At 40.8% G+C, this 72,089-nt stretch overlaps 1 protein-coding gene and 2 pseudogenes across 3 annotated transcripts; 1 reads left to right on the plus strand and 2 right to left on the minus strand.

Moving 5' to 3' along the window:
* Positions 1-10,507: 10,507 nt before the first annotated feature.
* LOC311147100 (melanocortin receptor 4-like) lies at positions 10,508-11,509 on the minus strand (the record flags this gene model as incomplete). Its single annotated transcript, XM_084183725.1, has 1 exon — positions 10,508-11,509. The coding sequence occupies one exon, from the start codon at positions 11,507-11,509 to the stop codon at positions 10,508-10,510; it is 1,002 nt and encodes a 333-aa protein (XP_084039851.1).
* An 8,929-nt stretch (positions 11,510-20,438) lies between these two features.
* On the plus strand, positions 20,439-45,447 carry LOC311146255 (glutamate decarboxylase 1-like; annotated as a pseudogene). The gene is made up of 11 exons: positions 20,439-20,505; positions 38,965-39,080; positions 39,165-39,234; positions 39,317-39,396; positions 39,705-39,825; positions 40,045-40,109; positions 40,302-40,384; positions 40,628-40,764; positions 44,067-44,173; positions 44,280-44,369; positions 45,252-45,447. The product of its transcript is annotated as a glutamate decarboxylase 1-like (transcript).
* Positions 45,448-66,940: 21,493 nt separating this feature from the next.
* LOC311146486 (E3 ubiquitin-protein ligase RNF152-like) lies at positions 66,941-67,590 on the minus strand (annotated as a pseudogene). The gene has a single exon. The product of its transcript is annotated as an E3 ubiquitin-protein ligase RNF152-like (transcript).
* Positions 67,591-72,089: the final 4,499 nt, after the last annotated feature.

A 72,089-nucleotide genomic window follows, 5' to 3' on the forward strand; every position in this document is an offset into this window, starting at 1 on the left:
CAAGTACACAGTACAAATATGATAAAAATATGAAAATATGAAATATTTTATATGATGTAGTTCCTATACAGCAAAACTGTCTGAATAAGGCTTGACATGACTTATATGCTTTCTAAATATAGTATAATCAAAATATAAAATGACTAACTATAAGATTTCACCTTCCTTATAACTGTAAAATACATATTTGTATGTTTAGTGTTAGAGAAAATGTTTATATTTTCTAAAGGTCTCTCTTGATCAAGAGCGAATGAAATGGTAGGACATCCCAGCTTCAAGTAGTGTCAGATTTCACATCCTGCTTCACACAGGCCAAAGAGACATACTCCTGTGTCCGTGAGAATCAGGGCTTACCGCTCAATGCAAGCCATTTCCATCGATGGTGCCCACAGATCGATTTATAAGCGAAAATGATGGTCGGAACTGGTACCAGAACCACGCAGGGCCCCAAAACTTAACATCTAAGAGGTACAAAATAGTGTTGCGTTTACCTTTCCGTTTTGGCGACCCACAAATCAAAACGCAACAATCCAAAATGTAGCTGGCTGTCTTCTACAAGTTGTCCTCTAACCAGTGATATACATATCATTCCCAGATTCCGTGTGTTTTTTTTAGTAAGGTTAGTTTGAACAGGATGTGCAACCCGACTCCCCCCTCTCATTCTATTGATTTCAACGTGATATCAATATGAGTGATTGACAAATAAGTGTTGCGTTTCTCTTTTAGTTTTGGCGACTCCCAAATCAAAATGCATCACTCCAAAATGGCAGGTTGTCCTCTAACGAGTGATGTAAACAATATTTCCAGTTTCCATGTGGTTTTTGAGTTGTGTTAGTTTCAACAGCGCATACAACCTGATTTCCCCCCTAATCAATATGAGTGATTAATTACCACTTGTTAAAACAACAGGGTTTTTGGTGCATATGCAGTTTATAAGGTGCTTGTTAAAAAAAGTGATATGATTACTATTGTGGCACATGTATGTGTATGTAGTAGAACCAAGAAATTTGATCATATTACTCCAGTGCTAGCTTCCCTACACTGGCTTCCTGTTAAGGCAAGGGCTGATTTCAAGGTTTTACTGTTAACCTATAAAGCGTTACATGGGCTTGCTCCTACCTATCTTTCCGAGTTGGTCCTGCCGTACATACCAATACGTACGCTACGGTCACAAGACGCAGGCCTCCTAATTGTCCCTAGAATTTCTAAGCAAACAGCGGGAGGCAGGGCTTTCTCCTATAGATCTCCATTTTTATGGAACAGTCTGCCTACCCATGTGAGAGACGCAGACTCGGTCTCAACCTTTAAGTCTTTACTGAAGACTTATCTCTTCAGTAGGTCATATGATTGAGTGTAGTCTGGCCCAGGAGTGTGAAGGTGAACGGAAAGGCTGGAGCAACGAACAGCCCTTGCTGTCTCTGCCAGGCCGGTTCCCCTCTCCACTGGGGTTCTCTGCCTCTAACCCTGTTGCAGGGGCTGAGTCACTGGCCTGCTGGTGCTCTTTCATGCCGTCCCTGGGAGGGGTGCGTCACTTGAGTGGGTTGAGTTACTGACATGATCTTCCTGTCTGGGTTGGCGCCCCCCCCCCCCCCTTGGTTTGTGCTGTGGTGGAGACCTCTGTGGGCTATACTCGGCCTTGTCTCAGGATTGTAAGTTGGTGGTTGGGGATATCCCTCTAGTGGTGCGGGGGCTGTGCTTTGGCGGAGTGGGTGGGGTTATATCCTTCCTGTTTGGCCCTGTCCGGGGGTTTCTTCGGATGGGGCCACAGTGTCTCCGGACCGCTCCTGTCTCAGCCTCCAGTATTTATGCTGCAGTAGTTTATGTGTCGGGGGGCTGGGGTTAGTTGGTTATACCTGGAGTACTTCTCCTGTCTTATCCAGTGTCCTGTGTGAATTTAAGTATGCTCTCTCTAATTCTCTCGTTCTCTCTTTCTCTCTGAGAACCTGAGCCCTAGGACCATACGTCAGGACTACCGGGCATGATGACACCCTGCTGCCCCCAGTCCGCCTGGCCTTGCTGCTATTCCAGTTTCAACTGTTCTGCCTGCGGCTACGAAACCCCTACCTGTCCCAGACCTGCTGTTTTCAACTCTAAATGATCGGCTATGAAAAGCCAACTGAGAGACCTGAGCCCTAGGACCATACGTCGGGACTACCGGCCGTGGTGACTCCTTGCTATCCCCAGTCCGCCTGGCCTTGCTGCTATTCCAGTTTAAACTGTTCTGCCTGCGGTTATGGAACCCCTACCTGTCCCAGACCTGCTGTTTTAAACTCTAATGATCGGCTATGAAAAGCCAACTGAGATTTATTCCTGATTATTATTTGACCATGCTTGTCACTTATGAACATTTTTGAACATCTTGGCATGGTTCTGTTATAATCTCCACCCGGCACAGCCAGAAGAGGACTGGCCACCCCTCATAGCCTGGTTCCTCTCTAGGTTTCTTCCTAGGTTTTGCCTTTCTAGGGAGTTTTTCCTAGCCACCGTGCTTCTACACCTGCATTACTAGCTGTTTGGGGTTTTAGGCTGGGTTTCTGTACAGCACTTCGAGATATTAGCTGATGTAAGAAGGGCTATATAAAATAAAATTGATTGATTGATTGATTGATGTAGTACATTTCATGTTAAGGTTTTCAATATATCACAAACAGTTTATTGATTATTGATTTGGACACTTCAAAACTGTGTTTTAACATTGGGATATTTATCAAAAGTTATTGTGAATGGGAAGCAGCAACCGCATCATTTCCAACTTACAGTATGTTTTAGGAATATAAATGGAACTTTCAACATTAATTTCCAATAGTATTCTACTTAATTAGGTTTTAAAAAACTGCTGAATGAGTCCAAAAATGTGATGTGATTGATTTATTTTGATGATCTACCAAGAATCATGAAAACGGATTTGTCTTGCCTATAATACGGCACATATATTTAGCAATAACAAGCAAGATAAACATTTATCATCTGCTATAACAATACAGTGACAAAAAAAAGAGATACAAATGGCTACAACTTAGCTAGCTAGTCAGCTGACAGGCAAAATGTGGCTAACAGACGTTTCTTAGTTAGCATAAAAACGAGTGCATAAAATACTGTACAATGATGAAAATATGACTAAAACATTGACAACTTCGTCAGGAAACATAAGGAAACAAATACTGTACTCACAGTTCTTGCATTCACAGTGAAGGATAAAACAGTTAGAATAATAATGTTAGAAAACCAGAGATTCTCTGCACAGCCAAAGGTGCTGAGCTGAACTTGGGAGTTAGTGCTAGATATGCTTCTTCTTCTTCTTTGATGAGGTTTAACGGCGGTTGGCATCCAATAAATGTTGCATTACCGGCACCTACTAGACTGAGGTATAACTCCCTTATACTTTGCTTTAAAAAAATAAAAATACAAAAAATACCCTAACATCTAAACAACAACAATAACAATAATAATAATAATAAACTACCATACTCCACTATTTAAATCTATTTATTCCTACTTCAGGCCAACAGCCTGAAGGGATGGGACTCCACGACTTAACAAACCTTGTAACTCTTCTGATGTCAAGTCTCGCAAACCCAAATAAGTTCCAGTACCAGTCAAAAGTTTGGACACACCTACTCATTCAAGGGTTTTTCTTTATTTTTACTATTTTCTACATTGTAGAATAATAGTGAAAACATCAAAACTATGAAATAACACATACGTAATCATGTAGTAACCAAAAAAGTGTTAAACAAATCAAAATATATTTTATATTTGAGATTCTTTAAAAAGCCATCATTTGCCTTGATGACAGCTTTGGACACTCTTAGCATTCTCTCAACCAGCTTCACCTGGAATGCTTTTCCAACAGTCTTGAAGGAGTTCCCACATATGCTGAGCACTTGTTGGCTGCTTTTCCTTCACTCTGCGGTCCGACTCATCCCAAACTATCCCAATTGGGTTGAGGTTGGGAGATTGTGGATGCCAGGTCATCTGATGCAGCACTCCATCACTCTCCTTCGTTGTAAAATAGCCCTTACACAGCCTGGAAGTGTATTGGGTCAATGTCCTGTTGAAAAACAAATGATAGTCCCACTAGCCCAAACCAGATGGGATGGCGTATCGCTGCAGAATGCTGTGGTAGCCATGCTGGTTAACTGTAAATCACAGACAGTGTCACCAGCAAAGCACCCCCACACCATAACACCTCCTCCTTCATGTTTTACGGTGGGAACTACACATGCGGAGATCATCCGTTCACCCACACCGCATCTCACAAAGACACAGCGGTTGGAACCAAAAATCTCAAATTTGGACTCCAGACCAAAGGACAAATTACCACCGGTCTAATGTCCATTGCTCGTGTTTCTTTGCCCAAGCAGGTCTCTTCTTATTATTGGTGTCCTATAGTAGTGGTTTCTTTGCAGCAATTCGACCATGAAGGCCTGATTCACACAGTCCCCTCTGCACAGTTGATGTTGAGATCTGTCTGTGACTTGAACTCTGTCAAGCATTTATTTGGGCTGCAATTTCGGTGGCTGGTACCTCTACTGAACTTATCCTCTGCAGCAGAGGTAACTCTGGGTCTTCCATTCCTGTGTCGGTCCTCATGAGAGGCAGTTTCATCATAGCGCTTGATGGTTTTTGCGACTGCACTTGAAGAAACTTTCAAAGTTCTTGAAATGTTCCGTATTGACTGACCTTCATGTCTTAAAGTAATGATGGACTGTCATTTCTCTTTGCTTATTTGAGCTGTTCTTGCCATAATTAGGACTTGGTCTTTTACCAAATAAGACTATTTACATTTTACATTTTAGTCATTTAGCAGACGCTCTTATCCAGAGCGACTTACAGGAGCAATTAGGGTTAAGTGCCTTGCTCAAGGGCACATCGACAGATTTTTCACCTAGTCGGCTCGGGGATTAGAACCAGCGACCTTTCGGTTACTGGCACAACGCTCTTACCCACTAAGCTACCTGCCGCCTTCTGTATATATATATATCACTTGTTGGTTTGTCCCTCTGTACTGGTACAGATCTACTACTCACACCATTCCTCTCCGGATCCCTCCCCCTTGACCCATCTTCTTCTACTTTCTTCACTGTCTCAGCATATGACAACTTCTGCACTACTCTAACCCTGGAAACCTCAACCTGCCTCTCTCGCACCGGATATTTTGGATCCCCAGCCCCATGGGCACCCCTACAATTAACACATACCACTACTTTCCCGAATGCTACACATTCATTTGTCTTATGTCCTTCTGCACACTTCTCACCTAGGAACCTCCCTCCTACACACTGCTGCCACATGCCCACAAGCTTGACACCTGTAACAACGTAATGTATTTGGCACAAAAGCTCATACCAGATAACTTATATATCCTAACATCACTTTGTCAGGCAAAGACTCAACATCAAATCTCAAAAGAACAGACAATGACTCTTCTGTTTCACCACTCACGCCACACTGTCTGCGTCGCACCAAACGACGAGCATCACAAACACCGGGAGTCTTCCCCTTCAGTTGGTCAGCTTTCACATTTACCGCTACCCCAGTAATCACGCCTTTCAATGGCGCCCTTTTCTTGAGAGCAAAACAATTCACATTTCTTGCCCCCATTCGTTTAACATGGAGCGCCTGCTCCCTCTGACCAGCAGAAACACAAACAATTATCACTAGACCACTTCTGGTTACCCTCACCGATTTCACAGCACCCAACTCTGTTTTCACCCACCCTGAAACCACCAATGTATCAGCCAAAAGGCAAGGGTCCACTTTTTCCAAAAACGTAATTCCTACTCTCACAGACTCATCTTTATCCTGACCCTCGGTGCAAACCTCGGGCTCCGAGAACTTCACCACACCTACTAGTGCTAGATATGATGTTATCAGTCACTCTTAAAGGGACAGGCTTTCTTACAGGTGAATAAAACAGAAATTAATATAGAACTGTTGTTTCTGATCATATAAAATGTTGTCATTAATGTTATTGAATTGTACTGGAACTTATGACAACAAACTATCATTTATTGGGTTCAATTAAGATTTTTTGTTTTTAATAAGATTCTGATTGGGGTGACAAAATCCTACAAGACTTATCAAAAGCCTTTATAGGATCCAATTGGATTACTTTTGATGTCCAATAGGAAAAAAGTAGTACAATAGGATTCCAATAGGATTCTGATAGAGGTGTCACAAAATCCTATAGGATTGTGAGAATTCTATAAGATTCTATTGGAAAAATCACTAATCCTATAGGATTTTTTTTACTAGGGATGTACTGCCTGGAGAGTGGAGTCAGTGAAACATGAAAACTAGTTAAAGGGGCAATCTGTGATTGCTACATACGTTTTTGGACTGTACACTGATTGTACAAAACATTAGGAACACCTGCTCTTTCCATGACCTAGACTGACCAGGTGAATCCAGGTGAAAGCTATGATCCCTTATTGATGTCACTTGTTAAATCCACTTCAATCAGTGTAGACGAAGGGGAGGAGATTGTGTACATACATGGATTGTGTATGTGTGCCATTCAGAGGGTGAATGGGCAAGACAAAAGATTCAAGTGCCTTTGAACAGGGTATGGTAGTAGGTGCCAGGCACACCAGTTTGTATAAAGAACTGCAACGCTGCTGGGTTTTTCACGCTAAACAGTTTCCAGTGTGTAGAAGAATGGTCCACCACCCAAAGGACATCCAGCCAACTTGACACAACTGTGGGAAGCATTGCAGTCAACATGGGCCAGCATCCTTGTGGAACGCTTTCGACACCTTGTAGAGTCCATGCCCTGATTAATTGAGGCTGTTCTGAGGGCAAAAGGGGAGGGGGTGGAGGGGGGTTGCAACTCAATATTAGGAAGGTGTTCTTAATGTTTTGTACATAGTGTACAAAACATTAAGAACCCATTGATTCTTGAGGAATATAACTTAAAATGCCTTATGAGCTTAGTTTAACTGTTGCAGCCCATAAGAACCCAAAATCCATTGTTTGTAAACAATGTAATTGTAAAAAAAAATAAACAATATAGACTCAAAACATGGTCAAAACTATACACCCATGGATGGTCAGTCCTTGCATCCATAGTGCTGTCTATGAATCTGAGAGTGGTTACATTTCTCCAGCCCCATCCCATAGCTGTTTACCAAAAACCGTGGTAGGGTGCCAGCTTTGTTGTTGTTTGAACTGCAGATTGCCCCTTTAAGTGCAAACATGGATTGTGAGATCCAAGGTGATCTGGTAATTGTAAATGTGTGAATTGTAAAGAAACAGAGGAAGCAGGCCCAACAGAACAGAGGTCTGGGAGAACTTACATAGATGAGTCAGCGACCTTCAAGCATTAAAGTTATGTAACCTTTTCTAATAAACCTGAAGGCTGCTAGGTATGGTATGTGACATCAAAGAGAGAGAGAGAGAGCATCATCATTGTTCTCTGCCTTTGAAAACCTTTCTTACTGACATCCACCTTCCCCAATTTTCTCATTTTATATTTTGCCGTCTGGCAGCTGTTGTTGAAACTGAAAATAAAACTGAGGTGGCATCACACTACTGCACTAATAGAAGCCTAATTAGAGACAAAGTCACATTTTTAGTTTTGTTTATTTCAGAGTCAGATATTTTTATATAGGGGAGACAAATAAATACATTAATAAAAGACAGAATAATAATTTAATTAAATCAGGCTAATGGATTGATGGAAAAACCTATCATAGACTCTTCTGCTAATAAGAGACTGAGGATGGGCAACTTCGTCTTTCCAGTGCTTAACTCCACATAATCAATAAACACTGTTACTTTCAACTCCTGTTCCAAAGATAATTATGTCAAGATCCACCTGTTCATTTATCCTGGCTGATAACTAGAACAGAGCTGGCTGCCTGACTCCGTAGGAGCTTTCAGTGAAGTATGTTATTGTCAATACAAGGAACCAACTAAATAACCAAAATCAATAGCAACAGATCAGCATGACATTTGTATCCCTTGCTGTATCATTCCCAGTAGAGCTAACTGTTGTTTGAAAATAGGAACTAGCCTACTAGACCAATGCTCTGCAGTTCCAGTTTTAAACCCATTCCAGCAAGTGAAATGAAATATAAAAAAAAACATTGTGAATTGTATGTTTCTATCAAGTGTTAGTTTCCCTTGCAACCATGCTATGGCACTAGCAAGCAACTTAAAACTTGGGAACGAGTAGAAATCTTGGTTAGATTTAACTTGCAACCTCAAAACGTTCAGAAGATTTCACTTGCAACCTCAAAATGTTAAAAACCTTAAAACACATAGTTTCATTTAATTTCACACGAAATAGGAAGAAAAAAGCGATACGTAATCACATCCACTGGCAATGTTTAGTCAAGATTGGCACTCTTAGCCTAGAGTCATAGTAAACATTGAAGGCAGAATGTTCCACAAGGAATGAATAGGCTAATCATCACCAAAATATATCCACAGAAGCTTCCTCACGAAAAAGTTAAATCACATATCTACATGACTCATCTAACATAATATTCTATTCACATCATTAAGAACAAGGAAACCACATCTGGAAATGACATATCTGGAAAATGTTTATCCTGAATGACGTGCAAAGGCTACTTAATTGTGGTCCTCTGTAGCTCAATTGGTAGAGCATGGCACTTGTAACGCCAGGGTAGTGGGTTTGATCCCCGGGACCACCCATACGTAAAAATATATGCACACATGACTGTAAGTTGCTTTGGATAAAAGCGTCTGCTAAATGGTATATTATATTATATTAATTGAAAGTACACTGATGCATTTTACTTGCACATATCAATGAAACAATATTGTATTGCTCTCCCCTTGTCTTTTAGCAGATAGCCAAGTATTTTATTTATTCATTCACTTCCTTGGCTCTGTATAGCAGTAGGATTAGTTCCTTTTTTGATCACATATACAGTCAGGTCCAAAATGATTGTCACCCTTGATAAAGGCGAGCAAAAAAGACTGTATAAAATAAATAATTCAAATACTGAGCTATATTGTATGCTCAATTATTTTGAAAATTATATGCTTTTATACTAATACAATTGAAAAATATATATTTCACAGCGGTTTAGATGCTACAATGATTCTCTACACTATACTTGCTTGTTTTGTCACAAACTGAAATTAGGCAAACTATTTGAATTTTAACAACAGTGAAATGGCGGAGCGATTTCTGCATAGTGCATCTTTAACAAGTAATAAATGTTTTTCTCAAAAATATAATAATAAAAAAGATTGGCACCATTGATAAAGATGAGGAATAAAGACTGTATAAAATAAATAATACAAATACTGAGCTATATTGTATGCCCAATTATTTTGAAAAAGATATGCTTTTATACTAATACAATTGAAAAAAAGGAAAGAGATTTTGTTTAACAAGTAATAAATGTTTTTCTCAAAATGATATGAGTCAAAATAGCCCCATAACATCAAAGATCCACCACCATATTTTACAATAGGTATGGGGTTCTTTTCTATATATGATTCCTCTTTTTTACGCCAAACCCACCACTGGTGTGAGTGGCCAAAGAGCTCTATTTTCCTGTCATCTGACCATAGCACTAGTTCCAATCCAAGCGTCAATGCCGTTTAGCAAACTCCAGGCTTTTACATGCAGATAAAAAAAAACATACCTACTCTAAAATGTTGTGGTGGTGGATCTTTGATGTTATGGGGCTATTTCGCTTCCACTGGTCGTGGGGCCCTTGCTAAGGTCAAGAGCATCATGAACTTTACCCAGTACCAGAAAATTGTATCCAACAACCTGGTTGCTTCTGACAGGAGGCTGACATTTGGCTGTAAGTGGATCTTCCAGCAAGACAATAACCCCAAACACACATCAGACTCCACAAAGAAATGGTTAATTGACCGCTAAATCAACATTTTGCAATGGCCATCTCAGTCTCCGGACAGGCGAAGGATATCAATGATCTGAAAGGATTATGTATGGAGGAATGGTCTAATATCCAACCAATGCATTCTCCAATCTCATAAAACATTATAGAAAAAGGCTCAGTGCCATTATCCTCACAAGGTGAGCTATTGAAAGGTACTGAAAACACGGGTATTACTTGTTAAACAAAATATTGTATTTGTATAAATTGTTTTAATGTAAAATAACATAATTTCCCATTTTTTTGCATACAATATAGCTTACTATTTATATAAAAAAAACTATTCGTTTTAATAAGTAATACATGTTTTTCCTCAAAAAGATAGGAATCAAAATGATTGGCATCCTTGATAAAGACAAGCAAAAAACTATTCCCAAACCTCTCTATGTAATGATAGCCATTACATGTGTTGACTGAATAGTTTGTGTGGTAGTGAGAGAAATCTATCAACATGAGTCATGTTCAACTATTTTGCAATTGTTATTTGGATCATAAGGCAAAACAAAAAGTTGTCCTTATTTACAGATATTATAATACGGTTTCTTTGAAACTGTTCACATTGTCCCTGAACAGTTCACATACAGTATCTCCAAAAGGTTCAGTATCTGCTGGGAATTTCACACAGAGACACACAGAGAGGCAAGACCATACCAGCAGCAGAAGATCTCCTTGAAGGTCTTCCTCATCTCCTGGCTCCTGAAGCCGTAGATTAGCGGGTCGATGACAGAGTTACACATGATGAGAATGAGGTACATGTTGAAGTGAGACATGAAGCACATGCAGTAGGGGTTCCTGGGGCAGGAGATCATGAGGATGAGGTGGAGGAAGAAGGGCGCCCAGCACACTATGAACACCCCCAGGAGGATGGTGAGGGTGATGGCCCCCTTCATGTTGGCTGCCTGAAAGATGGGGCCGTTGCCCGGCAGAGCAGCGATCCTCTTCATGTGCAGGCGCGCCAGCATGAACATGTGGACATACAGCGAGGCCATGAGCACCAGCATGCTGAAGAACATGATGATGAGGCAGATGAGGACGGTAGTGCTCTCTGAGTAGACGATGAAGAGGACGCCCGACACAGTGCAGAAGGTCCAGATGCTGGTGATGATGGCGGCGGCTCGGCGCACGGTCATGATGTTGTGGTAGCGCAGCGCGTAGAAGATTGTCACGTAACGGTCCACAGCGATGGCCAGCAGGCTCCAGATAGACGCCAGCAGGGAACTACAGATCATGGAGTCAAACACATTGTCCATGCTCTTGATCATGCCACCGCCGATCCCCAGGTTGCCATCAGTGATCATCGCCATGACAATGGTCTCAGTGGCATTGGAGACGCTGACCAGCATGTCAGCCACGGCCAGGGAACAGATGAAGAAGTACATGGGAGAGTGCAGGTTCTTGTTCTTGACGATGGCGGCAATAACCAGGATGTTTTCCAGCAGGCTGACGATGCCCAGCGTGAGGAAGACCTCAGTGGAGATGAGCAGCTGCTCGTAACACCCAGACAAACCATGGTGTCTCTCTGCCACAGTCTGGGGCTGCTGATGGCTGAGAGGCAGAGCTCCAGAGCTGTGGTTCCGTAGGTGGAATGATCCATGGTGATGCTGGTGTGTGTCATTCATTGTTTTTGTAGGATCTCTTCAGTCAGTACTCTTCAGCACACTTCATTCTTCATTATTCCCTTAATATGTCCAGAGAGTTTCTATGCCTAATGAGGAGCTGCTTACTTAAAGCGCTTCAGCTTCGGGTGCCAAGCAGACACTGGGCAGTGAAGTATATAGTCTGAGACACTGGGAGGTAGTCCGATCCGTGACCGCAGGTGGCCGTTTGACTCTACCTCTGGCTCTGCCTCCGCTGGCAGGAAAGCCTCATCATCCTCTGGCCTCACACTGCCATCTATTTACCACACTTTCAGCCAGAGAGGTATCCGAGATAGAGAAAGAGGAGGAGAGAGCAGGGCAGAGAAACAGAGGGAGAGGGGTAAGCGAGAGCGAGAGAGTGGAGAGAGAAATAGAAAGTCAGAGAGAGAGAGAGCGAGAGCGAGAGAGACAGAAAGAGAGAGAGAGAGAGAGAGAGAGAGAGAGAGAGAGAGGGGGAGGCAGAGTGTGAGAGATAGATGGAGATATATTAAAGGAGTGTGTGTGTCTGTGAGTGAGTGAGTGAGTGGCTGAGTCCAGAGAGTTTGAGACACTAACTGAAAGAAAAGGTATTAAAGCACACACAGCCAGCCAGAGCTTCACTTAGCAGAATAATTCTCACTTTTCCCCCAGACACCCTGCAGCACTCTCATCCTTAACTCCTCCCTGTCTCTCAGCCAATGAGGGTGTTTACAAGGGTGGGCATCACATCTGGAGGATGTTCTTGGTCAGACAAAAGGAGAGAGGTATTACTAGCCCTGCCCTGCTGCACCTCACTTCAGCACTAATAACAATGAAAGCTTATCGAAACACTTTGCTATACTCATTCATTGCAGCTGCAGTGCTGTTTGTAGCGTAAGTGGAAGTAGGGAGAACGCACATTTTATTTCTTAAAGTGTTGACGGTGGTGAATAACAATTTAAACATGAACTTATAAAAACAACAGCTCTTTGCTGTATTCATTGAGTCTCTCTCTAGTCAAGGTTTTAAAAGTTGTGAAATCTCACAGTATATAATATAATGCCATTTAGCAGACGCTTTTATCCAAAGCGACTTACAGTCATGCGTGCATAAATTTTTTTGTTGTTGTGTATGGGTGGTCCCGGGGATCAAACCCACTACCCTGGCGTTACAAGCACCGTGCTCTACCAGCTGAGCTACAGAGGACCACTTGATGTGCGCGCAAGGCTTCTTATTACAGCCTATGGCTCGAGGAAACTGTGCAGACGCAGTGATCTGAGCTATCTGATTGGCCAGCTGTAGGCCAATAGGTGCACTTGATTTGCTCTCTGGGCATGCCGGGTATGCAAATGGTTCAAAATGGGAACACTTTGCCTTCCCGGCGCTATGGCTGCTGAATCAAGTGCACCTAACGCCAAAAGTGCCCAAAAAATTTACAAAAAAATAAAATAGGAATGCAAGGCTTTATCATGGTTGTTTTGGAGATCGACCAAATGATTGCGGTCAATCGGTTGTTGACCACTGCTTTGAAGTATTCCCATTCAAATTATTTGTATTTATTTTTAAACTAGAAAAGATGACACCTGTTCTGTCAATAAGTACAAATCAAAGAGTTGGCTCATACCAGTTCTCTGACACAAGCTTTTGGAACACCTGCAGCTTCATTGGCTCATTTACAGACAGTAGCTGACAAGCTGACTAATTGATTGGCTCACTGACACTTGGAGCGGATCTATCCTCCAATAGTGTGACTGTACGACAGGGGACTGACTGACGAGGGACTTTGGCCATCTCTGTCTGTACAGACTATTGGCTAATCATTCAAGCCAATGCCAGTGTGAGACAGTGCCAGATTCATTCAAAAGGCTGGATAGAACACACATTATTAGCCAAAGTGATCCTTTTGTGGCTCAGCTCAGTTTTTCAATACACGTTCCAGACAATGATTTGACGTTAAGAATATCCTGTAACAATGACTCAATAATAATCTAACCTGCAAGAACAGTCTGCCTTGTATATTGTTATATCAGTGATCACATGACCACTCGGGTATTAAATTATTTGCTCAGTCATTTGATCTTTATAGGTGCCTACTGTTGAAAGTGTGGACACGAGCTAATTGAGCCTTGTTAGCACGTGACTTTGCCTGTTGAGAGACCTTCCATCTTGAGGTCTTCACAGGTCCAAAAAGTTGGTCCCGTTCCAAAATGTACCTGGGTCTTTCCCACCCAGACCCGATATGCATAAATACATTTTTTAAATATAGAGACCCGTTCCAAACGGACCCGAGGACAACTAGACCCGTTCCGTATAGGCTTGGTCGGATCCAGACCCATCCGATCCGAGTAAGGGAAGCAGCAGAAAAGTTATTTTTTAAGCTACTTTTTAACCGGAGCTGATAAAGAGAGATGGAAAGAGAGGTGCTGCTCTAGAAGGCGGGGGAGGGGCCGTACTGTGAGTGAGTGACACAGGGAACAGGGAGGGAGAGACAGCAACCAACCAAATCGACTCGCGGTAAAGTAGACTAATAGCTGCCATTGCTAGTTTATTTATCATCAAATATGATTACGTAGTACCTGTATTGACTGTATCAAACCGGGAGAAGCTAGTTAAGCTAACTAACGTTAGGTAGCTAGCCTAGTTGAGGCTGCAGTCCATGCAATTTCTAATCCTACAGTTACAAATAATAACAACATTCAAAATATTAAGTACATTAGCAGTCTACCTGTTGGCTCTTGGTCGTTGTAGCCTATTCTTCTCCTTTAACTTAATTCCGTAATTTTAATTCCATCTTCCATTGATTAGATACTGTATCTCCTAACTTTTGCCACACACGTGTGTATGTATGTGTGTGTGTGTCCATGCCTGTGTATGTGTCAGACATCAAGAGGTGTAATCGAGCCAGGGAGCTAGCCCAAAGCGCTGGAAGGCTCTGACTGAGTCAGAGGTGTGATTCATCTTAGGACAGATGGGGAGGCTGCATAACAATGTGATATATTCAACAGCTGGGGATTAATGAGTAGGTTACAAGAGGATTTCCAGTAAAGCTTATTGCTTAAAAAATAGTGGTAGTTAGGATACAGTTCCTACATTATATTGATACATTTAAATCACCTCTGTGAATGCTTTTCAAAACACCTTAAACTCAAGACTCATATTGCGGATATTGATAAAACCATCAATTAGATTGATTAATTTGACACGTTGGAATGTCGATTGCGAGCCAGGCCTAATCGCCCAACATCAGTGCCTGACCTCACTAATGCTCTTGTGGCTGAATTGAAGAAAGTCCCCACAGCAATGTTCCAACATCTAGTGGAAAGCCATCCCAGAAGAGTGGAGGCTGTTATAGCAGCAAAGGGCGGATCAACTCCATATTAATGCCCATGATTTTGAAATGAGATGTTCGACGAGCATGTGTCCACATACCTTTGGTCATGTAGTGTATTTAGGCATTTTAAAACACGATCACGAGTATCATCCGATCCGACTATCAACTACCAACTGTCAATTTATGGATACGATTACAAATATGAGCATTGCCATGTTGGCACACCCCTACTTGTATATAACAGTCATCATGACATAACACATTTTATAACGCATACTGTATATTCTATTATAACATACTTCTCATTACTAGTTTTTATTACTATATTTTTTCTTCTACTTTTTATTACTACTAATTGTTGGATTTTGGATTTGACATTTCATTATTGATTGATATTGATATTGTACTGCTTTGTTGAGGAGAGTTAGCAAGTAACACTTGACCAATAAACATAGATTTTATTACATTTTTTGCTCACCATATTTTGTAAATAGTTACCTTGTAATGTTTTCCTATCATGGTGAATACAAAGTTGCCTACGTGTCACACCAGCCTTCGCTTTGGCTTCACCTCCTGTCCTGCTCAGGCGTTCGGCGTCGTCGGCCTTCTAGCTGCTGCCGAACCTACTGCTGGCATCCCGACCTCTCCGCTGTAAGAGCGAAGCGCTGCCACCATGACTCGTGCCTGGAGCACCTCGGGACTGCCATGGACGAGGTGCTCCGGGCCGTACGCCAACTGCAGGCTACACCACCACCTTCCCAATTCCCTGCGGTTGTTCCAGCCACCCCACCACCATCTACATCACCAGGTCTGATCAGCAACGTCCACCTGCGCCTCCCGGATTGGTTTGACGGCACCCGAGCTCACAGTAGGGGGATTCTCCTGCAGTGTGACCTCCACCTTGCCCGTCATGCCGGGATGGCCTCCGAGAGGGACAAGGTTTCCTTGGTGATCTCTGTGCTGACAGGCCGGCCTCTGGAGTGGGTGCACGCCATCTGGGAGAGGGATGGTCCAGAAGTGCAGTCCTATGAGTGCTTCACCCAACTCTTCCGTGCCGTCTTCGACCACCCAACATAGGGCAGAGAGGGAGGTGAGCATCTCCTCCGTCTACGCCAGGGGTCCAGGACAGCGTCGGAGTACGCTCTGGATTTCCAGACAGCTGGAACGACCAGGCCCTGTTGACGGTTTTCCGCAGCTACAGAAGACTGCATGCTAAAGATGGCTGGTTTTCATCTTGGTATGAATGGGATAAAACAGTATGTAATAATTGAAATGCAAAAAAATATAAAATATAAATAAATATAAATACTTTAAATTCGGGAAGCTCAAGGTTAAATTACATATAATCTTCTTTCAATCCTTCATTGAGTGTTTGCTAACAACTTTCGATCCCATTCGAGGTATTCTGATGTGAGGCAGGCATATAACTATCATAAGGATTGTATCACCTCAACTTATCTTGAATGTATGGAAATGGGGAAAAAGAGAAGAGTCACATTCGACAAGGCCTAAACACTGCTAGAACCAAAAGTATAGTATTTTTAATCAATCAGAATTACTCTCTCTTGGTCCTAAAAGACATAAGAATCAATGTGCGTTTGTGAGAACATGTTGCAAACAGTCTTATGTCAATTGTTGTAGAGGTTGGTTTGCAGTATTACGTAACTGTAACAGGATGCACGGGGGGGGCAGTATAAATAATTATGTATGCACTCACTAACTGTAAGTCGCTCTGGATAAGAGCGTCTGCTTAATGACTAAAAATGTAAAAAATGTAGATGTCATCCAAGGCCATCTTAAGTGGATTTCTAATAGAGTATGGCTTCAAGTACACTAAGCATCACTCAGCATCACTCAGCAACACATTTACGTATTTTGTAAAATGTATGAATTTTTCAGGGATAATATATACATATTTCTGTAACTGTTTCTTCTAAAAAAACGTTAAAAAAAATATTTCACCTTCAAATCCTACCACTTACAATTCACTACTACTTAGACCGCTGCGCCACGTTTAAGGCACTGCATCGCAATGCTAGAGGCGTCACTACAGACCTGGGTTCGATCCCGGGCTGTGTCACAACCGGCCGTGATCGGGAGACCCATAGGGCGACGCACAATTGGCCGAGCGTCGTCCAGGTTAGGGGAGGGTTTTCCTAATCATTGGGGTTTTAGGTGCTGGTACATGTTACATTTATTTGGTAAGGATAGCCACTTCAGTTGGTAGGAACCAACTATCCCCTTGTAGGTTTCAGTGACTTGATCTCAAAAGGAGGTCAGTCATTTTGATTTCTCTCTAGTGTGGTGGAGACCGGGTAGAGCCAATTTGTGATAAATTGCCTTGGGAGCACTTCCTTGGTTCAGATCAGTCACTGTTTTTCCGGTTGCCTTTCTGTTTCCGATGGAACCAGTGCATAAATTCCCCCTGCCAGTCTCTGCATGAAGACTAGGGTTGAGATTAGATAGTCAGATAAGTGTACTAGTTAGAATAGGGGGAGGTTCCATTTTGTCTTGGTTGTCCTTCACATTATCAGTGTACACTATGTACCAACACTAGTTGTGTAGGCATTTGTCTTTTTCAGTCTATATTGGTAATTTAGTTGAATTTATCATGGCTAGTAATGTAGACAAGTTTGATTGCCCATCTGAAGCACTTTTTGGAGCAGTGCATGTGGTAGAAATATTTAACTCAGAAGTATCTCTCAAAAAACCTGAGCTTGTGAATTCGGAAATTGACTTTATTAAAGCGCAACAAAGCCGAGCTGGTCCATGGAGCAATTGCCTTCCCTGGATCTGAGCTCTCCTTTTACACAGAATGAATTGTTTATACAACATACACAGTTACTCCCTTATATGTACATGATTAACAGCTTTCGGTGTCACGCCACCACCATCTTCCAAAGTCCAAGTACCACACATAGTTTCCTTATAAGGGGTACGTGCGCTTCTCTAGGTGGGGCCTCTGTCTCATATCCTGTTATATTGGTGGCGTGACTCAGACACTTTCTTTAAAAAAATGATTCATACACACATTACAGAACAGTTACACACTGCATTGACTATATTCACTATTCAAGCATGCATCTGGATTACAAAGTATCAATCATGTTTATTAGGTTTTACCTTTATCATTTCATCTATATGCACTAAAGAGCAGATGGCACAGATTGCTGAATACTACAATATTGGATCATGAGCAGTGGAGGTTTTAGCATGTAAATCTTGGTGTGGCAGAAATATAATGTGGGATGCATGCCAGCAAAGCCACAACACTAAACAATACATTCATTGCACTATAACGGTGACAAACGGTGCCCACAAACTGTTAGGGCATACATAAAGCTGTCCCAACAGCAGTCCCAACATCTTACACCTGGCTATCAGCGGAGCCATGTCTGGCAGCGAAACAGTTCATTCAGCCTCATTTACTGCCTTTAAAAAAACAAAACATGGCTGACTTGCTTAAACAAATGTGGTTTCTAAAGCTTTTTTTTATCCTGGTAGTCATACTGAAACTGCCCATGAAGAGTACTTATTCTGCCCATAAAGAGTACTTCTTCCCTCGCCAAAAGTTTTCAAGGTTGGGAGCAGATCAATGTTTTCATGAGGTTGATTGTAGAAATTATCTAAAGAGTTTGTAACTACTGTCAAGGTAAGGGACACTGGAAAGATGAATGTCCTTAAAGCAAAATAAAAAAATCTGGTGGCAACTCAAAAGTACAGTTTTCTGGCCTAGCTATGTCACTTAGTCGAAGTACTGTTTCTAAGCTTGAGAAGCATGCAGAACCTTTTGGAAAAGCTAGTGCTTCTGACAGGGCTGCATATAGTTCTGAGGGTTATATATCCCTGGTAGGACGTGATGAGAAAGTTCCAATCAAAATCTTGTGAGACACAGGCTCTGTGGAATAATTTGTTTGTGAATCCATATTGCCATTCTCTTCTTAGTCAGATACAGGTGATTCTATGCTCATTTCGTGGGATTGGGATGTTCGTTTTTCCTGTTCTTGTGCATACATTGCAACTTGACTCAGATTTTGTGAAAGGAAAGGTTTGTGTTGGTGTGCATCCTCATCTACCAGTTGAGGGTATTGATCTCATTCTGGGTAACCAGTTGGCCGGTGTACTGGGCTGGGGTGTGGTTACACAGCAAACCCCTGTTCTCCGTGCTCCTGAGGAGTCAGAACTCTCCAGATAGTCCAGTTATCTATCCAGCTTGTGCCGTGACACATGAGCCGTGTGATGTCAGTAACTGAACAAAGTTCTGTCTGTTACAGAACCGTTTGACTCACCTTTGCCTGCGCATCTCTTGTCTGTTTCTCGTGATGACTTGGTGAAGGAACATCAGGATGACCCCTCTTTGAAGTAGCTGTTTGACAGTGTTGCCAGCTGATGGGATAGAAAGCTCTGCACAAGATTACTCGCTTCAAAACAGTATGCTAGTTCGCAGGTGGGTGCCTCATGGGGAAAACTTTGTAGGTGATCCTATCATGCAGATTGTAGTGCCCTCTATATTTCACCAGACAGTGCTTCAAACCTCCCATTATAATGTTGCTGGACATTTGGGAGTTAGAAAAACGTATTACTATATTTAGTGTTATTTTTTCTGGCCAAGGTTGAAACTTGACATCTCTGCTTATATTAAAACATGTCACACATCCCAGTTGACTGGTAAGCCAAATCAGTCAATTAAACCTGCTCCTCTGTATCCTATTCCTGCCGTTGGGCAGCCTTTTGAACATTTTTACATTTACATTTTAGTCATTTAGCAGACGCTCTTATCCAGAGCGACTTACATTATTGAATTTTTTTTCCCTACCCCCTGTGGGAATCGAACCCACAACCCTGGCGTTGCAAACGCCATGCTCTATCAACTGAGCTACATCCCTGCCGGCCATTCCCTCCCCTACCCTGGACGACGCTGAGCCAATTGCGCGCCGCCACATGGGTCTCCCGGTCACGGCCGGCTACGACAGAGCCTGGATTCGAACCAGGATCTCTGGTGGCACAGCTAGCACTGCAATGCAGTGCCTTAGACCACTGCGCCACTCGGGAGAACATTTAATCATTGACTGTGTCGGTCCTTTGCCCCGCTCTAATTATGGCAGTAGCTATTTGCTTAGTGATGTGCCAAGTAACCAGGTACCCTGCTGCTTATCCTCTACTCACAGTAACTATTAAGTCTGTTGTGAAGGCTTTATCTCAGTTCATCTCTGTATTTGGCAATCCTAAGGTCATTCAGAGTGACCAAGGCTAAAATTGTACCTCACATGTTTGCACAAGTGCTACAGCAGCTTTGTGTCAAGCATAACCAGTCCTCTGCCTATCATGGACAGTGTCAGGGTGAGTTAGTGTTTTCATCAAACTCTGAAGTCTCTACTGTGTGCATACTGTACAGAGCTAGAGTGTGATTGTGATTGGGAAGAAGGTTTGCCATGGTTACTGTTGGCAGCTAGAGAAGTTGTCCAGGAGAGTATAGGATTTAGTCCAAATGATCTGGATTTTGGACATGCAGTGCGTGGCCCTTTGGCTGTGTTGCAGAACAGCTGGGGAACAGTAGAGCCACCACAAAATGTACTTGATTATGTCAGTGGTTTTCCTGATAGACTGTTCTCTGCTGGCGAAATGGCAAAAGAGAAACTGGAAAGTGCACAAGTAAAGATGAAGCATATTTATGACCCTCAGTCTGAACGTAGACAATTTAGCCCTGGTGACCAGGTTTTAGCTCTGTTACCTAGTGTAGGTTCTTCTATTTAGGCTAAGTTCACTGGTCGATTCACAGTGATGCGCAAAGTGTCTGAACAGAGCTATCTGGTTGCAACTCCTAAGCGAAGGAAGGCCACCCAACTTTTATGTGAGTTTGTTGAAACCTTTACTACTCTCGTTCCTTGGCATCGACTGCTGTTAAGTCAGGTGACAGTTCACTTAGAGTTCTGCCCTTTCTGCAATCTCAGTTCTTTTTTTTCTTTTTTTCTTTTTCTTCTCTTTTTCTTCTTTTTTAAATATTATCTTTATTACTTTCCAACCCCGCCACCCTTTCCCTACTTGGAGTAAACTAGTGAACAACAATGCTTAGGCCTCTACTTCCAGCTTATACTTACTATCTACATTTTATGGACACAGTCAATTTTACAATAATTATATTTTGTTTGTTTTATCTCCTGAACTTCTTCTACTCTCAACCTCTCCGATCATTTTCATGATGTCCATCTGGTTTGCTTCTATATGCCATATCTTTCTAACTGTGCTCTTTCACAAAAGCTCCCAACCTACAACCCTATATACTTATTATGGACACAGTATGCTTACATTATTAGTTATCTTGTTATTATTTGTTGTTAATTGTTATTAGTCCCATCCTTCAATTCCATTCAACACCTCCCATCTATCTCCTAACACCATTCATATATAATTTATATTTGCCATATATATTTAAACTGTACTGTGATGTCTTACAAAAGTTCTGAACCTTTCTATTCTCATTGTTTCTACAGATTGTGAATTGAAAATAAACATTTTTGCTAAAAGTATTATTATATTATTGATCGATTGACTATGACTTTTCAGATTACCCAGTAGTGCTATCTGCAGGGTTAGCTCCAGGTAAATATTGCAATCCTTTAGCCATTGCTGGACCTGTGTCCGAAAACAAGCTACAAAAGGACAGTACCAAAACAAATGATCTAATGATTCTGTCTCTTCGCAGCAAAATCTGCAGAGCTGGGAAGATTGTATCCCCCATATAAATATCATTATATTGGTAGCAAGAATTGTATATAATAATTTAAATTGAAAGATTTTAAGTTTTGAATCCGGTGTCGTTTTGCGTATCAGTTCATAAACACTATGCCATGGGATCGGTACGTCAAAAATCTCTTCCCAACTATTTTGCAATCTATATGGGACGGCTGTCAATCCTTTAGTCCTTAAATGAAACTGTTATACTTTTTTATTTATCACAGTTTTCCTTAAACAATTATGTTCTTTAATGACAGACATGTTCCTTACTTTCTCCCACTTCCACTTTCCTCTTCCATTTTTACGGTAAGGCTGCAATTATTTGGTTGTAATTTTGGGTAGAGCAGACATTTCCATATGTTTTTGTTAGCTGAATGTGCGACATAACTCCACCAGTCCTACCGATGATATCATTTGCGAAGATTACGCCTTTTTTTTAAATGTTGTCAAAAAAAAAAGGTTTGGTCAATTACTATTTTTAAGTTTAACCACAATATTTGTTGCATTATTTGTTCTGTCATTTCTGGAGGATTAAATTGAAATTGCAATCCACTTTCTATGGCTTGTTTTAGAAATAGTGATATTCGGGAGATTATTTCCTTTTCAAATAACTGAAAGTGAGTGGTTGTAATCTGAATAAAGGGAAAAAGGCCATTCTTGAACATTGGTTGAGACAATCTAACTAATTTGCTAGAGAACCAGTTCGGATTTAAGTATAACTTTTGTATGACTGAAGCTTTTAGTGATAGGACTAATGCTTTAATATTTAATCATTTCTATCCTCCGAATTCATATTCATTATATAAATAGGCCCGTTTAATTTTGTCTGGCTTGCCGTTCCAAATAAAATGGAATATTTTTTTCTCATATCATTTAAAAAACTGTTCGTTAGGCGTAGGCAAACCATAAGCAAATAGGTAAACTGGGATAATACTAAAGAGTTAATCAGGGTGATTTTTCCACAAATTGACAGGTATTTACCTTTCCATGGTAGCAAGATCTTATCTATTTTTGCTAACTTTCTATTAATATTTATTGAAGTGAGATCATTTATTTCCTTTGGGATATGTATTCCGAGTATATCCACATCACCATCAGACCATTCTATTGGTAAACTACATGGTAATGTAAAACATTTATTTTTTTGTGTTCCAATTCGTAATATAGTACATTTGTCATAATTTGGTTGTAATCCAGAGTGGTTAGAAAATGTATCTAGATCCTCTATGAGGCTGTGGAGGGATTCTAGTTGTGGATTTAAAAGAAAACATGAATCATCAGCATACAATGACACCTTTGTTTTTAAGCCCTGGATTTCTAATTCCTTGATATTATTGTTTGATCTAATTTTAATAGCTAACATCTCGATGGCCACAATAAATAGATATGCCGATAGTGGACAACCTTGTTTCACTCCTCTTGACAGTTTAAAACTTTCTGAGAAATAGCCATTATTTACTATTTTACACCTAGGTTTACTATACATGATTTTGACCCATTTTATAAGAGATTCTCCAAAATTGAAATGCTCCAGGCATTTATATATAAACCCCAGTCGTACTTTATCAAATGCTGTGGTATCTGAACAATTTATGACTTTGCTAATGGTTGCAAATGGTCTTAGAGGATGTTGACTCAGCTTAAGGGAAGCATCTGGAGAGTAGTTCTATAGGGGCACCATAAAACAGAGGAAGTCTGTTAGGTGGAGTCCTGGGATTGGTCTGTAGGGGAAAACACCCATATCAGGTTACATAGGATATATATACTATGGTTTGGGACAAAGGAGCGCAGAATAACATATTTAGAGATTGGGTCAGGTTATTCTCCAGATGTCTGCAGATGTCTGTAAATTGGCGCTGAGATCTTCAAATGTAATAAATAATTCTAATCGAGGACAGTGTCAGCGGATTTCCTTGTTCTCACAGCATAATTAGCATCGTTTTCTCGACACTACAATGCCTTTTCGAAGTCTGCTATGAATAGAAGGCCTGGTTTCCCAGATTTTACATAGTGTTCTATTGTTTCCAATACTTGCCTTATATTATCTCCAATGTATCTTCCATATAAAAAAACTGTCTGAATAGAATGAATAATATCCGACAATACCTTTTTAATTGAATGCGCTATACATTTTGCTATAATTTTTGCATCACAACACTGAAGTGTAAGGGGCTCCAATTTTTTAAATGGACTGGATCTTTATATTTTCCACTTGTATCCTGTTTCAGTAATAATGAGATCTTCTTCTTGATTGTCAGATAATCTACCATTTTGCATGCTCTGTTGAGCATTTGGATGATGGTAAACTTACTGAGTTGGTTGAACTCATTGAAAGTTATCCTGCACTGTTTTTTTATATGCCCTCTCGTACTCATCTCATTGAGGATGTTGGAGATGCTCAGCCAATAAGGCAGCCCTTCTACAGTGTTTCTCCTGACAAGGGCAAGCACTTAGATGCAGAAGTCAAGTAGATGTTGGAAAACGATATTGCTGAACATTCTTGTTCGTTGGGCTTCACCTTGTCCGTTAGTCAAGAAGCCTGATGCATCTTTTAGGCCATGCCCAGACTATCGTAAAGTTAACATTACAAAGCCTGATTCCTTTCCTCTTTCTCGTATGGAGGATTGTGTTGATCAAGTGGGTTCTGCAAAATGTATGAGTACGTTCGATCTTCTAAAAAGGTACTGGCAGGTCCTCTTGTCTCCTAGAGCAAGGGAGATTAGTGCTTTCATCACAACTTCTGGACTGTATTCTTATAAAGTTCTGCATTTTGGTTTGCGTAATGCACCTGCAACATTTCAGCACCTCATGAACCGTGTTGTCTCTGGTCTGGACAGATGTACGGTGTACTTGGATGACGTGGTCACTTATAGAGATACCTCATCTCAGAACGTCCAATATATACAAGCACTGTTTGATAGGTTGCTTGGGTGCGTCTGACAGTTAATCTGGCCAAATATGAGTTTGCTAAGGTAATGGTCACTTTTCTGGGCAAAGTGGTCGATCAGGGTGTGGTTCGCCCAGTGCTTGCCAAAGTTGAAGCTGTTGAGCAGTGTCCGCTTCCCATGACTAATTAGCTTATGCGCTTTCTCGGTATGGTTGGTTATTATCGAAGCTTCTGTAAGAACTTCTCCCCAGTGGTAGCACCCCTGACCGACTTGCTTAAGGCTTAGGTGAAGTAAATTTGGTCGGACAGATGTCAAGCTGCGTTCGAGAATGTAAAGACTCTTGTGTTCTGCCCCAGTGCTTGTTGCCCCTCGGAATGATCCATTCATACTCGATGTAGATGCTAGTAATGTAGGTGTTGGCGCTGTTCTGTTGCAGGCAGATGTCCTGATGGTGGACAATACAATTAGTTACTTCTCTAAGAACTTTAATTCGCACCAGCTCAATTATTCTGTGTTACAGAAGGAAGCGCTTATTTGGGCTCCAACATTTTTATGTGTATGTTGGATCAGGTGGAACCTCTTGTGGTGTACACAGATCATGTGACGTCCCTCCCACTCTGTCTGTTGGGATCTCCTGTTTGGTAGTCTGCTTGTTTCAGGAGGCCAGTGGGCAGAGCTGGGAGGATCGTCAGCTGATGTGGCATACCTGGCCAGGCTTGGCCTTCAGGCTATAAAGGCTGGCCACATCAGCCAACACTTTTTTTTCACTCTTCCCTGACTGGCAGGCTGGTTTCCACCACCTTTTGTTTTTTTTGGTCTGTTTTCACCATACAACACCCTCTCCACTCATCCACACACTGCATACACTACTGATCCTACAGACGTCCACAGCTTGTTACATTTTTGTATCCATTATTTAGTATAATAAATGTATTCCTTTTTACAGTTAAGTTATGCGTGGTCTCCCTTTGTTTCGAACTATGAGCCAGGTCGTAACATTGACCTCATGCCCGCACCCATCCCAGGACTGCTCGATCACAACTACTTCAACCCTTGTCAGTAGTTGATACTAAGCCATGATGACCCATGACATCACAAACACACTCACACCCACAGTACTTTGTTGTTATTTGTGTTCTTTATCTTATTGTTGATTTTGTAATTCTCTTGTTTGCTATCTTAATACTAATTTCTTACCAGAATAAACAAAACCACTCACTCAATGTCAACTTTTAATCTTTTAATTTGTATGCGTCATTAACACAACCATTACAATTTGTTAATCTAAATAATGGGACGAATGTTAAACAAATTCAAATCTAAAAGAAGTCATGAGGTCCAAGTCCCAAGTGAAGTCGCAAGTCAAACTGGTCACGTTTCAAGTCCCAAGTCTCAATGTGGCAGATCCCTTCAAGTTGCGTCACAAGTCGAGTAACAAACAGAAAAGCAGTAAATAGATCTAGAGTTGAAAGTCAACAGACAAGAACCATCTTTGATTAAAAATAATATTTCCACTATTTGTGCATTCCGGAAAAAGCCTCTAGGACCTTAGGAAGCCTATCTTCCCTCATTCTGTTGTCTTCCTCCCTGCGCTTGTTATCATTATCTCTCTGCCTGTTTTTTTTCCTCCCGCCACTGCTTGAACTCATTATTTCCTCTGATTTTAGCGTACCATTTCCAGGAGGCAGCAGAGGTTTCTCCTCTCTCTGTGCTTACTCCTGTTTGGGGACACTTCAAATCCTGGACAAATTGGCATACAGACCGATTACTCATAGCACCTACACTGATTGGAATACTCTGTCAATCATGGCTGTAGTTTCCTTTATGAATCAGCTGACCATTCCTCACAAACACTTTAAAACAAATGATATTACATCTTTCCAATTCTGGGGTTACTCTGTGTCATGCAAAAAAAAAAAATAATAATAATATATATATATATATATATATATATATATATATATATATATATATATATATATATATATAATATAGAATTTGTCCTTTACTACTATAGCCCATAGAAATGCATTGAATAAGACATTCATAAATGGCAAAAAAAAGTCAGTCAAAAAATAAATCATAAGCATTAAGGTTTTGAAGTGTTTGTCATATCTAGGAGATATATGAAAGCTCGGGAAATATATATTTTGGGGTACACATTTAACCCCTTATTTTTTGGGGCACAAATCTACCTCCATACGTCCATTCATTTGTATGGATTATGTCCCGTGACAATTGTGGGTGTTGTAAAATGTAGAACACCATCGTGTTCGTCAGAGTCTCCCCATTCCATAGAGTGGTCATAACCGTTGTAGGCCAAACCGCTGTAGCTCGGCCACCTTCCGCCGCAGATGCAGACGGCCGACATAGATGGATACGGTGGATTGAGAAGCAGCCAATGCAAAAAAAATTATATCCCTAGCTTAAACACAGATTTTTATGGGGATACTTTTATTATGTTACTTAGATTGATGCACAGGTACGTCAATAGACTCTTAAGGATTAAAACACTTCAGTTTTTTCCAATCACGAGTATGGCCACATTTGTCATGAACCACATTAGTATTGTATGATTATTGCACTCCTTACTCAAATGTACACTGTGGTGAATTAAATTGACATTACAAGATTCAATATGCTTACTTTACATTTTTGTTTGAGATTTTCCCATTTATTTTGGACCCACCCAGCTGCAACCTTGCCCTCCAGATTGTGCTCCTGCACTTATATCCTAGACAAGGAGTAAAAACAAATCAAGCTGTTCATTTCCATATATGAATTGCTGCGATGTCATGCAGACTGACGTTTTTGTGTTTATACTTTTTCATAATGACAAGGACACGTTTGATGTCGGACAACAATATAATATTCATGATTTAATGCGTTCCAAAGCCAGTAAGATGAAAGGTGACATTTTATACTGAGGCGTTGATGGGACTTTTAAACATAATACTGCATTGATGACTACCTAGGTTGGCGGAAATAAAAGTACAGGCTTGTTACTGGCAATACCTCACAGATAAAAAGGCGGTAAAAGAAGACTGCATGCTAAAGATGGCAGTTTTCATCTTGGTATGAATGGGATAAGACAGTATGCAATACTTGAAATTCAGGAAGCTCAAGGTTAGATTACATATAATCTTCTTTCAATCCTTCATTCAGTGTTTGCTGACAGCTTTGTAACAACTTTCGATCCCATTGGAGGTATTCTGATGTGAGGCAGGCATATTACTATCATAAAAATGATTGTATCACCTAAAATTATTTTGAATGTATGGAAATGGGAAAAGAGAAGAGACATTCGACAAGGCCTAAATACTGCTAGACACAAAAGTATAGTATTTTTAACCATTAGTCTTGGTCCTAAAAGACATCAGGAATCAATGTGCATTTGTGAGAACATGTTGCAAACAGTCTTATGTCAATTGTTGTAGAGGTCAGGTTGGTTTGCAGTATTACGTAACTGTAACAGGATGTACTAGGTGTCATCCAAGGCCACCTTAAGTGGGTTTCTAATAGAGAGTATGGCTTCACGTACACAAAGCATCACTCAGTATCACTCAGCAACACATTTACGTATTTTGTCAAATGTATGTATTTTTCAGGGATAGCTTCAGTCTGTTCTTGAAAAACGTTGAAAAAAAGATTTCACCTTAAAATCCTACTACAACTCAAATACATTTTCCATCTCGATGTTTATTTTGGAAATTACAGTGCCCTACCAGGCGGTTGAGAAGTCAAGAGGATCATACAGGCAATGCCATGGTAGAATGGCAATTTGAATAGCATTTTTACTCATCTCAACAATATTACATAAATTACTTTAGATATGCTTCAATGGCTTTTATAGGAAGGTAAGCATTGTTAAATGAGGACAGATGTCAAATTTGAACAAATTTGAACAAAGCAAAACGTGTGTCCTAACATGAATATTCAATTACATTGAAATGAATGTGTTTTCAGGGGGTGTATAGTACAATGTCCCCTAAAACAGGTCTCTTAAATTTGAAATGATCCAGGTTTTTCCACCATGTTTCACACATATTCAGACTACCTTTTTTTTATTACTATTATAGGAATTATTTTTTAATTCATGAAATGCTGTTTAAATAATTTATGTTGCATTATATTGTGTTGTCAACCATTCAATTTTAATGACAATTTCAAACTTTATAGTACCTTATATTAACTAATCAACCACCTGGTTCAGCACATTTGTACAAAATGCTTACTTTTTAGCCTTTTTACAAATGTTTAACTATTTATTTACACCTACTCTTCAAGGTCTCTACTAACAGGAATGGTGCAATATTTACCCATCACCAACTGAATTCCTGTCTTTTCTCCCATATCTTTGGTGACTGATTTTGAGTTTTCATACAGCCCTCTGATTGGGCAAAGTTAGATTGCCACAACACTCAATCCAAAAGGATACAAATTATGTAAATTGATGCAAGAGGGCTGGGGGAGTTGACCAATCAAGTTCAAGTGAACTTTTTTTTCATATCCACTGTCAAAACATGCTCTACCAGCCGGTTTTGAAAACAGTTAAAGGGTTAACACGGAAAACCTCCATCGTTCCAGTCAGTTGCCATGGCTGCAGGGCGATGTGGGCAGTTTACATCTTTCCAAGAATCTGCTAAACCATCCACAGTTGATCATTTCAGGGGACTCATATAATCCATCAGCAGCACCCATTCATTCATGTGCATAGAAATATCCCTATTTTTAGAATCCTTGTTTTTCCTCTGATATTTTACTCATTCATGCTCTGTCAGTGACTCTCTGCTTTGTTTTGATACAGGGGTGAACTTAGTTTCTGTGTTCTGTGCTCGATTCAATTCGTATCTCAGTAGTTCAGCACTAAAGCCCAATTGAAATTTAAAGGCAATGTTCCAGAAGCGGAGATTGCATTCACGGTAAACGCTGCATATGTCGGCTCAATCGGCTTCAGCGATACAGATTGAATAGAGCCCTTAGAAGTTATACATGGCTACAACATCAATGGTAATATATCACCAAAGAAGTGGTGGAAGAATAGCTTTTCAAAGGGTTTATTGGTCTTACCTTTATTATTACATGGAGGCCACTTTAGGTTTTCTATCTCCTTTTCTGACCTGATAAGACTCTTATATGTATTCGGTGGAGAAAACATACAGAGCCTCCAGAGCCATATATTTAGATATGACAGTATATTCTCTTTCTAAATACATTGCTCTTCCTATCTCCAAGTGAGTTTTATGGCTTTTAACAATAGACTAACGCGTTGTAGTGCCTTGTATACAAGTAATGCTCTTCTTAGATGAGAATCTAGATTACCAACATTCCAAGAGTTACACATTGTTTTACTCAGACAAAGGAATCTGTATCAAGAATGAAACGCCCCGCTATATTTATTAAACATGCATTATCACAAAGCAATAACAATTATTTTGCTGTCATATGAACTCAGTTGCCAGTTTGAATAGAATAATAAAATGGTGTCCTCAGACCAAAAAAAAAGAGAAAGATTCACAACACTTCAGAGTACTGTATACAGGTTGAGTAGCACACACAAACATATTTTGAGCCAAATCATTAGACAAAAAAGGACAACAAAGGACCAAATAGACAATAATGAATTGATGTGGTGGCTAGTGATTGAAAACCCTTGTGTCATAATACGCCGGACACCACACCTAGTCCCTCCAGGGGGTTATATAATCAACAGAACCATGCCAGGTGCATCTCATGGATGAGCAGATACAGGACAAACATAGCTCCCAGAACTCAATCATATGTGGTCTCATTATGGATTACTTGCAGCTGCCTGGTAAGAGTCAAATGAGCATGATATCAATTATTTTGATGTATCTCTATAGGGTTATGTCAATTGTGTCATAATTACATATTTTGCATACTATATGTGCATATGTTAATTTGTTCTGCAAATTTTTTCAGGTTTCTCATTTATGATATCGATGAGCAAGACAATTTATTTGTAGCATATCCATCTACTTGCACAACATTTTGGACTCATTTTGATCTTGTTGTGAACTCTGTATTTGCTTGACATTGTTGAGTCGAGATGAAGAACAAGTCAGACTACTAAGTTGGTTTAATGTGTTCCAATTACTTGTGTTTTCTTTGTATAACTGCAGACACACTATCGTCCCTCCAGGCCGGTCTCACGATCTCTTTGCAGTCTGCTTATTTCTCTGATCTGGCCCTTGGTTACATTATGATCCTTCAAACGGGCAGACTGGGTTACACACAAAACTTTGCTCATGATGACATTGCCTGAGTCTACTGTTGCTTACATGGTTTCAATAGATGAATATACAGGTAAAATTAGAAACTTATGCGGATTACAATAAATTACTATTATGCTTCTTCCCACCCTGCCCTCATGCCCCACTTGACTACTACACTTTCCTTCAATCTTCAATCTTCAGTCTCCAGTCTTTACTTTACAGGCCTTTGCGTGAATTTAAATCTAAAAATGCTAAGAATTCCTCATGACAATATAGACATGTCAATATTGGATCATCATGCACTCTGGGTTTATTTGTTACAGAAAGCATCATAGCAAATACTAAACCAGGTGGGCAGGTTTTGGCAGAGAGTAAACAGAGAAGCTCCTCTGACAATATCAATGCTCCACAGACAAGTCATAACACCTACAGTGCCTTCAGAAAGTATTCATATCCCTTGAATTATTCCACATTTTGTTGTTTTACACCTGAATTCAAAATGGATTAAATATATGTATTTTTCTCACCCATCTACTGTCACGATCGTCGTAATGAGTGGACCAAGGCGCAGCATGAAATGCGTACATCTTTTATTGAGTACTATTAACAATAACAAAACAACAAAACGAAACGTGAAGTCCTCGGTCATAAACACAAACCTACACGGAACAAGATCCCACAAAAGACAAGTGCACAACATGCTGCCTAAGTATGGTTCCCAATCAGAGACAACGAGCCACAGCTGTCTCTAATTGGGAACCACCCCGGCCAACATAGAAACACATAAACTAGAACAAGAACATAGAAAACGAAACATAGAACCTAACACCCAGAAACTAACACATAGAAACTAACACCCTGGCTCAACATATAAAAGTCGCCAGAGCCAGGGCGTGACAGCACCCCCCCCCCCCCCCCCCCCCCAAAGGCGCGGACTGTGACCGTGCCAACTATTCCGCCTCGGAGGCGGATCCGGCTCCGGGCGTGACCACCACCCTCTAACTAACCCCCCGTAGCGCCCCTGGTCTGGTCCCGCTGGCTGGAGCTGGACTGGACATCGGTGGAGCGGATTGCTTAGGCTCCGGTGTGGAGCAGCTGACCGGTACCTGACCAGGCACCGGTGAAACAGGCACGGGCTGTGCCGGACTGACGACGCGCACCACAGGCTTGGTGCGGGGAGCAGGAATGGGCCGGACCGGGCTGACGACGCGCACCACTGGCTTGGTGCGGGGAGCAGGAACAGACCGGGCTGACGACGCGCACCACTGGCTTGGTGCGGGGAGCAGGAACGGGCCGGAACGGGCTGGCGACGCGCACCACTGGCTTGGTGCGGGGAGCAGGAACGGGCCAGACCGGGCTGACGACGCGCACCACTGGCTTGGTGCGGGGAGCAGGAACAGGCCGGACCGGGCTGGCGACGTGCACCACTGGCTTGGTGCGGGGAGCAGGAACAGGCCGGACTGGGCTGGCGACGCGCACCACTGGCTTGGTGCGGGGAGCAGGAACAGGCCGGACCGGGCTGGCGACGCGCACCACTGGCTTGGTGCGGGGAGCAGGAACAGGCCGGACCGGGCTGGCGACGCGCACCACAGGCTTGGTGCGAGGGAAAGGAACAGGCCGGGCCGGGCTGGCGACGCGCACCACAGGCTTGGTGCGAGGGGCAGGAACAGGCCGGGCCGGGCAGGCGACGCGCACCACAGGCTTGGTGCGAGGAGAAGGGAACAGGCCGGGCCGGGCTGGCGACGCGCACCACAGGCTTGGTGCGAGGGGCAGGAACAGGCCGGGACGGGCTGGCGACGCGCACCCAAGGCTTGGTGCGAGGGGCAGGAATAGGCCGGGCCGGGCTGGCGATGCGCACCCCAGGCTTGGTGCGAGGGGCAGGAACAGGCCGGGCAGGGCTGGCGACGCGCACCACAGGCTTGGTGCGAGGGGCAGGAACAGGCCGGGCCGGGCTGGCGACGCGCACCACAGGCTTGGTGCAAGGGGCAGGAACAGGCCGGGCCGGGCTGGCAAAGCACACCATGGCTCTAAGTATTCACACCCCAATACATGATAGAATCACCTTTTGCAGCGATTACAGCTGTGAGTCTCTAAGAGCTTTGCACACCTTAATTGTACAATATTTGCAAATTATTCTTTTTAAAATTCTTCAAGCTCTGTGAAGTTGGTTGTTGATCATTGAAAGACAATTATTTTTAAGTCTTGCCATAGATTTTAAAGCCGATTTAAGTCAAAACTGTAACTAGAACACTAAGGAAAATCCTATGTTTTCTTGGTAAGCAACTCCAGTGTATATTTGGCCTTGTGTTTTAGGTTATTGTCCTGCTGAAAGGTGAATTTGTCTCCCAGTGTCTGTTGGAAAGCAGACTGAACCAGGTTTTCCTAGGTATGTTATGGGTATGCTTAGCTCTATTTTGTTTATTTGTGTCCTAAAAAACTCCCATGTCTTTGCCAATGACAAGCATACCCATAACATGATGCAGCCACCAACATGCTTGAAAATATGAAGAGTGGTATTCAGTGATGTTTTGTGTTGGATTTGCCCGAAACATAACACTTTGTATTCAGGACATAAAGTTAATTTCTTTGCCACATTTTTCTTTAATGCCTTATTGTAAACAGGATGCATGTTTTGGAATATTTTTGTTCTGTACAGGCTTAATTCTTTTCACTCTGTGATTTAGGCTAGTATTGATTTGTATTTTGATTTGTTTAACACTTTTTTGGTTACTACATGATTCCATATGTGTTATTTCATAGTTTTGGGGTATTTCATAGTCTTCAGTATTATTCTACAATGTAGAAAATAATCGAAAATAAAGAAAATCCCTTGAATGAGTAGGTGTGTCCAAACATTTGACCAGTAGTGTACATTAACTATGTTATGTGTAGTCTATGAGACCAGGCTGATCTACCAATAGGTGCCCTTCTTTGCAAGGCATTGGAAAACCTCCCTGGACTTTGTGGTTGAATCTGTGTTTAAAATTCACTGCTTGACTGAGGGGCATTATAGATAATTGTATGTGTGGGGTACAGAGATAAGGTAGTCATTCAACAATCATTTTAAACATGATTATTGCACACAGAGTGAGTCCATGCAATTTACTATGTGACTTGTTAAGCACATTTTTACTAATTAACTTATTTAGCTTTGCCATAACAAAGGGTTGAATACTTATTGACTTTTTAAAAATTAATTTCCAAAAAATTCTAAAAACAGTAGGCCAGTGACACAAAATCTCAATACAATTAAATTCAGGCTGTAACGCAAAAACATTTGGAAAAAGTCAAGGGGTGTGAATATTTTCTGAAGGCATTTTCTGACTCAAGGACTTCAGCTGGATCTACAGCAAACGTAAAGCCAGCCCAACAAAAGCTGCATTCTGAGGCTGATGAGAGCCATTGCTGCTAGCCTATTCATCAGTTATAATGCACTCAAGGTCTACGTCCCAAATGGCACCCTTTCCCTATATAGTGCACCCTTTCCCTATATATTTTCTACAAGTTATTTAAAATATGATGAAAAAAACATGACTATAAAGAATCCATTACAACAACAACAAAGGATTTAAGAAACAAACTTTCAAACGAAAGGAAACTTCTTGGCAGGGAAAAAACGAATTTGAATAAATGTGGGTTTTGACACTCTTATGTAGGTGTCATAACCAGACATAAAGTAACGCAATATACAGTACCAGTCAAAAGTTTGGACACACCTACTCATTTAAGAGTTTTTCTTTATTTTTACTATTTTCTACATTGTAGAATAATAGTGAAGAAATCAAAACTGTGAAATAACACCTATGGAATCATGTAGCAACCAAAAAAGTGTTAAACATATTTTATATTTGAGATTCTTCAAATAGCCACCCTTTGCCATGATGACAGCTTTGCACACTCTTGGCATTCTCTCAACCAGCTTTTTCTTTGTCATTTAGCAGACGCTCTTATCCAGAGCGACTTACATTTAGTGAGTGCATACATTTTCATACTGGCCCCCCGTGGGAAACGAACCCACAACCCATGCGTTGCAAGCACCATGCTCTAACAACTGAGCTACAGGAATGCTTCACCTGGAATGCTTTTCCAACAGTCTTGAAGAAGTTCCCACATATGCTTAGCACTTGTTGGCTGATTTTCCTTCACTCTGCGGTCCGACTCATCTCAATTGGGTTGAGGTCGGGGGATTGTGGAGGCCAGGTCATCTGATGCAGCACTCCATCACTCTCCTTCTTGGTAAAATAGCCCTTACACATTCTGGAGGTGTGTTGGGCCATTGTCCTGTTGAAAAACAAAGTATAGTCCCACTAAGCCCAAACCAGATGGGATGGCGTATCGCTGCAGAATGCTGTGGTAGCCATGCTGGTTAATTGTCACCAGCAAAGCACCCCCACACCATAACACCTCCTCCTCCATGCTTTACGGTGGGAACTACACATGCAGAGATCATCCGTTCACCCACACTGCATCTCACAAAGACGCAGAGGTTGGAACCAAAAATCTCAAATTTGTACTCCAGACCAAAGGATACATTTCCACCGGTCTAATGTCCATTGCTTGTGTTCCTTGGCCCAAGCAGGTCTCTTCTTCTCATTGGTGTCCTTTAGTAGTGGTTTCTTTGCAGCAATTCAACCATGAAGGCCTGATTCACATAGTCCCCTCTGAACAGTTGATGTTGAGATGTGTCTGTGAGTTGAACTCTGTGAAACATATATTTTGGCTGCAATTTTTGAGGCTGGTAACCAGTGGCGGCTCCTGAAAAAATTCTCAGCGGGGGCAATTTTTCTGATGATTTAGGTGACCTACACACATTTTAAAAAAGATATGTCCAGCAACAACATGAAGACAGGGGCAGCATATAAGTCAATACCAGAAGCATTTATTGACTGATCTCAAAAGTGTTGGCTTACCAGGGTTGGTGGAGCCCTCAGTTTCATCTTTGCCTCGCAAAGCTAACTCAAACACTCCGCAAAACTTCACACACTGGATTAGCCGGCTGAGGATGTGGCGGTTCTTGCTAATGTCGTAGTAAATATATTTGTTATAGTGAATATGGAATATGATATGTTGAGTAAAATGTTGTGCTAAGATCTATTTAGGTCAGGAGCTGGTTATAAGTTCTGTTCCTATCCAATAACAATGGACAAAAGGGTCCTATCTTGTCAGCCTTGTCAGCAGGTGGCCAAGGACAACACCCACGCCATAGGCCTCTCAGTTCTTCCAACTCACGAGTTCTTGCTCTGAGGACACACACACACACACACCCAAACACACACACACACACATCATCACTGTTAAACACACACACACACACACACACACACACATCATCACTGTTAAACACACACACACACACACACACACAAAAATCCCCTCTCTTAGGCTGAACATTTGAAGACAGAGAACCCGACTCAGAGCCAATGCAACAGTGACACTAGCCTGGAGGGGACCTCGCCCAACTCATCAGGACCAATCAGAAGATCAGAACTACTAGATTCAACCTACTTCATTTATTGCATAAAATGTCTGCACACAATGTTTCGGGGCTCTCTTCAGATAATAATAATAATATGCCATTTAGCAGACGCTTTTATCCAAAGCGACTTACAGTCATGCGTGCATACATTTTTGTGTATGGGTGGTCCCGGGGATCGAACCCACTACCTTGGCGTTACAAGCGCCGTGCTCTACCAGCTGAGCTACAGAAAGTGGATACTCATGGATGCGCATCGCAATTGTAAAATGTCAACACAATTGGAGACACCACGTCATTTTTGGAGACATGTTATTGACAGTAAACTATTGTAGATGCGACTGCTAACTAAATAAAACATTTTAGCTGGCTAGCTAATCATCTTAGCTAAATGTGGGGCAAACAATTCAGTTATTTACCGTTAATTTGAGGGATTGGGGTGAAAGAAATCGAGTTACATAGTGATACTTTACGATATACTGTATTGACAATATCGCAATATTTTAGCGCTAGTTGGCTGTACCTGCACCAAAACACCATTATTGTTCCTTCATAGCTTGTTCTCAATCTTTTCACATTGGGAGCCAATTTGTTTTCAGCACTTTTATTTCCATGACTGATCAAAACTCGTTCTCATGGCTTTCTGATCCCTCTGCAACAGACATATGGTGCGCAATAAAATCACAGTTTCGAATCGCAATACGTATAGAATCATGAGACTCGCAATGCATATATCTTATCGTGAGGTTCCTGGCAATTCCCAGCCCAAGTTCATTTGCCACAACAAATCTCTTCGCTAGCAAACGCGATGTCTTCTCCAAAACGGCAATGTGTCTCCAGCAATGTTTACTTTTTTGACGTTCTATGGCATCTCCACTTTCCAAGCATATATGACCACATGTAATATTTTGGTAAGTGATGCAAATAGTGAACTATGTAGGGCCAGGATGTAAAATATATGTAGCTGCAGCAATTTCTCTTATCTGATATGGTAAGTAATGGGGCTTAATGTATAGCTCCCTAAGAGTTTGACGAACGGGTCCGTGCACGCGATTCCAGATATCTTTACCTCTGAATAAACTGCCTTTATTATACCATATCCACCCTGTCCAAAGTCTCTACTTGGTCTCAGTTCTCCAGTAAACTTGTGATTATCAACACTAACCTCATCGTTGTGGCGGCGGACAGATAGCCTGTATCCCTCCTCCAGTTGAGTGGCAATGTTCTTTTTTCGTTCGTACCAATTTTTGGAAAATCCTCGGGTGTAGGACTTTCCGCCTTTAGTAGAAACCTGTTGAATTATTAAATTTGGTCTGGGAGGTCCTAATTGTTTCGTTGCCAATTTATCTTGATTTGTTCGCCGACAAAAAGGAACTTCTTTCAAAGAGACAATCGAGTTGCACTGCCATTTTGACAGTAATAGTGAATTGATTGATGAGGCTACCCGCTCTTTTCTTAGTTACGTTCATGGTTATGTTACGTATGACGAAAGCGCGTAAGTGCAAGCCCTCAGAAACCCATAGAGATTGTATTGAAAGCTCTGATATTTGAAAAAAATAGATTTTACATGGGAGTCTATGAGAGACTTCTGGGCGATTTTCAACCTGACTGAAATCGCCCCAAAAGGGGGGGGGGGGCATTTGAAGCACGACTTTAGCCTGATTGGACATTTAGTGGCAGATCAGACCAGACGTCTAGATTACAACACTGATAACTACTGTTGCCGTGATATAATTGATTAGTAAAAAAATCCCTTCCTTTTCCCGTTTGGCAGTGCGTCGCCCATATCGCCCTATTGAACACACCGCCCCTGCTGGTAACCCTACTGAACTTATCCTCTGCAGCAGAGGTAACTCTGGGTCTTCCATTCCTGTGGTGGTCCTCATGAGAGGCAGTTTCATCATAGCGCTTGATGGTTTTTGCGACTGGACTTTCATGTCTTAAAGAAACTGTCATTTCTCTTTGCTTATTTGAGCTGTTCTTGCCATAGTATGGACTTGGTCTTTTACCAAATAGGGCTATCTTCTATCTCCCCCCCCCCCCCCCCCCACACACACCTTGTCACAACAAAACGGATTGGCTCAAACACATTAATTCTGCAAATTGACTTTTAAGAAGGCACACCTGTTAATTGAAATGGATTCCAAGTGACTACCTCATGAAGCTGGTTGAGAGAATGCCAAGAGTGTGCAAAGCTGTCATCAAGGCAAAGGGTGGCTATTTGAAGAATCTCAAATATAAATTTATTTAAATATATTTTGATTTGTTTAACACTTTTTTGGTTACTACATGATTTCATATGTGTTATATCATAGTTTTGATGTCTTCACTATTATTCTACAATGCAAAAAAAAAGAAAAATAAAGAAAAACCCTTGAATGTGAAGGTGTGTCCAAAGTTTTGACTGGAAGTGTATGTCACAATGGGTGTAAACATATATGTGTTATGACCATATTATGACAAGTTATTACAAGTTATGTCAGCTGTTATGACATATTACGACATCGTTATGACCGGGTCATACCGTGTTATGACATTGGATGTCAAGTAAAGTGTTACTGTGTTTTCTGTGCAGGGACAGTGTTAGCTACATTCTCACCTTACTATCAATCCTCCTCTTTCTACTAGATAAACAATGTAGCCGTTGGCAAACTTACACTGTGATACATTTATCCTTGTTACTTCCATTGAATTTGCTCATTTTGTCCTCCTAATATTGGCTATATTGTTTTGTTGTTATAAAGTTAAATGCAATTATAAGATCATGATAATCTCTTATTGAGATATCCATCTGTAATATGTATGTATTTACTCAGAAGGGACCATGTCCAATCTGTACAGTGTACTTCTGGCCAGATACCACTTATTCCCTGAAGTGAAGACAAAAGGCTTGACGGCTTTGCCCAGACTAATCCTCTTCACCTTAGCAAATGTATGCATTACTAGTATCCACTTTAGACCATGCTTATATTATCTATAAACATGTACTGACAAATACCTTTTCCCCCTCCCCTAGAGTCATTATTCAGTCAAGAAATCTGCAGCTGTCCTTGGTCTAGGGAGTGAAAATGGTGTAGTGGTGAAATGTGATGACCGGCAAGCAAGAAGGGCAGAGTGATTTGCATTTGTTGATCGTGAATGTTGACAATATCATCAGAGCTAGTTGAGTGATGCCGTTTTCTTTTTATTCAATGGGAAAGATGATCCCTGCAGAATTGAAATCCAGTATCATAACTGCCAAAGATCAGGTAATGGTTGAATGAGTCTACTCTTGCCAAACTGAGGGATAGAGTTTTTTTTTAATGGAATTTGCATATATTTTCAGCCAGGGAAGGATTTATTTAAATAAGAAAGAAACAGATACCCCCAAAAGAATTCGCTCAAATCAGAATTTCTGTTTTCAAGTCAACAACATTGTCTGGTGTATAAAATTAGCTACTAGAGCTCCAGTGCGTTGGCAGGGACTATTTGACAGGAACAGGTCAACACACTCATCATGATTCCTGTCATCTCTCTCTCTCTCTCTCTCTCTCTCTCTCTCTCTCTCTCTCTCCAGGGTTGTGTCCAATTCTACTTCAATGCCACGGCAGGCACCACTGTGTACATACTGAGCCTTTGATATTTTCAATGCCATCGTAGGCATCTGTGAGAGCCATGGACTATGGCTGCATGTTGATGTATTTACCTTACAGCATCTATCTATAAATCATTGTTTACTGGACACAGATTAAGCCTTATCCTGGACAAAAAATATATTTCAATTAGACATCCTTTTTAGTCCAGTACTAGACATAATTTGTGTCCGGGAAAGCGTTCCCATAAGATTTTGTTATCTTTACATATTTTATATCTTAGATATAAGATTGTATTTACAGACTCTCTTTATTTCTTAACAGGCAGCCTGGGGCGGAGGACTGTTGATGTCCAAGAGGCACTGCGTGAAACTAAAAGGGACTGAACCATACAGTAACCAAAGAGAACAGAGACTTGAGGACAAAACATAATTTAATACTTTCACAGAAGATCATAGATGGCTGGATTTCACTGTACTGTATAGCCAGTGTCAATAACATGTACATGGAATTGACTCTCAAAAGCAAATGCCTTGATTTGTTCTTACATGCAGGTCTATTTTAATGTTTTTAAATTATAGAGCCTGGTCTGTGAAATGGAACCCTCATAAAATGATGGGTGCTCCGCTGCACTTCTCAGCCATACTGGTGAAGAAAAGGGTGAGTAGTCTATTGCTATGAATCTTAAAAAATCAATGACCACTATTACATTTAATCCTGAACTACTGTTTTACAATTTGCACACGAGCACACCCACACACGAAATCATGGACACATACACACTCACTCACGCACACACACACACACACACACACACACACACACACACACACACACACACACACACACACACACACACACACACACACACACACACACACACAACACATACACCCAATGTAATAAGACTGCAATCAGATGTGTGCTGAATACCTCTTCCAAACTGACAATAACTATGACACCTATTATGACACCGGAGACAAGACCATTCAATGTGGAAGGCATGTTGATGTCTTCTAACTCTGGCTCATGTGGAAGGCCAAGGTACAGTGGGGAAAAAAAGTATTTAGTCAGCCACCAATTGTGCAAGTTCTCCCACTTAAAAAGATGAGAGAGGCCTGTAATTTTCATCATAGGTACACGTCAACTATGACAGACAAAATGAGGAAAAAAAATCCAGAAAATCACATTGTAGGATTTTTAATGAATTTATTTGCAAATTATGGTGGAAAATAAGTATTTGGTCAATAACAAAAGTTTCTCAATACTTTGTTATATACCCTTTGTTGGCAATGACACAGGTCAAACGTTTTCTGTAAGTCTTCACAAGGTTTTCACACACTGTTGCTGGTATTTTGGCCCATTCCTCCATGCAGATCTCCTCTAGAGCAGTGATGTTTTGGGGCTGTCGCTGGGCAACACGGACTTTCAACTCCCTCCAAAGATTTTCTATGGGGTTGAGATCTGGAGACTGGCTAGGCCACTCCAGGACCTTGAAATGCTTCTTACGAAGCCACTCCTTCGTTGCCCGGGCGGTGTGTTTGGGATCATTGTCATGCTGAAAGACCCAGCCACGTTTCATCTTCAATGCCCTTGCTGATGGAAGGAGGTTTTCACTCAAAATCTCACGAAACATGGCCCCATTAATTTTTTCCTTTACACGGATCAGTCGTCCTGGTCCCTTTGCAGAAAAACAGCCCCAAAGCATGATGTTTCCACCCCCATGCTTCACAGTAGGTATGGTGTTCTTTGGATGCAACTCAGCATTCTTTGTCCTCCAAACACGACAAGTTGAGTTTTTACCAAAAAGTTATATTTCGGTTTCATCTGACCATATGACATTTACCCAATCCTCTTCTGGATCATCCAAAAGCAAACTTCAGACGGGCCTGGACATGTACTGGCTTAAGCAGGGGGACACGTCTGGCACTGCAGGATTTGTGTCCCTGGCGGCGTAGTGTGTTACTGATGGTACGCTTTGTTACTTTGGTCCCAGCTCTCTGCAGGTTATTCACTAGGTCCCCCCGTGTGGTTCTGGGATTTTTGCTCACCGTTCTTGTGATCATTTTGACCCCACGGGGTGAGATCTTGCGTGGAGCCCCAGATCGAGGGAGATTATCAGTGGTCTTGTATGTCTTCCATTTCCTAATAATTGCTCCCACAGTTGATTTCTTCAAACCAAGCTGCTTACCTATTGCAGATTCAGTCTCCCCAGCCTGGTGCAGGTCTACAATTTTGTTTCTGGTGTCCTTTGACAGCTCTTTGGTCTTGGCCATAGTGGAGTTTGGAGTGTGACTGTTTGAGGTTGTGGACAGGTGTCTTTTATACTGATAACAAGTTTAAACAGGTGCGATTAATACAGGTAACGAGTGGAGGACAGAGGAGCCTCTTAAAGAAGAAGTTACAGGTCTGTGAGAGACAGAAATCTTGCTTGTTTGTAGGTGACCAAATACTTATTTTCCACCATAATTTGCAAATAAATTCATTAAAAATCCTACAATGTGATTTTCTGGATTTTTTTTTCTCTCAATTTGTCTGTCATAGTTGACGTGTACCTATGATGAAAATTACAGGCCTCTCTCATCTTTTTAAGTGGGAGAACTTGCACAATTGGTGGCTGACTAAATACTTTTTTTCCCCACTGTGTATGTAACATACTCACATGGACTTTATTATTTTATTCATCAACTGGTAAATAACACACATTGACACCCACCCTGACACATTTATATATTTTTATTTTATTTTATTATTTACTGTGCATTTGGAAAGTATGAAGACCCCTTTACTTTTTCCACATTTTGTTATGTTACAGCCTTATTCTAAAATTGATTAAATATAATTTGTTTCTCATCAATCTACACACAATACCCCATAATGACATTACTTGAAATTTGTGCAAATTCATACAAAATAAAAAACTGAAATAACACATTTACATAAGTATTCAGACCCTTCACTCAGTACTTTGTTCAAGCACCTTTGGCAGAGATTACAGCCTCAAGTCTTCTTGGGTATGACGCTACAAGCTTGGCACACCTGTATTTGGGGAGTTTCTCCCATTCTTCTCAAGCTCTGTCAGGTTGGATGGGGAGTGTCGCTGGACAGCTATTTTCAGGTCTCTCCAGAGATGTTCGATCGGGTTCCAGTCCGGGCTCTGGCTAGGCCACTCAAGGACATTCAGAGACTTGTCCCGAAGCCACTCCTGCATTGTCTTAGCTGTGTGCTAAGTGGTTGTTGTCCTGTTGGAAGGTGAACCTTTGCCCCAGTCTGAGGTTCTGAGAGCTCTGGAGCAGGTTTCATCAAGGATCTCTCTGTACTTTACTCCGTTCATCTTTCACTCGATCCTTACTAGTCTCCCAGTCCTTGCCACTGAAAAACGTCCCCACAGCATGATGCTGACACCACCATGCTTCAACGTAGGGATGGTGCCAGGTTTCCTCCAGACGTGATGCTTGGCATTCAGGCCAAAGAGTTCAATCTTGGTTTCATTAGACCAGATAATCTTGTTTTTTATGGTCTGAGAGTCCTTTAGGTGCCTTTTGGCAAACACCAAGTGAGCTGTTATGTGCCTTTTACTGAGGAGTGGCTTCCATCTTGCCACTCTACCATAAAGGCTTGATTGGTGGAGTGCTAAAGAGATGGTTGTCCTTCTGGAAGGTTCTCTCATCTCCACAGAGGAACTCTGGAGCTCTGTCAGTGACCATCGGGTTCTTGGTCGCCTCCCTGAACAAGGTCCTTCTCCCCCGATTTCTCAGTTTGGCCGAGCGGCCAGCTCTAGGAAGAGTCTTGGTGGTTCCAAACTTCTTCCATTTAAGAATGATGGAGGCCACTGTGTTCTTGGGGACCTTCAATGCTCCAGAAATGTGTTGGTGCCCTTCCCCAGATCCGTGCCTCGACACAATCCTGTCTCATAGCTCTACGGAAAATTCATTCGACCTCTTGGCTTGGTTTTTGCTCTGACATGCACTGTCAACTGTGGGACCTTATATAGACAAGTGTGTATCTTTCCAAATCATGTCCAATCAATTGAATTCACCACAGGTGGACTCCAATCAAGTTGTAGAAACATCTCAAGGATTATCAATGGAAACAGGATGCACCTTTCAATTCTGATTCTCATAGCAAAGGGTCTAAATACTTATGTAAATAAGGTATTTCTGATTTTTATTTTAAAATACATTGCAAAAATGTCTAAAAACCTGTTTTGGCTTCGTCATTATGGGGTATTGTGTGAAAGTTTTATTTTTAAATCAATTTTACAATAAGGCTGTAACGTAACAAAATGTGAAAAAAGGGAAGGGGTCTGAATAATTTCCGAATGCACTGTATATGTCTGTTCTCAGGGTTCAGAAAGCTTTGGATCACAAGTCAATAAATATTTGGAAAAATGCTGAGTACTTGTTTGCCTAACTTAAACAAAGGCCAGACTTTGAACCTCTTCAAAAGCAAAGTAAGTCTGTTTCAAACTCATTAACAAGTCCCTTGTAGTTATTGCATAATTAATTGGTGATTGGAATCGTTGCTAAGCCTTTTATCAATGATACATCCCCTCGCAGCCTGAACACATCAATGTGTGCTTCTGGGTCATCCCACGCAGTCTGAAGAACAAGCCACCAGATCCGGAGAGTAACCGGAGACTCCATGAGGTAATGCTACAAATTGGATCTCTAATGTTAGTGACAGTGTTTCGCCTAGAATTTATTTCAGCAGCGGTGGTAAAGGTAGTGAAGGGAGGGTCCAGGGGCATGCCTCATTGGGAGATGTTTTTGAAGAACGACTGTGAGAAGGTCACTTCTGGTGACTTTTTAAAAGGACACTACTCCAAAATGCATGCAGATTAAATTATGTTGACACCATCTGAAATATAACTGATGCACGCCACTGCACTGTAGGGAGATGATGAGGAGCAAGCGGTGGCTGTGCACTCATGGTGCTCATTCGCGCCACTGCTCGCTCTGTTTGCTACAAATATACGTTGTAATTTGTCACTCTGATCTTAAAGGGATAGTACAAGATTTTCTACCTTCCCAGTATATCCCTACAGTACATCTCTGCGAGCAGTGAAGGAAGTTGAAGATAGTTTTGCGAGCTATTGCTAACTAGCATTAGCGCAATGATTGGAAGTCTACAGGAACAGCTAGCATGACTTCCAGTCATTCCACTAACACTAGCTAGAATTTGAGCTAACGCTAGATAGAAATTGCGCTAATGCTAGTTAGCAACTTCCTTCAAACTGCACGCAGAGACATAAAAATGATATCCAATAGCTTATCTGACTCTGGGTACTTAGAAAAGGGCTTAATTGCCAAAATCTCACACTATCCCTTTAAACGTGCAGTGCACCGCTGCTAAATGAATATAGGGGAAACACTGAGTGATATATTAGATGTGTCTTAATTCAACCTTAGTGGTCCTTTATCCATTAGATACTGCAGATACTGTATCTATACTCATAACTATCAGCAACACATCATAACTTCAGTTCATACTCTATAAAGCTATAGCTAAATAACTGTTTGGTTTCTAAGGTGGCACCAAAGATCAAAGCCAATATGATGGAGCATGGGATGACCATGATTGGCTATCAGCCACTCAGAGACTAAGTGAACTTCTTCCGATGTCTTCTCCAACCCAGCCACACAGACAGAGGATGTGGACTACCTGTCGGAGGAGATTGCTCATCTTGGTCATGATATATACCTCTGGATTGAGAATAAGGATTGAGACCACTTTATGAATCAGATTGTGGCTCAGATCAACTGTAAACATTTAGAGGAAAATAGGTAATAACTGTCCGAAACCTAAATATACTGCATCTCTAGACGCACTAATTGTTCTCAAATGTTTTATTGTGTAAAACAGTCCTTTCTATAAAAATATATACATATTATTTGTATTCCAGGGTATCAGGAAAGTGTTATACTGAAGCCAGTTTATTTCTACATTCGTTTTATTAGTGTACAATATTATTGTAGCCTATATATCTAAGAGGACAATGAGCATTGTTTTATTTTTATATATAATTTCTCAAATGTCATATTTTCATACATTTCAAAATAGAAATGCTAAAAGTAGGCAACAGTTGGTGCTGTTATTTGGTAATTGTATTAACTGAAGGGTTATTAAAGTGTTAACAGTTTTTCTAAATCGCGTGCAAATATATATATATTTTTTAATGTTGTCGATTTTAAAAACAGAGTCCACAAGACAAAACTCAATGGCCTTTTGCAAAACAGTTACGTGTTTTCAAAATGTAGTTGCTTTCTCAAAACTTAAATACAATCATCAAAACTATATTATACCATTAAAATTGAAAATACATTCATCAAAGAACATGACTGCCTGCAAAAAGATAAATGCAACCATACTTATCTCTTGAGTCCAAACAGACAAAACAGAATGTTAGTCTGTGTAAAAAAAAAAAAATCCTAGCTTGCTACAGAAACTTAGTGTGCATGCTAACTCAAATGAGCTGCTAAAGTAATGTTCGCTACCGTAGTTAGCTAACTTTGCATACTGTATAGATAGTTAAGTGTTACAGGAGTGGGTCGCAGTTCCGGAGCGACCCACTAGGTGTCATCCTCCGACAACCATAGGCACCTCCTCACTCACAGTCGGGACTAATTATCTGCCTATTGGTGTCACCTGTGTCTATCTGATTCACCTGTGTATTTATGCCCTCACTTCCCTGTGTTCCCTTGCTCAGTTTTCTCTGCTAGTTCTTTAATGTCAAGCAGTACGTATCAGTGTCGGATCACGTGACGGAGTTACAGGTACTCGAGAAGTGTTCTCCCTGTGTCGTGTTTTTCCAGTCAGATTTAGTATTAAGTATTGTTTGCTGTCAGCCTGTTTTTTGGAGACCTATGTGCTCCTCATTTGTTTTCATGAATAGTCCGTTATTTTTTATCCTGACTTTTGGACCACCAGTAAAGATCCTTGTTTCACCATCCTTGCCTATTGTCTATCCTGCACCGCACCTGGGTCACACCTCACACCAACCCTTACAGCTAAGTGAATTAAATATCACCAACTTGCTAACTTCATATTAGCTAGTTAGCTAGCTATCTTGATGTATTTATCGTTGTAACTAAATGCATTTGTAGCTAGGTAATTAGCTAGCTAAAAACCATGGAAGAGGGTGAAAGGATTAGCTAGCAGTTCCAGCTGTCAGAGAATGGAGAGGAGGCTACTCTGGATAGAGCAGGTACCTTTGTGTGAGGACATTATAAAAATATTATCCAGTCCCTAGTGAGAAAAACTGAGGACAGAGAGATATAGCAACATAATATTCAGGGCTGTCTAATTTTAGTATAATGCAGCCCGTTTCTTTGTAATGTTTTCTGTCCTCAGATAGAGAGCCGTGAAACCCTTTCTGCAGATGAAGAGGTCCTAATGAATTTCCCAAGATAATAAGGGTACATCCTTGTGTATGTGTACCTATGTGGGCAAATTTTGTGAACAAAAATACAGTTTAAAAGTCACATACAATGTATAAACCTATTACAACTGGAGCAGGCCAAACCTGCTGCATGTGCACCTTTCTGTTCCAGCCCAGCACTAACACACCTGATTCAATGAATCAAACCTAATTAATTAATAATCGAGTGTGCTATTGCTGGGCTGGAACGGAAGACTGCTCACCCAGTAGATCAGGGATCAGTGGAGTGAGGTTGGCCAACTCTGGTATTGACTTTTTTTTGTTCACCTGAAATTATGCTTTAGTAGTAATAGCCTACTTGTTACTAAAATGTCTAACCTCTACATATGAGTTAGCTTACTCATACACTTTGAAATGATATGAAATAGGGTTGATTCTTTGAAGTTAATTGTTTAAACTTGTTTTAATTGTTGATATGATGAGGATATGGGGCCATTTCATATGAGTGTGTAACTAGTTTAAAGTTAGTAGAGAGAAGTGGCTCTGGGTGACTAAGTCTGGGGTAGTAAATTCCACTCTGTGCAAGGAAGATAGTGGGGTTTATATTAGAATGATGTACGGAGGGAACGTCCTGCTTGGGGGTAAGAGGTCATGACATAGAAGGGGTAGTGCTCATTGATGATGGCCAGATGTGGTTGAAGAAATGTGTAACCAAGAGTATAAAAGCTGTGAGATTTGTGTGTGTGGGCAGTTCAACTGACAAGGGGGCAAGGCTATGTCCGTTTGTTAGATGAACCCACGGGCTCGTTATCAAATAAATACTTGGTAAAATCTCCACAGAATGTCTAAGTAAATTCTTGCATCTTGAACTACTCAATACCAGAAACTCATCATAACAGATTGCCGTCTAAAAGAACAGGATGCAGTGTACAGCCGAACTAACAGGTAAGCAGACTTTCATTTTTTTGATTATGTCAAACTCTGCTTATCTGTGGTAAGAACGTTAAAATTCTATATTTTAAGAGGGGGAAGATGAGTTGTATTGAGTTATGTAATGAGATGTAAGGAGTTAATAAAATTTGACGATAATAGGGTGCTATTATTCTAAACAGGGTTTGGTCTGAGTAAAGGACCAAACACAAAACAGAAGTAGTAGAGTAGGTTTTAACAACATTGGGTGTAGGCTCTTTTATTATGATAAGTTAGATTCGTGTCCTAAAGTAAGATAGATGGGTTATGTCAGTCCCGTGACGACAGGATAGACATTATTAGGTGCGAGGTTCAAGTCCTCAGCGGTAAACGTCTTTGGTAGACAAACGTAGAAAGATGCGAGGTTCAAGTCCTCAGTGATAAACGTCTTTGGTAGACGAACGTAGAAAGATGCGAGGTTCAGGTCCTCAGCGATAACATCTTGGTAGACGAACGTAGAAAGGTGCGAGGTTCAAGTCCTCAGCGAGGTTAGGGATAAATGTTAAAATCCCTGCTAGAAGGTTACAATTAAAATAAGCCGTAATTCTTTACGGGAGTAAGAGCAATATAGAGGAGAAGTACAAATTAAGGAGGGTCAACCTTCTGAGAGATAGAGTGCTGTAGTAACAAGAGAATAAGGCGTGTGAAGTTGCTCCAAACAGGAAGGAGAGAGAGAAAGCAATAAGTCATACGACAGAAAGAACCAGAGCAGAGATAAGTAAACCTGTTGTATTAGAGCACCAAAAGTCTAAATAAGCAAACAAAATTTTAATAACATCAGGGTGGAGATTTTAATGTAAGTATTTAATTACTAATAATTGCATGAACTAATAGGAATAATGAATGGCCAGCTTAGTAGACCGATATCTGGAAAAACAGTCACCATTAAGAGTAAAGCAGAGCTTCATTTAACTCGAAGTGAGAGACAGGAAATGACGAAATTATTACAGGCAAATCCGCAGTTAGAATAAGTATTTTGTAAAAGTAATGTAAAGTTAAGTAATTGAATGGGACAACATGGGCTATCTTATGAACAAAGAGCAGAAGGTAATTTGAATCTGAAGGCTGCATAATAAGTTCTAAAAATGGATTTGATAATGTGATATAAGTTTTGATAAGAAGTTACAATATATAACATAATTAATTCATAAAATATCAAGGAGAGGTATGGAGATTGTGAGGTTATTTTAGAGAGTAGTAGAAAGGTCTGTCTTTTCTGGACAGGCAGGGCAGTGTCCGGGAAATTACAGTCAATTTCTTTGGTTCCGCTGGTAAAATGTTTGAAGAAGTGATTTGTGTCGATTAAGAATGGTTAAAAAACACCACGAAGGGATTATTTGATGTGAGTACCTAGAAGTTTCTAACATTCTATATGGAGTTGTGACGATGTTGAAATAGTAATGAGAAAATCATAATTAGAGTGCCATGTCTGTATTAAACTTGCTCACCCAAAACGTAGACGTACGTCATGGGTGGGAGAGTAATTAATATGGGTTTTCTAAGTTTGTACCGTTATGGGATCATGTGATAGGAATAAACTGACCATAAGTAATGTGGTTATAGACGTAATGTATAATATAGTACAATGCTAATGTAGGGTTTCCATTGAAATAATTATCAGGGTAGAGCTAACGTAGTGAGGGAACTTCATTTTGTATCAGAGGGTAAGATGACAAACCATTGTAATTGAGCTATTTGTGGAATTTATTTGTAATTTCAATGGCATAGAGTAAAATCTGTATTTATGAGTGTAATTCAACTGATGGTATGTGTTGCTTGAAAGGATACTACAGAGGATTTGGTTTGGTTATGTTGAATGGAAGATTTGTAGCGTGTTTTGGTTCAAATAGAAAGACTCACTTATTAAACAGGTATAGAGAGACGATTGCATGGTAGTTATTTATTTTTGCCGTTGACTAAGGGTTTTTCTAGATTAAACGATTGAGAATGGTGGCGTAATGTCTATAAATGAATTGGATATTGATAATATGGATAAATTCAAGTGTTTGGTGTTACTTCTAGCCTACTTAGAAAGGACATTTACCTAGATCTGATGTATTCTAATAATGGAGGATTGATGATAAACTGAACCAAACATGACGTTACTACAGCAATTTTTGATGGTTAATGTTGTTAAGTTAGCTTTTAAACCCTATGATAGAGGTAAATGTAGAACGTTGTTTGAGAATGTTATTTTTTTTTTACTAGTAAAAATGGAAGAATGTCCATGTTTTTTGTCTGCGGGTGTTAACGTTTGGGGCTTGCTGAAACGTGAGAGCGCTGTAAGGGACATTATGGGTTATGTTAGGTGTACAAGGATCAGTGGTTGCTGTGGAGAAGGAAGTCATAGGGGGTTGAATGTTTGGTGTGAAAGGGCTAGCTAGTTAGTGGTGAGAACTAGTGACGTATAGAGTGGTAACTTGCTATGTGACGTGGAAGTAGTTGTTTAACGTGCTGTGCAAGGATCGCAGATTTTGTGGAGCGATGGGTAATGGTGTTTCGATGGTAAATGTTGTCGATATGTGTAGAGGGTCCCTGGTTCGAGCCCAGGAAGGGACAGAAAGCAAATCTTTTACATTGATACTATTGACCTAGATTATTAGATGAATTGATAACATTACGTGAAAGGAATTGTCTTACCAGCACATAGCGAATAGTATAACATAGTAATTACAGTTGCATATCGTGAATAGTTTTATTTGTTTTGACTATAACTTTACAATAATTTGTAATCTGTTGAGGTAACGTTATATGGAAAGTTAGCAATAGAGAATAATAGATATTGTAGAGGGTTTACAAAGTAAGTAAGTTAATTTGGTGATGAGACATGTTGAATTTATGTTGAATTGGATTGTTTAATAAGACTGGTATTAAAATAATTATTTATATTTGGGTGAATGAAAATATGTTATTAGGTAGTAGTGCTTTGTGGAGAAAATGTACTAATTACATGATTTCGTAAAAGGGTGAAAGGAAGTAGTGATAGTTGGGCTATAATGACATATGTAGGAAGCATTGGGATGATATGAAGGACATATCTAGGTAGTTGAATATGGAACGTTATTTGTTATTTGATAATTGGTAATTATTATTATTAAATTCTATAGTTTGTTTAAACAACATTGAGTTATGGAGACAGTTCATTACTTCTAAAAACGATAATCTGTTTATGGTATGTTGAACAATGGGAGATAGTTTTTACTATTAGGCTGATGGAGTAAATAAACATTTTTTGTAAGTTATGAAGTTAGTAAACAATAGGTTGTTATTGTAAAACATAAATGCAACAGGTTGCAATGATTAAATTACTAGAAATGGGTTATAGGTTTATATTAGAAGGTGTAGCGAACTTAATGAAACGTGATATTATCTAGTGTCTTATGAGTGGGATTTTATTTTATTTTTTCAGGATTGTTGGAAGTCTCCTATAGCATTATGTTAAGGGGAGAGTAGGAGACAACGTATCAAACAATTTTTAAATAGATGCCTGGGATAAAATATAATGTCTTACTTAAGCGGAGTACGTGATTGTATTGGCTAATGAATGAAATATGACATTTACAGGGGTGACAGGAACAATAGAAGGGGAAACAGATATTTCCTATGTTGTTGATCAAGTAAACAATAATGGATCATTTGATATGGGATCACATGGAGCAGATTTAGGGGTTCAATAATAATTGTGAGAATTAAAGAGGATATGATCTGAAGGGTAATCAATTAAACATAATCATTGTATACTCGAGGAATTTTGAGTGATTTTATATAATCTTTTTATGGAGTAGTTATGAGGAATTAGATTGATACAAACGATTATTGATGAGATAGGACTGTGTATATCTGTATCATGTTTTGTGTGTACTTAGTATCTTTGGATTATTGATTGTAATTGAATGTTAACAAAATGTATAATTTCTCTTCCAGGAGAAAGGGGATTTCCTTATCTCATTGGAATGTTGCCCAGGGCTAGGGGGAGCAGTTTAGTGAAGTTAGGCAGTATTAGGTCGGAAAAGGAAGCTACCAAATTAAGTAAGGCCTGGCTATTTTTGTTTGTTGTTTTTCAATTGGGTTTTTCAAATAAAACACAACACACCTAGTATGATGTTTATAAAGGGTTGTTATTTTGATTTTAGGGGGGTTTCAACAGGTCAAAGGTGATAAGTCTTAAAGGAGCACACACAGTGAACTTTATGGAGTTTTATTCTTTATTTATTTTTTGACTGAGTTTTGGGTAAACACATGATTTCTTATGAGAAGAAATGTCATGATGACTTAATGTACACTTGGGATAAGTAACATTTATGAAATGTTTTGAATGTTTGCAATGTTTAGTATACTATAGGATGGAACATTTCATTGAATCATTTCAATGACCTCTGAACTCTGTTTTGACTTTCTAGTGTGACTTTATCACCCACACTGGTAATTCTAAAGACAATGAGAAGAGGACTTTAAGATAGTTTATTTTACCGAGTTGAGGGTAATTTATAATACTGAAAATTGTGAAGAAGTTTATAATGCTAGTCAATTGTAATAATCTTGGATTACTTTACGGGATAGAAGTAAGTTTAGGTATTATCAAATGTTGTCATTTTAATTCAGGCAATGTTGGTGTTTTGTTTTTGAAAGCATGAATCACGTTATGACTCATGTGTTCAGAAAAGGGGGTAGTAATGATGGTAAGAGGATTTATTGGTACATTTGCATATTGTAGTAAGAATATGAGCAGTAGTAATTAATGTGTTATGGGTTAGATTAAATGTTTTAGGTGAAAGTGTATTTGTGGTATAAGGTAGAATGTAGTGGAGGCATGTCTATGGAAACCAGTGAATATAACAAGATGCAAGAATGTGCACTTCTTAATAGAGGCTTTTCCTGACTGATTGATAAGTGGACTGTGTAAAGTAGCATACTGTGTCTCAACTAACAATGTTATGCAGACTTTCTTTCAAAAAGGTGAAGGCAACTCTGCCAACATGAAAGGAGAATCTGGGCATTTTCTGTGCATGGGTGACTATGTGGCAGTGGAGGACTATAGAAGTCAGAGCTGGACAGAATCTAGAAGGAGTGGTTAGTACTAGGTGTTGCTGGCTACCTCAATGGAGGGGACAGTAGAAGAGAGATTTGTGAATATATTTGTTCCACTGTAGGAGTGTTAAAATCAGAGGAGGAAGATGGAACTGCCACTGTGGAGCATTGTTTTTGTTTTTGTGTTTATGTCTGTGTTTCGTTGCAGCAGTGAATCTTGAATCCATATTGGTGCGATGCAAGAAGGATGCAACACAGAGTGATGTGAACAGAAAATGGGAAGTATATTAGAAATTGGTATTATGAATAATTGTTAAAACATAATATTTTGTCATATGGTCAATGTTTGTATGGATTTATTGGATTAGAAATGTAATCAATTAAACTGTTATGTTTGTCTTCTAGTGAGATAAATACAGATGGTGTCTTGATGCATGTTAGGGATAATTTGGACTAGCATGGTGTGAACCTAAATAAATAAAAGTAACAAAATGATGAACCGGCTGAAGATGAATATTAGAGGCGTTGAAGATGTTTTTGTAAAATACCACTTCTACATGCAACTGGTCTACAACAACCAATCGAAGATATCAAAGGATTTTCGCATGTTTTTATATTGAAGGAGTGGGAAAGGAGTCCACCATTGAGTGAGAATGGAGAGATATATGTTCAAATGCAAAAAAAAATAATGATGTGGGCATAATGGTTGGCAAATGGACAAGACAGTGAGGTTGTTGAGTTGGTGGTGACTCGAATGAGACATTGTAGTGGTGACATTGTCATGGGCAAGTCATTTTGAAATGTGCAGAGGTCTGAAGAACATAATGAAGAGACGCCAGAAGATTAAAGTGCCGGGAGAAAGAGGGGTTGCTTAGCTGTGTTGATAATAAAATGTGATTTATCTAAATTTGCTAATTTGGGTAGTAGGTATATACACTGCTAAATTAATAGTATTAAGAATGCATTGAGATAATGATCTGTAGTTATTATCAGGATGAGGAAAGTCATAATAGAATTATGTATGTTTATAATGTATGTTAATATAAGTGTCAATTATGACAGTTGTAATGGGTGATAAAGTTGAGGGTTTAATTTTCATTGATAAGGATAAAGTGAATCAATAACAATTGTCATTTTAAATTTGGTTGGTTATAATTTATAACATGAATGAGTGATTTAAGTGAATCATTAGTATGTATTAGTAAAATTATTTTCAAAATGAAGGATATTGATTGTTCAATTGAGAAATGTTTTATATAAATATTATGGGTTAAAACACTGATACATTATGGTAATGTCTTAGGATACACTTATATAATTTATTTTGAGTAGACATTGTTGAATTATACTGTTTGAAACATGGAAGTTAATGTGAGGATTGTGAATGAAATCATGAATATGTTGATTAATTGAGTTAACGTATTAGCATATTAGTCATTATATACATTTGAAGCATTGGGTGATATTGATATGGTTGTTTAGAGTGGTACATACAGTGGTGTGAAAAAGTGTTTGCCCCCTTCCTGATTTGTTATTTGTTTGCATGTTTGTCAATCTTAAATGTTTCAGATCATCAAACAAATGTAAATATTATTCAAAAATAACACAAGTAAACACAAAATGCAGTTTTGAAATGAAGGTTGTTATTATTAAGGGAAAACAAAATCCAAACCTACATCGCCCTGTGTGAAAAAGTGTTTGCCCCCCCCCCCTGTTATAACACAACTAAACTGTGGTTTATCATAACTGAGTTCAATTCCTCTAGCCACACCCAGGCCTGATTACTGCCACACCTGTTCTCAATCAAGTAATCACTTAAATAGGACCTGCCTGACAAAGTAAAGTAGACCAAAAGATCCTCAAAATCTAGACATCATGCCGAGATCCAAAGAAATTCAGGAACAAATGAGAAAGAAAGTAATTGAGATCCATCAGTCTGGAAAAGGTTATAAAACCATTTCTAAAGCTTTGGGACTGCAGCGAACCACAGTGAGAGCAATTATCCACAAATGGCGAAAACATGGAACAGTGGTGAACCTTCCCAGGAGTGGCCAGCCGACCAAAATTACCCCAAGAGCGCAGCGACGACTCATCCAAGAGGTCACAAAAGACCCCACAACAACATCCAAAGAGCTGCAGGCCTCACTTGCCTCAGTTAAGGTCAGTGTTCATGACTCCACCATAAGAAAGAGACTGGGCAAAAATGGCCTGCATGGCAGAGTTCCAAGACGAAAACCACTGCTGAGCAAAAATAACATTAAGGCTCGTCTCATTTTTGCCAGAAAACATCTTGATGATCCCCAAGACCTTTGGGAAAATAATCTTTGGACTGACGAGACAAAAGTTGAACTTTTTGGAAGGTGTGTGTCCCATTACATCTGGTGTAAAAGTAACACCGCATTTCAGAAAAAGAACATCATACCAACAGTAAAATATGGTGGTGGTAGTGTGATGGTCTGGGCCTGTTTAGCTGCTTCAGAACCTGGCAGACTTGCTGTGATAAATGGAACCATGAATTCTGCTGTCTACCAAAAAGTCCTGAAGAAGAATGTCCGGCCATCTGTTCGTGACCTCAAGCTGAAGTGAACTTGGGTTCTGCAGCAGGACAATGATCCAAAACACACCAGCAAGTCCACCTCTGAATGGCTGAAGAAAAACAAAATGAAGACTTTGGAGTGGCCTAGTCAAAGTCCTGACCTGAATCCTATTGAGATGCTGTGGCATGACCTTAAAAAGGCAGTTCATGCTCGAAAACCCTCCAATGTGGCTGAATTACAACAATTCTGAGTGGGCCAAAATTCCTCCACAGCGCTGTAAAAGACTAATTGCAAGTTATCGCAAACGCTTGATTGCAGTTGTTGCTGCTAAGGGTGGCCCAACCAGTTATTAGGTTGTAGGGGGCAATCACTTTTTCACACAGGGCCATGTGGGTTTCGATTTTGTTTTCCCTTAATAATAACAACCTTCATTTCAAAACTGCATTTTGTGTTTACTTGTGTTATCTTTGACTAATATTTAAATTTGTTTGATGATCTGAAACATTTAAGTGTGACAAACATGCAAACAAATAAGAAATCAGGAAGGGGGCAAACACTTTTCCACACCACTGTATGTACGTTGATAGGCAATTACTTAATTGGTTCCTATCATGGGGTTATGATATTTTCATGTGATCTGATTTTGGTGGAATTCTTAAAGCATGAATAGTTTAGGGATGTAATGATTTAACAGGGAGTGAAAATAGAGTGTTATAATGTCCATCTATTTCAGGAATAATAGGAGAACAAAGTCGGAGTTGAACATTGCATCTTTTAACAATCATGGGTTTTTAAGCAATTGGGTCGGAGATGTTACTCATTAGATTATGTAAGGGATAATCACATAGAATTGGATGCTATTATAGTAGATAAAGAAGGAATGTATGTGATTATATGGGGGATACATGTTGGACATTAAGATTAGGAAGGTATTGGGAATTTAAATAAAGCTATGGGAAATATTAGAGACATATAGGAAGGTATTAGGAGTATGAATAGAGATGTATCAGTCAGTATAAATGCAAGGAGAGAAAGGATAAATTATTCATCTATATGTTATTCCAGGTTAGAGTACATTAATAATGTTGATAATTGATAATGTTGAATGAGGAATGTTAAGTTGGAAATGTATAAAGTGGATTGAGGTTTACAGGATTAAAGATGTGGAAAGAAGACTATCTCAGTAGATCAGATAGCGCTCCAAGTGACCAGTGACAAGCTTGGGTTTCATCTGTATGAAGATGGATGAAGAAGATTGAAGTTATTTTATTTTGATATATTCATTTGAATATATTGTAATATCCATGTAACTTAGTAATGGTCATGGATCTTTGTATTTGTGGGGATGATGTCATGATGGTCACAATTTATTTCTATGGATGTTTTTCTTGGTAGCATGTCTAAGATGATGGGTCAGTTATCTAGCATAGTTAAGAATCTAATCATATATGTATACTACTGATGAACATTTGATTTTATGTGAGTTTTATGTGAAGCGTTGGGGGTTAAGTAATGTTATATTTAATGAATTGTTACTTACCATAGACATTTTTTTTTTATGGGGCCATTTCATGAGTGTGTAACTAGTTTAAAGTTAGTAGAGAGAAGTGGTTCTGGGTGACTCTAAGTCTGGGGTAGTAAATTCCAATCTGTCCAAGGAAGATAGTGGGGTTTATATTAGAATGATGTACGGAGGGAACGTCCTGCATGGGGGTAAGAGGTCATGACATAGAAGGGGTAGTGCTCATTGATGATGGCCAGATGTGGTTGAAGAAATGTGTAACCAAGAGTATAAAAGATGTGAGATTTGTGTGTGTGGCCAGTTCAACTGACAAGGGGGCAAGGCTATGTCCGTTTGTTAGATGAACCCACGGGCTCGTGATCAAATAAATACTTGGTAAAATCTCCACAGAATGTCTAAGTAAATTATTGCATCTTGAACTTCTCAATACCAGAAAATCACCATAACAATTGTTAACTTACTATTATTCAAGATAAACTAGTGTTGATGTTGATTAATCGCAGATCACAATCCTGCAATAAAGAGGGGAAGGGAATCTTTCTCTAATTTGTGTGTTTCTGTGTTGTATTTTCAAATGAACATTACCTTTTTGTTCAGTCAAAAGCTCTCCAATTAGTTTTATTTGATTGTCACAATATTTTCAGGATATCAGCCATGTGAACCCATTTTGCAGCTGATAATAGCATGCAACACCAATGGAGCCATAGGCCTACAACAGTGGTTCCCAACTCCAGTCCTTGAGTACCCCCAACAGCACAAATTTTGTTGTAACCCCGGATAAACATACCTGATTCAACTCATTTAGGGCCTGATGAGGGAATGTATGTGATTACGGGAGGTGGCGATGGGGAGAGGTTGTGTTTCTTTAAGAGGGAGGTAAGCATGGCTTCTTCTTTATATGGTGTCGAGTAAAGCTTAAACCATGTATTTAGATTGTAGGTAGGTATTGTAGTTACAGTGAGGGAAAAAAGTATTTGATCCCCTGCTGACTTTGTACGTTTGCCCAATGACAAAGACATGATCAGTCTATAATTGTAATGGTAGGTTTATTTGAACAGTGAGAGACAGAATAACAACAAAAAAATCCAGAAAAACGCATGTCAAAAATGTTATAAATTGATTTGCATTTTAATGAGGGAAATAAGTATTTGACCCCTCTGCAAAACATGACTTAGTACTTGGTGGCAAAACCCTTGTTGGCAATCACAGAGGTCAGACGTTTCTTGTAGTTGGCCACCAGGTTTGCACACATCTCAGGAGGGATTTTGTTCCACTCCTCTTTGCAGATCTTCTCCAAGTCATTAAGGTTTCGAGGCTGACGTTTGGCAACTCGAACCTTCAGCTCCCTCCACAGATTTTCTATGGGATCAAGGTCTGGAGACTGGCTAGGCCACTCCAGGACCTTAATGTGCTTCTTCTTGAGCCACTCCTTTGTTGCCTTGGCCGTGTGTTTTGGGTCATTGTTATGCTGGAATACCCATCCACGACCCATTTTCAATGCCCTGGCTGAGGGAAGGAGGTTCTCACCCAAGATTTGACGGTACATGGCCCCGTCCATCGTCCCTTTGATGCGGTGAAATTGTCCTGTCCCCTTAGCAGAAAAACACCCCCAAAGCATAATGTTTACACCTCCATGTTTGACGGAGGGGATGGTGTTCTTGGGGTCATAGGCAGCCTTCCTCCTCCTCCAAACACGGCGAGTTGAGTTGATGCCAAAGAGCTCAATTTTGGTCTCATCTGACCACAACACTTTCACCCAGTTCTCCTCTGAATCATTCAGATGTTCATTGGCAGACTTCAGATGGCCCTGTATATGTGCTTTCTTGAGCAGGGGGACCTTGCGGCCGCTGCATGATTTCAGTCCTTCACGGCGTAGTGTGTTACGAATTGTTTTCTTGGTGACTATGGTCCCAGCTGCCTTGAGATCATTGACAAGATCCTCCCGTGTAGTTCTGGGCTGATTCCTCACCGTTCTCATGATCATTGCAACTCCACGAGGTGAGATCTTGCATGGAGCACCAGGCCGAGGGAGATTGACAGTTCTTTTGTGTTTCTTCCATTTGCGAATAATCGCACCAACTGTTGTCACCTTCTCACCAAGCTGCTTGGCGATGGTCTTGTAGCCCATTCCAGCCTTGTGTAGGTCTACAATCTTGTCCCTGACATCCTTGGAGAGCTCTTTGGTCTTGGCCATGGTGGAGAGTTTGGAATCTGATTGATTGATTGCTTCTGTGGACAGGTGTCTTTTGTACAGGTAACAAACTGAGATTAGGAGCACTCCCTTTAAGAGTGTGCTCCTAATCTCAGCTCGTTACCTGTATAAAAGACACCTGGGAGCCAGAAATCTTTCTGATTGAGAGGGGGTCAAATACTTATTTCCCTCATTAAAATGCAAATCAATTTATAACATTTTTGACATGTGTTTTTCTGGATTTTTTTGTTGTTATTCTGTCTCTCACTGTTCAAATAAACCTACCATTAAAATGATATACTGATAATTTCTTTGTCAGTGGGCAAACGTACAAAATCAGCAGGGGATCAAATACTTTTTTCCCTCACTGTAGGTATTGTAGGTAGTTTATCTAGGTAGTTATTGTAGGTAATTATTGTAGGTAAGTATTGTATTCGGCTGAGCCCGGTGAACCATGAGGCTAGCTAACCCACTAGCTAGCGGGTAGCTACTGGTAACTATTAGCAACTGTGGATAGTTGTTTCCAATGTTATTTCACGCTTAAGAGTACCTGTAATTATGCCAGCTAGCTACCTACCATTCAGCTGTTTTTCTAACCTCATTATCTGAAGCGTTAACATTAGGTAGTTAGTAGCTACTGTACTCGAAATGTAGCTAGCTTGTTGCTACCTGGATAGCTAACTAAACAATAGCTGGAACGACCTAGCTGTAATGTTTGGAGACGCTTTATCTCCGTTGGGACAGACGCGAACTGGCTAAATCGATTCAGTAGCTAGCTTTACACTTAACTGGCTAACAGTAGCTACTAAGGGTAAGTTATAACCTACATTTATTTTTATTTTATTTTTACATACTGGTAACCAGAGTCGTACAAAAGGAATTCAAGACATGGGTGACTAGTTAACGTTAGCTTGGCTCTCTCTGTGTGTTTCATACCACGGGAGGAGGGGTTGGTTCATTGACAGAGAGCAATGGCTAGCTAATATGCTAACTATTCTAGCTAGCTAACTAACTGGCTGAATAAGTTGACGACGTACTCACTCAAACTGTATTGGTGCTAAACCGTGTTATTGGAAGCTAGCATGCTAGTTAGCTATGGCATCATAGGATACGGTGCCCTGGGCGGTTTTCATGGAAGAATACTGTACCAAGTTAGCTAGCTGAATAAACTAAGTTAGAGTCTATTCCTAGAAAACATTGAACTGCTGTAGTTTACAACAATTATTATGTCTAAAGTGGAAGTTGGGAGAGTTATATTTGAGTGTTTCAGTGAAACGTAAGTGAGGGAGGCCCCGCTCTCTCGCTTTCCCAGATGTTTAGTCAATTTCATTCCGATCTCCTTTGCATTATTGTAGCCTTTTCTGTAGCCTGTCAACTATTTGTCTGTCTATCCCTGTTCTCTCCTCTCTGCACAAGCCATACAAACGCTTCACACTGCGTGGCTGCTGCCATTCTAATCTGGTGGTCCCTGCGCGCACGACCCACGTGGAGTTCCAGGTCTCCGGCAGCCTCTGGAACTGCCATTCTGCGGCCAACAAGGCAGAGTTCATCTCAGCCTATGCTACCCTCCAGTCCCTCGACTTCTTGGCGCTGACAGAAACATGGTTTACCACAGAAAACACTGCTAATCCTACTGCTCTTTCCTCGTCTGATCATGTGTTCTCGCATACCCGAGAGCATCTGGTCAGCGCGGCGGTGGCACAAGAATCCTCATCTCTCCCAAGTGGACATTCTCTCTTTTCCCCCTGACCCATCTGTATATCTCCTCATTTGAATTCCATGCTGTCACAGTCACTAGCCCATTCAAGCTTAACATCCTTATCATTTATCGCCCTCCAGGTTCCCTTGGAGAGTTCATCAATGAGCTTGATGCCTTGATAAGTTCCTTTCCTGAGGATGGCTCACCCCTCACATTTCTGGGTGACTTTAACCTCCCTATGTCTGCCTTTGACTCATTTCTCTCTGCCTCCTTCTTTCCACTCCTTTCCTCTTTTGACCTCACCCTCTCACCGTCCCCCCCTACTCACTAGGCAGGCAATATGCTTTACCTCATCTTTACTAGATGCTGTTCTTCTACTAATCTCACTGCAACTCCCCTCCAAGTCTCCGACCACTACTTTGTATCCTTTTCTCTCTCGCTCTCCTCCAACACTACTCACTCTGCCCCTACTCCGATGGTAATGTGCCGCCGTCGCAACCTTCGCTCTCTCTCTCCCGCTACTCTCTCCTCTTCCATCCTATGATCTCTTCCCTCTGCTAAATCCTTCTCCCTCCGATCTCCTGATTCTGCCTCCTCAACCCTCCTCTCCTCCTTTTCTGCATCTTTTGATTCTCTATGTCCCCTATCCTCCCGGCCGGCTCGGTCCTCCCCTCCTGCTCCGTGGCTTGACGATTCATTGCGAGCTCACAGAACAGGGCTCCGGGCAGAGGAAAACTAGACTCCCTGCGGACCTGTCATCTTTTCACTCCCTCCTCTCTACATTCTCTTCCTCTGTTTCTGCTGCTAAAGCCACTTTCTACCACTCAAAATGTCAAGTCTCTGCCTCTAACCCTAGGAAGCTCTTTGCCACCTTCTCCTCCCTGCTGAATCCTCCTCCTCCTCCCCCTCCCTCCTCCCTCTCTGTGGATGACTTCGTCAACCATTTTGAAAATAAGGTTGACGACATCCGCTCCTCATTTATTAAGTCAAATGACACCGCTGGTCCTGCTCACACTGCCCTACCCTATGCTTTGACTTCTTTCTCCACTCTCTCTCCAGATCAAATCTTGCGACTTGTGACGGCCGGCCGCCAAACAACCTGCCCGCTTGACCCTATCACCTCCTCTCTTCTCCAGACCATTTCCGGAGACCTTCTCCCTTACCTCACCTCGCTCATCAACTCATCCTTGTCCGCTGGCCATGTCCCTTCCGTCTTCAAGAGAGCAAGAGTTGCACCCCTCCTCAAAAAACCTACACTCGATCCCTCCGATGTCAACAACTACAGACCAGTATCCCTTCTTTCTTTTCTCTCCAAAACTCTTGAGTGTGCCGTCTCTAGCCAACTCTCCTGCTATCTCTCACAGAATTACCTTCTTGATCCAAACCATTCAGGTTTCAAGACTGGTCATTCAACTGTCTCCGCACCATGTGCTCTCACCACTGGTGTCCCCCAGGGCTCAGTTCTAGGCCCTCTCCTATTCTCTCTATACACCAAGTCACTTGGCTCTGTCATATCCTCACATGGTCTCTCCTATCATTGCTACGCAGACGACACACAATTAATTTTCTACTTTCCCCCTTCTGATAACCAGGTGGCGAATCGCATCTCTGCATGTCTGGCAGACATATCAGTGTGGATGTCGGATCACCACCTCAAGCTGAACCTCAGCAAGACGGAGCTGCTCTTCCTCCCGGGGAAGGACTGCCTGCTCCATGATCTCGCCATCACGGATGACAACTCCATTGTGTCCTCCTCCCAGAGTTCAAAGAACCTTGGCGTGACCCTGGACAACACCCTGTTATTCTCCGCTAACATCAAAGCGGTGACCCAATCCTGCTGGTTCATGCTCTACAACATTCGCAGAGTAAGACCCTACCTTACACAGAAAGCGGCACAGGTCCTAATCCAGGCACTTGTCATCTCCCGTCTGGATTACTGCAACTCACTATTGGCTGGGCTCCCTGCCTGTGCCATTAAACCCCTACAACTTATCCAGAATGCTGCAGCCCGTCTGGTGTTCAACCTTCCCAAGTTCTCTCATGTCACCCCGCTCCTCCGCACACTCCACTGGCTTCCAGTTGAGGCTTGCATCTACTACAAGACCATGGTGCTTGCCTACGGAGCTTTTACGGCACATCCTTACCTTCAGGCTCTGATCAGACCCTACACCCAAACGAGGGCACTACGTTCATCCACCTCTGGCCTGCTAGCCGCGCTACCTCTATGGAAGCACAGTTCCCGCTCAGCCCAGTCAAAGCTATTCACTGCCCTGGCACCCCAATGGTGGAACAAGCTCCCCCATGACGCCAGGATAGCGGAGTCACTGACCACCTTCCGGAGACACTTGAAACCCTACTTCTTTAAGGAATACCTGGAATAGTTTAAAGTAATCCTTCTACCCCCCCCCCCCCCCCCCCCCCCCCCCCCTCCCATAAAATAAGTTGAATGCACCAATTTGTAAGTCGCTCTGGATAAGAGCGTTTGCTAAATGACGTAAATGTAAATGTAATGATTGTTGACAAGTTGAATCAGGTGTGTTTGTCCGGTGCTACAATAAAACTGTACTGTTGGGGTTACTCGGGGACCGGAGTTAGGAACCACTGGCCTACAGCATGATGGCATTAGCCTTATGGACATTTGCAATGCACCCCTTGACATTGTGCATCTGAAGTAGAGAATAACTTAACTCACACATTGTTTACATTGTTCAGCTATATGTTCTCAATTTAAAAATGATACCAGTAGACAATGTATGAGGCTAATCATTATGCTAGATTTTGTGCATGCCTTGTGCTGACACAAAATTGTTTAGTGCAAATCCAACCCTTGTAATCTAGGTGGTGAAATGTCTGGAAGCAGGAGATTATGGGATCCTTATCTTAAAACACACAACTACTACTACCAAGTTCAATGCCAGATACTTTTCTCCCAGATGGTCTGAGTGGCACTTGGAGGTGCCACTGTGATAATGAAGATGGTTTGCCTAAGACTACCACAACAATTACATTGTCTATGCTAAATGTGTTTAAATTGTAAAAGAAAGACAATAGTTGGGCTATAAGAAATACGTTTTATTCAATGGGGCTAGGCAAAGCAGAGATAACTAAATACTTTTCATTTCACCCATACAACAATATAGCCTATTATTAAAGTACAGTGTGTTTATAATATAAACGATAGTCTTTTACAAGTTCTAAATTACATTATATATATTCATACAGTTTAAGGGGACCCTTTAGTCATGACGACAAGGTGAAGGTGCTCTCTACTTAAATGGCACAACAGAATCATTCAGATTGTCCAAAGCACAGCATATGACAACCATCTCGTATAACTGAGGGATGTCTCCTTTCATATCTGGAAAAGGACCAAGTAGAAGTAGAAACTGCTGCAACATTGCTGATCTTCATAGTGGGAATCCAATTGACATGGGTGTGTTGATGTAGGTCAGCTGGTGAACTTACATTACATAAACAAATGAGAAGCACACCTGATGTTAGAATATCACTTCTTCAGGTCACCTATACCATCAGGGCTCTTAAGTGTTTGGTTGTGTTTAATTCAAGTGTTTTATTGTGATATAAAGATGTAATATATTGTTGGGCTGGATCAACCAATAGTCAACACATTAGGTTGTCATATCCCATTGAGGCCTTTGTCCTATGCTGTAATGTCCATAAATGTTCCCTCCTCTTATGAATAAAGTTATCAAATTATCATTGGGTTATTACCATTGGAGTTTTTTGGTACAATAATGTCCTCCAGGCTATATGGACGTCCTATTGTACAATTTGCTTCTCCCCTTTTCATGGTCCTGGCTAGAAGGTATCCAGCTTTTGTCGAATTAACGTAATATTTGACATTCCATAGCAGATTAGGAGAATTTATGCAGCAGGTTAGGAGAATTAGGATAAGGTTCTGAAAAAAGTTAGGGTTCGCTAAAATACAAAAATATAACTTTTTACGTTAATTTGACAAAAACTGGATCTCTTTTAGCCAGGACCCATTTTCGGCCCAGATTATATGGTTGCTTTCAAGACAAGGTCGTTTTTTGTTGATCTGTTACCAGTGTCAGTAGAGTAGAGTAGGCCTAGACTACCATCGTATTAAAAAAGATTCTGATAATGTCTCCACACTCCAGTCATATAAAGTGTAGTAGAATTGCATTAAATGTTTATTAAAGGCCACATGTTTCCTGTACAAAGGAAAGAAACATCTCTGATATAGCCTATAAACCTATGCCACTATGTGCTTATTAATAGCCTAAATCATCTGTTACGATGAGTTTCTTGGGTATCAATTAATTCATGATGCAAGAATATAATTAACACTTAGATGGAGAGTTCATACCAATATTTAATATTCGATATCGGGTTCGTCTAACAAAAGGCACGTGCTTCGCCTCTTTCGAACTACCAGACAAAGAAAATATCTCTCTTCTTATAGTCCCTGTTACACGTTTCTTCAATAACATCTGTTAACCATCAGTGGCACACCCTTCTTTGATGTTATTACCTTGTACCCCAAGTCAGTATATCATGTCCATCAATCATTCTAAGATAAACCTCAGTAATCTCCCTTGACATAATGGAATCCTTGGCCTCCAGACTGTGCGTCACCAAGAACCACTTATTTACTAACTTTAACCTGGTTCCCACAACACTATGAAAACATCATAACATAATCCCTATCCAATCTACACATCACATTAGGAATAGTAGGCTTACATTAGTCTGCAAATGCAATGCTAGAGGCATGTTATAAAGGAGCATTTTTATGGTAAAAAAATGTCTTCCCCAAAACTTGAAACTCAAGTGACACATGCTAATGACTAGACTACAAGCTATCCAGCTAACTAATTTTGGGTAACTTAGTGTTGTTGTTAACACATGGTTAGCATAACCGTACACTACATTTAACAGATGCTCTTATCCAGAGGGACTTACAGTTAATGAGTGCATACATTTTTCATACTGGCCCCCCGTGGGAAACAAACCCACAACCCTGGCATTGCAAGCGCCATGCTCTACCAACTGAGCTACAGGGGACTCGATGAAACTAAACTCGAAATCGACTTGATTTACCAGTGATGAAATGATTGTAGCAAACCCTGTATTGACAGCTGTCTTGATTCAGGTCTTGACAGGCAAAAAGGTTTCTTCGCTTTTCTGACAGTTCTTGAGTCTTATCTTATTGGTGTCACCAATGGTGTTTCATGATTGCGAGGAATCTTGTTAGATCAGCCAAATACTCCACAGAAAATGACTGTGGTGATAAATCAACTAGTTTTAGGCACTGTTATCATGCAGTTTGGGGTAGCAACTTGGCTGTTGTTGTCAGAATAATTCATGCAGTCTTCCAACATGGCCGCCAGGAGGCGATCTACGTCAACTGCAAGCCCTCTATGGAGGATTGGTCTCAGATCCTCCCAATGTGTTCTCCAATCTCATAAAACATTATAGAAAAAGGCTCAGTGACATTATCCTCACAAGGGGAGGGTGCACAAAGTATTGAAAACATGGGTGCCAATAATTTTGACACTTATCTTTTTAGAAAAAAAAGTATTACTTGTTAAACTAAATCAGTGCTACTAATGAACAATATTAATTTAGAGCCTTGATTGTGTGTGACCTAAAGATTAAATGTCACTAAAAAGTCAAACAGCATCAACTGTAGTTGAAAAGGAAGACTTTAACAAAAAATATTTTAACTCTTTATTGCACAAAGACATGAGAAATCATTTGATACAAAGTATGACAACCATTTCCTTCATCAGTATGTCAGAACTATTCCTGGTTGAGAAATAACCTGAATGCTGGCATTGTGACAATGTCCTGTAATTCTGGGGAGTGAGACAGAAAGATCCTAAATAACTTATTATTATCAAGTCTTTCAGCCACAGGATATCATGGTGAACTGTTTTGAGCTGCAGGTCATGGTGTGCAGTATAATGTACACAAGTAAGAGTAGGACAAATCCCACAACAACCACAAAGCAGAACCTGGTCCCAAACGAGCTCTTACAACTACCTTCCTCCCTCTCCCTCATCCCATGTTCCTCCTCCAACCCTGTAGCCCTCTCATGGTTGTCTAGGGGCAGGTAGCAGGCGTTACAAGGCAGCCGTATGAAGACAGGTGTGTATTCTGGGGTGTATGGGACAGAGATGATGGCCATAGTGTCTGGGTCATCTAGGAGTTGGGAGACAGAGACCCCTGGGGGCAGGGTGGTGACACAGCGACACCAGGGACAGCGCAGATCACTCTGGCTCATCCTCATCTGGGTCAAGCACACTGAGCAGCAGGTGTGCTGGCAGTCCAGGAGCTTGGGCCTACGCCATGAACTGTAGTAGTTCAAACAGATCTGACATTCTAACATGGAGTCCTGTTGTGAGATCTGACAATCTAGAATGGAGTCTTGTTGTGAGAGAGGTTCCATTATGATGAGTTTGGTCTGTTGTGTCAATGACAGTCACAAGATGTCAAACCACAAACAGTCTGTTGTTCCCGCGGTATGAATATGCAGATTAGGGAACCATTACACATCCACAGAGAGATTTACAGATGTTTCTGCTCTTGATGTCTCTCCTCCTCTCTTCTTTACAGTTGTTGTGTCACAGTACTTAGTTTAATCCATGTCCGGCTCCATCTACCCTATTAGAGAGAAGACATTTGTCAAGTCAGTGTGTGATTCCGTAATCCTCATTAAATAACTCATACTGAAAAAGCAAAAAGACTACTTGGTCATGTCTTGCCCACTGAGCTCTGTGTGTGTGTGTGTGTGTGTGTGTGTGTCCGCTTCAAGGCCCTGTGACTATAAGAATAAAGCACAAGAAGCCTATTTTGTCATTAACCAAAACAGGAAAAGAAACATAGCAAATGAGCAAGCCTGTATCTGATCTGGCAAGAATGTTGTCCGCTAGATCTTTATCACTCAGCAGCCTAAGGCAAAGTTCCTGCATGACATTGCTGCACATTTCTTAAAGCTGCATTATGTAACATTTTTCTGCTCCAGTAAGTCTCTAGTGGTCATCCAATGTGAAGCAAAAGTAATAATATTGTGCCTCTAGCCTGCCTGACAACCGCTCTATTCATAGGTATACATTTTCCCTGTCGGATTTTCCCATCAGATTCTGTGCTGCGCATAATGAGTGACGTGTTTCCGTAGCTCAGGGATATTTTAACTGGTAGGTGTATGATAGCTAGCTAGCTGAGTCCATATCCACACTTGGTTAGCGGAGATAGCTAGCTTACAGACATGGCAGACGCGAGGAGCCAACGACCTGACCCAGCAGCAGCTACTCCTCTATCAATGCCAAAGAAACAGAGAACTTTGGAGAGCAGACAGGCGAAAACGGAAAGCAATAGAGCCCAGGCCAAGACAAGAGTAAACCTCAGATTTGCGTTCACACAGTGGAGAGTTGAAGGGATTCAAAATCGACCCAGAGTTTGCATATTTTCGGCTGAAAAGGTAAGACATTGTTAACTACATATAATATCTTGCTAGCTTTTTTGCTGCACATAGCTAGCCTAGCTTGCAGATATTTACAAAGCATCCAGCTGCAGCCCCGCAGCAGCCTCTGACTAAAACCAGTCTGTCGCTATAACCAATACTATCGCCATCTACTGGCCGTGGTTAATCCCTACCACATAGATGTGAAATCCTCCTTTTCTTTCCCAGATTCCTTTCCTTGCTCCCTTTCCTTTCCTCCTTTATTTTCCACCTTTACTCGCTCCATTTCCTCTCCTCCTTTACTAGCTTTCTTTCCTCCTTTCCTGGCTTCCTTTCCTGCCCTACCTCCATTTCCTCTCCTCCTTTACTAGCTTTCTTTCCTCCTTTCCTAGCTTCCTTTCCTACCTCCATTTCCTCCTTCCCTATCTCCCTTTTCTTATCTCCTTACCTTTCCTTTTTCCTTTCCTCCTTCCCTAGCGCCCTTTCTTTTCCTCCTTTCCTAGCTTCCTTTCCTTCCCCCCTTTCCTTTCCTTTCCTCTCCTCTCCTCCCTCCCCATATCCCTTTCCATTATATCCTTTCCTAGCTCCTTTCCACCTTTCCTAGCTCACTTTCCTTTCTTCCTTTCCTTATTGTTTTTCTTTCCTCACTCCATTTCCTTTCCTCCTTTCCTAGCTCTCTTTATTTCTCTCCTTTCCTAGCTTCCTTTCCTATCTCCCTTTCCTAGCTTCCTTTACTTCCTTACTTCCCTTTCCTCTCCTTCCTTTTCCTAGCTCCTTTCATCCTTTCCTAGATCCCTTTAATTTCCTCCTTTTCTTTCCTAGATTCCTTACCTAGCTCCCTTGCCCTCCTTTCCTAACTTCCTTTCCTCCGTTCCTATGATTAACCACGGCCAATAGAGAGGAAAGGAAGAAGGAAAGGAAGCTAGGAATGGAGGAAAGGGAGCGAGGAAAGGAATCTAGGAAAGAAAAGGAGTTCACATCTATGTGGTAGGGATTAACCACAGCCAGTAGATGGCGATAGTATTGGTTTTAGTGATGCTAGTTTTAGTCACAGGCTGCTGCGGGGCTGCAGCTGGATGCATCTCGATATTTATCTAATGCATGTATTTCATGACACTCCTTTACTACAAACTGTCTCAACTGCAAGTCTTGTCTTCAATGTTGCCAATTTAGCGACTTTGTCACTATATTTAGAGAGTTTTCAGACCCCTCCAGCGACTTTTATTGGTAAAAGGCTGCCTTTGGGGAGTGTTGACACCGAGGGTTTCCATTGTAGTATTTAGCCACTTTTCCCACTTAATTCTGCCGCAAACGAAAGTGGGAGAAGCTTTCTGTGCAACAAAAGTCACAGCAAAGGTGCACACACAGGCAGAGTAGCACAAGGGAAGGGAGTGTGCGGCGGGAGAGGGGGGGAAATGCTACGTTGAGGACCGCAGTTGTGCCACAAATAGTTGGCAACACTGCTCATCTTCTTGAGCTGTTGTAGCCTACAACACAACATTCTAAAACTAGCTATGGTAGTTTGATCTCGTCTGGTCTCAGATCGGTAAGCACAGACTTTAGCAAAGTATTTTTTATTTTGTTTCCCCTAGCTGGCCAAGAAGAAGAAGAATTTACCTAATAACAAAGTAGACTTCTTATAATGCTAGGCATCTATGTAGCTAAGCTGTTTAGGAAAATTAACTACCCAGGATTTACTTTTTGAGTATTGAGGACATACTATCCCAATATTAGCCTACTGCACAGAGTATGTTATTCCCTATTTGAGCTGGCTGGCTGAGATGTACACAGACCTAGCCCAAAAGGTATGCTACACATGTATTGAGTATAAGACTGTAACATGACATAATAATAATAATAATAATAATAATAATAATAATAATAATAATAATAATAATAATAATAATAATAATACAATTAGGTGGGTGCTTACATTTGTCCTATTTCACACATGTACAAGTGGAAACAGTCATCAACATTTTAAAAAGGTTTTTAAAACAATTCTAATAAATGCAACAATTGTCCAATGGATGAAGACACTCCAAACTTTTTGAATTCATAAAATCCATCAGATATTGACTGAATTATAGCACATAAAACATTTTACTGGCACAGACAAATAATGACTGAAGTTCAGGGATTTTGGTGGGAATTCAAAATATTTTGTGTTAAAATAAAGGGTGTATTTGCATATTTGAATAGATTAACATAAATGGGTGGAACAGGGTTGCAACCACCAAAAACTTGCTCTGTCTAGGCCTACCTGCACTCACCTGCGCGGTCTAGACTGCCTCATTAATTACTGTTGTTGTCACGTTCTGTTTCCTAATTCAACAAGTGTGTCAATAGCAGGAAGGCCTCGGATAAAAAATCTACATGCTTGGCTCTAGATTACACCCATCTAGACATACTTTATTTTTTGGGCAAAATCAGACATAATGTCACTATATTTCGTTTTCGGAAGATGCTTTAATTTCAGCGCATCTAATTTGTAAACATTTAAACTGTACTAAATGATTTCCTGATGAAGCTTTAGCGTTCTTATAGATGCAACAAAAGACATTGAGCCCATTTCAGCCATTACCGGGGTGTGTTTGACAGAACATTACAAAAATTCCCAAGGTCGCAACGTTAACGGGAAAAAACGATAACCACAAGCAAGTGGATGAAAGAGTCGCAAGCGTAAAATAAAAACAAGGAAATATATGGCTGAAAAAGACAGATCTAAGGTGGGCGGGGCATGCACACATGTGAATTGGAAATTCGTTTTTTGCATGGCCCACTCTCCTGAGAGTGAGGGCACGGCCAGGGATAAGCCATTATTGACAGCGACCCTAGAGCAATTAGGGTTTATATGCCTTGCTCAAGGGCACAGACAGATTTTTCACCTAGTTGGTTCTGAACCAGCAACCTCTCGGTTACTGGCCCATGCTCTTAACCACTAGGCTACCTGCCTCTCATTATATTGAATGACTGTAAACATTCATTCTTCATTCTGCCTTTGACTAATTAGTGAAAAGAAAATATCAGAATTGGGATGCCTTTGTAAACGCAGCCTTGTCAAATGGTAAAATCGTATTCCAGATTAGGATTGATGGAGTTTTTTTTTATTTGTTGTCTATCTAGGTCAGGGATGGGCAACTCCAGTCCTCGGGGGCTTGATTGGTGACACGCTTTTGCCCCAGCCCCAGTTGACACACCTGACTCCAATAATCAACTAATCATGGTCTTCAGTTTAGAATGCAATTAATTTAATCAGGTGTGATAGCTATAGGGCTGGGGGAAAGTGTGACACCAATCAGGCCTCCGAGGACAGGAGTTGCCCATCCCTGATCTAGGTCTACATCTGAGCTGGAGTCCTTCCAGAACTACATACCCATGTACACGGTTTGCTTTCCCTTCTCCAGTCTCTGGAGAAAAATATTTGCATGATGTAAAACCGCAAAAAAATCATTATAAGAACTCTACAATTTAACAAATGTCAACACTACAATTCTGCACTAACCACGTTTCCATCCACAGTTTTAATTAAAGTAAAGTCACAACGTATAACATTTTTTTATGACAACTGGGATGGAAACAGGATGTTTCG

Source organism: Coregonus lavaretus, assembly GCF_964263955.1.
Source record: "Coregonus lavaretus genome assembly, chromosome: 19".
In the NCBI taxonomy this organism is placed as follows: Eukaryota; Metazoa; Chordata; class Actinopteri; order Salmoniformes; family Salmonidae; genus Coregonus; species Coregonus lavaretus.